Source organism: Saccoglossus kowalevskii, chromosome 9 (genome assembly GCF_978046115.1).
Source record: "Saccoglossus kowalevskii chromosome 9, keSacKowa6.1, whole genome shotgun sequence".
Classification (NCBI taxonomy): Eukaryota; Metazoa; Hemichordata; class Enteropneusta; family Harrimaniidae; genus Saccoglossus; species Saccoglossus kowalevskii.
The window spans coordinates 17,892,795-17,950,446 of record NC_140649.1 but is presented as its reverse complement, the minus strand read 5'-3'; the positions used below and the strand labels follow the sequence as shown (position 1 = coordinate 17,950,446).

Sequence of the window (57,652 nt, the reverse complement as noted above, 5' to 3'; positions counted from 1 at the left end):
TGATACTTGGTGTATATGTACCTTGGGAAGACCTCTCTTAGATTTGTTCATTTCATGATGATATGTTCAAATCTTCAATTCTTCAATTTTGGTGAATATTTTTGTCATTTTTGGTAAAATGTGACATTTTCAACTTCTTGTTAACAACTGCAAGTCCAATTGCTTTGATATTACATATATAGTTACTACATGTGGACCTCTCTCAGATTTGTTCATTTTGTAATGATATCTTTAATTCTCTAATTTTGGTGAATATTTTTGGTAAAAAGTGATAATTTCAACTTCTTGTTAAAAACCGCAAGTCCAATTGCTTTGACATTACATATATAGGTACTACATGTGGACCTCTCTCAGATTTGTTCATTTTGTATTGATATCTTCAATCCTTCAATTTTGTTGAATATTTTTGTCATTTTTGGTAAAAAGTGATATTTTCGACTTCTTGTTAAAAACCATAAGTCAGATTGCTTTGATATTACATATATAGGTACTACCGTGACATGTGGACCTCTTTCAGTTTTGTTAATTTCGTGGTGATATCTTCATTTATCTAATTTTGATGATTATTTTTGTCATTTTTGGTGAAAAGTGATATTTTTGAATTCTTGTTGAAAACAGCAAGTACCGTTGCTTTGATACTATACATATTGTTCATTTTCTAATGATATCTTCTGTTCTTTAATTGAAATGTGCATTGCTAACAGCGGAGCTATCTCAGCCGACAGGCTGCTTGTTTAAGACTTTTACCAGCTGCCTCATGGTAAATATTTGAGAGTAAATGTTCTGCTTCATCAACTGCCTGTTGTGTGTCATCAAAGTTTGCATTAGAGAAATCATTGATTAGCTTACAAATCTCCTTGCTGTGTAAAGCATCATTATAAAGAAGCTTGGAATTATCATGCCAAGAATAAAAGTATTTAGGGCCATGAATTGTAGTACAATTATTTTTATTGTCTAGTTGAAAGAATTCTTTATCTAGGCGAACCCAGATAAAGCAAAGACTATAGTCTTTGGATAAAGTCACCACTGTTACTTGCCATTTGTTTTACACCCTGTTTATACAGGTTTTTAAAATACATAGAATGAAAGTGGCAATAGTTGGGGATTTTAATCTTTGAATCAAAATCAGTCTTGGTTTCAACTAAACTAACAAAATCAAAATCACTAATACTATTTAAAAAATCTACGCCATTAATTTTCTTGACTAGACTGCCATAAATATTCCAAGTCGAAAATTTTAAACTACCGTAAAAACTCCAAAATTTCGACCGGTTTTAAATGATTTGTGTTAGAAATGTGACGTGTTTTTAGAGTCAAAATAAAGGTGCATTTTCGGACGGTCGAATTTTTTAGAATAGAAATCAGCAAATGAAAAATGGGGATGATAGACAGTGTGCTTCGTTAGTTTTTAAAAAAAATCAATGTCCGTCAATTGACGTAAACTTCCCCATGTTTCACGGTAAAAGCAAAGGTCGTGGCCGAGTTGTAGGCTAAACAACTCAAAATCAAAACAAAGTCATCAATCAGTGAGTATTATGACAAGGAAAACAAAACATCAAGACGCGGAGAAGAGGTCAGCACAAAATTAGGTCAAAAGACAAAACTGTATCGCACTACCTAGGAAAACTTGCGAATGTTCGAAGTACAGGTACCCATTGGACAAAAGATACATGGAAGTTTAGCAAACTATCTCCCCGACCCAGTGCAATGTATCCGGTTAGAATCAAAGCTCGCGTGTCCCTTATTTGAGGGACCAGATTCTGCCGTAAATTCAAACCACTCACCAAAATATGGATTATTGCAATATTGGATTCATCGCGAATGAAGAGAAAGCGGAACGTGTGCGCCACATGCTGCGTGGTTCATCTTACGTCGTTAAGTTCCAATGAGTTATTACGTAAAAACACAAACAAAACGGCCCTTTTCAGGGCCACCACACACTCCAATCACAAGAATGGGGTCAACAATAAAGTTTTATTTGTCAAAATACGAACGCGTTTGATTTATTTAAATAGTGTGTTTGTTACGGTAGTTCTCTTTTTGGAGTGTGGCCACGGTTACTAAGAAAGTAACCGTGCAGTGATTACAATACCTACCATAGTTTGTAGCCAATTTCAGTGAGTAATACAACTTCATTCGCTGACATAAAACAAGTTTTATTCTTGAAATTCGACCCTGTGTTTTAGTGTTCTCACAGTTCCCACGAGTGCTCACGTTTATTGAAACCTCGCATAAATCAAGAAATAAGTACGTGTACAAAGTGTACGAAAACATTCCTTTATTTGACCTTATCATACGATCACAAAAACAACTTTTTAAAATCTTTTTTGGGGTGGTCCTCGGGTAAGCGCCGGCCCCCAATTTTTCCCGATTTTGTATGTTCAGGCCCCTGGGCGCGTGCCCGGGGTAATACGGTAAATATAACACCGAAACCCGGCAAATAACTAGGCGACCGAATTTTTAGAGGGGTCGAAAATTTGGAGTTTTTACGGTAGACTTCATTGTGAGATGGCAGATCAAAACAAAAATTAAAAAGAAAAAAACAAACAAACAAACAGTAAGTAAGAGCTGATAAAGTGTGTTAAATACACTATTCTAGGTCAAATGTAAATATGTAAAAGATACCTATTTCAGTGTAACATGCAGACAACTGGATTCAATTGTGGATAATGTTCATAATGCTGGCGAGTAAGTTCTCTATATGTTTATTTCTAGAGTTTCTTTGGTTACTTTTATAGTATTTGTTGTCTTGTCTATATACCTGGAGTGTTTTTTTTCTCTGAGATCTGAATCTTGCATTGTGTGAGTGTTGGATGGCTTGCCTCCAGGTTGCGAAGTTATGGTCCTGTATACATATCGTTTTATATTGCTTGCAATGATTCTGGTTCCTCTGTGGTTGGGGTGGAATTTGTCTTCAAATAGACATGTTTGATATTTTTTTCGTTGTTCAGAAAGTTGTAATGATGTGTTGAACCTTGCTGCTGCTTCATTAAAGACATCTTTATCCAGTCTAGGGATGACACTGGATATGAAAATTCTCCTTGTTGGATACAACACTTCCTTGGGTTGAAAACTTCACCAAGGTCTTTCAACAGAACCAGTGACTAATAGTCATCGACACCCATCGTTTCAGGGGCTCGTAAACATTTTCTTTGACCTCGAGTGTCTTCACAAAGGACGAAGCACCGAGTAGGCCAGATTTTTATTATCCCTTGTTTCGAGAACCTGCCGAATGAACAGGAGCAGAAAATGAAATGAAAATATAATTTTATTTCAGCGTAATTTCTCGCGCCCGCCAACTTGTAAGCGCAAAAAAATGCTAAAAAAATATAATTTTTATATTCATTTTTGTTATCGCCCGCCGCATAACAAACCCAAGTTGCATTTTCATGGGAGTATCATGATCAAAGTACCGAAGTCTCACGCAGATGAGAAACAAGGTTATACATGGGATAAGATTTTATTTCATTTCTTCTCTCTGATCAATGATCTCACTTACAATTCTTTGAGAATCACACAAATCTAATGGAAAAAATAAATTAATTTTTTCTTTTTCCCACCCTCCTCAAAAAAATTGCCTTATAAAAACTCGCGAAACAAGGAATAAAAAAAGTCTGGCCTTACAGGAAGGAGAAATTAAAACACAGGATAATTTTAATGATCACAAATTACTATTTGATGTTACTGGTTCAATCCAGTCAACTGTCACAGGTAGTGTATGTAGTAAATGCAGTAGGATTTAAGTAAAACAATTAAACATTGAATCATATGTTGCAACACAGCCGCCCCCCTCCCCGACAACTGAGGGACTGTGGCTGCATGCATCAAATTAAGAAGAATACAGGAATCCATACAACATGTATTCTCTGTGTTTCATGCATCTCAGCTAAAAAATATTAGTATTGCAAAGATATTTTCATTCCATCATGATTGCTATGCCGCCACGTTGTCTGGTAGTATTAGTGACGTTATGGTGGATACGACACGAATACACCAAATGTGGTTCCAAAAAAAATTACCCTTTATAGAACAATTTCCTTGTAAATATATTCAATGCAAACAAATTAGCCATTCTAATACGTTTCACTAGTATAACGTAAGAATATGAATCTTGGTATAATTTAACCGATAGTGCTCGTCCTGGTTTTGTTACGTAATGTAGTTACACTGATGTTACTCGCTAATGATAAGGATGGAAAAAGATAGTCAAATTAACTTTTATTTTTTTTCCAATTTTTTCCACTGTTGAATTTTACATTTATTTACTGTAATTTTCTGAAACAACAATTACCGTAATCCTTCTATCAATTCGGCCTCTATTAATTGGACCACCTAATTTTGTCTGCAAAAATACTTTTTGTTTTTCCTCTTTTAGTTGGCCCACTCACAGGAAAGTGGGCATTTCAAATTGCTATCATCCCAGCAAATGTTTCTCACAATGAACAATAAAACAAGTTTACTATGTTGGTCTTCCTGTGCATTATTCTCTCACTTCACCCCTCATTTACCCACAAAGAAACAATGAAGTCCTCCACAAGGCGTTGACTGTGTGAGCTTTGATAAACCCAAGTGCGTCTTTGTGGGGTCAAACTGATGTCATATGCTAATCACTTTCACTGTTGCTTGCAGCATGATTTATGAATACCGGCAATTTAGACAAAAACAAAATTAATGTAAATGAACTAGTAACCACAATTTTCCTACCACTGGGCCTATAGTAATTTGATAGCGGCACACTAACATCTTCTAAAACAGTCATGTAACCACAATCCCTCTATACGCGTTCTGGAAACGACTAGCGTTCTTTTGTCTCGAACCGTGGTGCGAGTAAACAAACCGTTCACACCGGGCCGAGGGAGTCAGGAAGTCAGACAGATTACAATACCGTCAAAATATTCATTAAAATCGGAAAAATTACCGTCATGCAAAGCGATACCTCATTGTATGACTTCACTTTGACTTCAAATTTGGGCAACCACAACGTAAACAAACATGTAAACAAAATTATCACTATGAAATTTGGGTTTTTTGAACTCTGATACGCATCACACCCAGCCTACCAACTCATAAACATCCAGTTCCTGCAATGCAAAGATTAATATCAGGAATTGTGTTCATTTTCTCGTTTTAATAGGGAAAAAACTTCGCGTGCCCATATGCTGACATCGCTAAACAAATCTTGTCAAAATGGCGTCGTTTATGTTAACGTAGTCGATCGAAAAACCTGTGATATTTCTGATTCTTGGGGGGTTCATAAGAGTTCAAGTCAACTATACAACAACTAATGATTTTATTCTATGTAAAAGTATATAACAATGCTTCAATGTTTGTATATAAATGATTTTTTTAGCACAGAATTGAGTACACTGTCATTTCAAAACGTCGCCATTTGCATTTACGATCTAAAATGCATCCATAAAAGTCGCTCAATTTAACATTAATAAAATGCGGTGTGACAAATAACAAATCAGCCCACCATTTTTTAATGATATGTTTCGATCATAAAATGTCAAAATCGAAGACAAATTTTGGTTTCGCGCCGAGAAGTATGGTAAATAAAATAGAGTTCATTTCAATAACCCCAAAATCAAAAACGACAAATATCTGGGTAAAGGTATGAAAATTTGTTGCGAAAATGTGTCACTGCTGGTAAAATAGATGAATTAAAGAACTACTCGCTGGCTAAAATATGACCTTATACAGATATCCTGATTAAAAAATTATGTGAAAAAGCATGAATTCTGGAATAAACAACTAAGTTGTAAAAAAATACATAACACCGACGATGTCAAAAATAGTGGCCGGCTGCGTACTGATCACGTGACAATGCTTTGCCCATACCCGCAATGTGCCTTTGCCAGGGAAGAAGGCCAATTCACACCTAATACAATGACCGTTTCCAGACCGGGGATAGAGGGACTGTGATGTAACGTAATCAATCATTCAGCTTGTCTGCATCTAAAGGCATTTATTGTTTACTGCAAATATGCAAATGAGGAGATAAGTGGAGATGCATTTATTTTAAAACATGCTAATGAAGGGACAAAGTGTAGATGTTTGAACTGAGACAGTGCGTCTTTGGAAGTCAAACTTGTGTGTCTGCAAGGAAACATTGGTTCCACATTGATCTGTGATGGCTGTAAAACATTCATGTAATCAATTGTTTAGCTTGCATTTAGATTTTCCTTTAATTTTTTTTTATTACAAGCCAATATTTCTGTGAAGTATTCACCTATGTTCGTCAATGTCTTGCCATGTTTTTTGACTGCTGGCCATTTATCTAGTCACAGTGATTAGACATGACGTTTTATATAAATTGAAGTTGGTAAAACATTTTCAAGGCCACCCCAATCCTCCAGATTATGCTAAGCAGTACTAAAAAAATAGCATGAGAAAAAGGTTGAGCAAGTGTATGTGTTATTTTTATTGCAAATTACAACTGGCATGATTGAACTATAATATAATAAAACTTGACAAGCTCTGTGGATGGTACATGTAGCAGTGCTGCCACTGATCTCTTCTTGAAGTGGTAGTTTCTTTTTCGTTCTCAATCCTGCAGTTCAGTTACTAGAATTTATACCCCTATAATTCGACCACTCAAAATATACCTCTGCTAATTCGACCACACAAAAAAAATAATTTCTGTTTTTCTTCTGATAAATCGGCCACTCCCAAAAATAAATATTTGTTCATGGCCGAATTGATAGAAGGATTATGGTAGGATAGTTACAGGAATATGACTACTCTATAGTTACATTATTAATAACAAAAGTTCTCTAAATCACTGTTAAGTAGTACCAGTTTACAAAGTTTTCCCAAGCTATGGTACCATAATTTTTCCCGTCAAAATGTTGCCTTTTTTTTAATAAAATTTTTGAAGTTGACCCAAAATATTGGATAAAATTTGAAAAAAAAATGATCTGGGTTACATTTTGTGAAAATTGAATAATAGTAATTTACTTTCGAATTCAATGATTTTTTTTTATTTTGACAAAATTGCATTAACATTCTAAGCCCTGGATCTACAGCAGTATTCTGAAATAAGCCATGTGTGTATTTGGTTACTATAGAAATGACACGAATGTATAAAGCTTATACTAGTATGCTGCAGATCCTGGGATATTTGATTCAAAATCTTCCTCTTTGTATCTTGCTCGTAATGATGATGGGCAATCTACAAGAATTCAAATGTTAGGTTTGTTATCTGCGTAAACAGTTTTATCACTGGTCACTGTAATCACTTTTTTTTATCTGATCTTTACAAATATATGCATTGATGTTTAAAAGCATATGCATGATATCAGTTTGTATAAAATCTGGATCAAGTTAGATTTTGGTTTATCTATCATGCTATAATGGGGATGAGCTGGGGGAGGGCAAGAGGGTGTTCAAACATATTTTAATGTGATATTGGGCATGCTTAAAACTGCTGTTGACAAATGTTTTTGTAATAAATGAAATGAAGCTGATTATTAGGACATATTGATGACTTCTTTCTTGTTCATTTAAATTCATAATTTAAAGTAATTTATAACCATTATTTCTGATATTGGTTGTATTGTATTTTTATAAGTATATCTAGATAAGTGATAGTTCAATGATTCAGTAAACAAAATATAATTTGGGGTTAATATGTGCCTCTATTAGAGATACCCTTTAAAAAAAATAGAGCACATACGTTAATATGCACAGTTGTTGTTTAACTTCTATGTCATCAAAATTAATTTACATCTTCAAGTTGACAAATTATATAATGTTTACATTTATGCTAAATTTAAACCCCCAAATCATCATCATCATTATTATTAGAATATGAACACCAAATATTACAAAAGCCTGTCATCTACGTGTAGTCTCATCGTCTTTTCATTTGAGATTTGCTAACGTTGGTTCATCCCAAAGGGCGCGTAATAAACTTTGCATCATTTTAATTCCAGGGAAATCGCAATTACAAACACAAGTATGAAGGGTTTCTTAACACCCTTAGAACACTAATAAATAATGTTTCCTGTTCTGAGATGGCTGAAAAAATGGTAGGATTTCATGTCCTTTATTCCTTTTTCCGTTTATTTGACAAAAACCATGGAAAAACGGCGTGATGCTACCTTTCAAACAGACATCAATGCTGCCCCGAAATGAATAAGGTTGCCATTGTTGTGAAGATTGTTTTTATATTTTTTATTCTTAGAGATGTTATTTTTAACTACTTTATTTTTTACTACATGTACAAATTAACTAAATTTGAGAGAAACATTTCTCTCCTCAGCATCAGCTATACTGTAAACATCATTCTATATCAGGTTACTACTTTGTTTGTGAGTCGGCCCATTCTCCCTTAAGATTCATAAAAAGTAATTTTCACGACTGAAATACAATAAATTACTGCTCCTACGCATAAAACATGGTGCGGGTCAACTTGATATATACTTTTATAAATCGTTAATGTTTTCTGGAATGCAGCCAATCCATTCTGTAGCAAATCAAATAAAACTATACTGGATTGAAGTAATGTTATTCTGGTCTGCTGGTCTGGAAGTAATGTTATTCTGGTCACACACACACATTTATTTTTTTATGACGACACAACAACACAAAACAGAGAATTGAATACATTGAAATATTGGGTCAGTCGTTCCCCTGTGTTTACCTAAACTACATTTACGCTCAACTCATATTACATTTGTTATAAAATTCTCTCAAATTTAATTAAATCTGCAACCATTTAGCTTGACGACAAGTCAAAACAAGCTCTTAAAGTACTCTGAATGCATTAATTATTAACTTGGTTTTGATTTCATTCTTTTCGCTGATAAGTGAAATTCGCTAAATTAAAGCCACTTGGACATAAAATTAACAATAGAATTAATTGTTTCTCTGCCAAATTAGTGAATTTAAACCCCAGTGAATATGCTTAAAATATCAATATATTGAAATTTAATAACTATGAAAATACATGGTTTTACAGTAATTATAGCAGTCATATATTTAATATGTTGCTAATGGCTTCTCATTTTGCTTGTTGAACAGTTTTTATTCTAATTTTGGCACATTGCAAAAATGAATTTTAAGAAAAATATTAAATATTAAGTTTTTCGCCACTGTGAGATTATTTCCTTTAATAAAGGTACTAGTTAAATAAATCCATTATTTAAGAAGAAGTATTAAACTGTATTAAAAAAGAATTTATACAAATTTAGAAATTACTGTGTTTAAGTTTGCTTTCGGAGCGCCCTATGATGTCTTTGCCCATTCTAAGACTTGTAATAAACCAACCAGCTTGCGAATATCTTTCAACAACTGTTTTGTGTGGATGCGATCTGATGTAAGGCTATTGTCTATCAGTTATTACCATGGACACATATATGCATATGTAATAGCATTAGAGACCGTTATTTTCACTTCATGTGTTTCTGGCGAGAGTCACTATGTACGTGTATGCATGCATGTAAACAAGTACACCCTTCAATACGTCACAATTATAAGACAAACAATGCCAACACTTCTTTGAAAAACATATTTATTTTCTCTCACAGGTCAATGCTACTTGCATTTATCATTTTACACATTTCTGATATGTCATTGGCAACAGGTCATAGGTCATATTTTATGCCATAGCTTTGTTTAACAATCTATTAAATATGGTACCGGTCCGTCCTGTCTTAAAACATGTTTAATTGCTTTTGGAAACCTAAGTTTCTCAAAGGTTAAAAATAGCTTTGATGGCCGGATAGACACAGGAATTTCTTAAAAGCTTGCCTAGTTATTTTTTGTTACTGGTTATTTGAATGCCCCCCCAAAAAAACTTGAATATCTGAACTACCGTAGTTTTTGAACCTCAGTTGTTTGATTCTGACTGATTTTTATGTTGCTATATAGAGTATGGGTGACCATTATAATGTCTGGGGGGGTGGTGATAAATTGCTTCACACACAAAGAAATTAAAACATTCTACAGGGAAAGTTATCCCTGAACATAGCTTTTAACTGTAGGTGAACTAAAAAAAATTACACATTTGCCCCCCCCCCAGTTTTTAATGGTCTATCCTTATCGTTGGTACCCACACTTACGTCAGATTATGTCACGGTTATATTTTGTCACAATGTATAGCATTCATTCAATCGCACGGTTTTCACTCAAATTTTGTAGTTGTTACAATCTGACGATTTCTCGTTGTGCCACCATTATTATTACCTCATGGTGTTCGAAATAAAGAATATATATCAAATGATTAACTAATTCTTATGACTGAGTGATTTGCGTTATTCGACCGTGAAATTCCCTAAATAGATTGCGACTATCCCCTCAACCCCAATGAACCCCATTGCAATGTACAGTACTAAATAATTTCACCCGACTTAATATGATAATCATCTCTAGTGATTTTGAAGCGGTTTACAGTACGACTTGTTTGACGTATATCAGATTTTGTCGCCTTTCCCAATAATACACCTGCATAATATTGTTCTGTTTTTTGCAATAATTTTGATCAAGAAATGTAGGAGATTAGAAGTTATGTCCACTTATCCTAGATTAACTAACAGACTGTAAAAAAGAACACATGAAAATGTGCAAAACATTGTTCTAAAATGTTGGCGGGGAAAAAAATCAAATGTTTAAAGTATAAGAAATAGCTGTTAATTATAGATTGAAAGCAAAAACAAGTATAAGTGTTTAACAAAAAATGAACATGGCATATAATTGAATGATATAGATCCTAATTGCTTTACTTTTAGTCATTTACTGAACCAGGAAGTTAAAATTCTTCCATTAGTATGTGTAATGTTATATATCTTAAGTTCTTCTCTGAAAAATCTAATTTCCTGTTTATTCTTAAAATGCAGGGCTATGGGTTTTCACTATTTCAGCAGATGGAAAGTATCTGCTGCAGGACAAAAACAGGATGCCATCAAACACCACAAAATGGCCGCCTATTATTTTTAGGCACAGAAAAAAAAATATATAAAACTTTCAGTTCAATTTATTTACAAATTAACATGAATGCATGTTTTTTTAGCTCCGCTATCGACTTTGTCGAGCAGAGCTTATCATATGAGTGATTGTCTGTCGTCGTCCGGTGTAGTCCGCCGTCTGTCGTCGTCTGTGTCAACTTTTTACTTTTTCGCCTTCTTCTTGAAAACTACAATTCTTATACTTGGTGTATATGTACCTTGGGCAGACCTCTCTTACATTTGCTCATTTCGTGATGATATCTTTCATTCTCTATTTTTGATGAATATTTTGGACTTATTGTTGGAAACTGCAAGTATGATTGCTTTGACACTATATATATAGGTACTACATGTGGATCGCTCTCAGATTTGTTCAATTCGTGATGATATCTTCAATTCTTTTTCAATTCTCATTTTGATGATTATTTTTGTCATTTTTGGTACAAAGTGATATTTTCGACTTCTTGTTAAAAGTCGCATTGCTTTGATATTATATTTATAGGTACTAGATGTAGACCTCTCTCAGATTTGTTCATTTCGTGATATCTTCAGTTCTTTAATTGAAATGTGCATTTCTCAGCCGAGAGGCTGCTTGTTTTAGTCCTCATTGGATAAAGTCTGAAACAGTGACTTATGTTTCAGGTTTAGCATAAGTCAGAGTTCATCTGAAACATCAGTAATCTGATTATAAAATGGACTTTTTTAGCTATCAAAGTGGACTGTCTACAATATATCTTGTCTTTAGTTACATCACTCTAGTTACTTTTCTTTTAATTTTCAGGTGGGTGCTTTGTTTTTCGTTTTAATGTGTTCACATCAACCATTTTCTCATGCCCATCTGATGTGAAGTAACACATGAGTAGTTGACAGACTGTGTCTGAAATATAATATCTATTACAGAAAACTAATTAATAACCACAAATATTAATTTTATTATTGCTCATACATCAACCTGGATGGGGATTATTTATATATCATTTTTAATAGCAATAATTTGGTATATAGTTTAGAAACAGCTTGTACTGTATTTTACGTAAAACATGAACAGATCACTTTTCAGATCATGTTTCAGTTTATCATATACAAATTTGTGTTTACAACTGGTTTTTAATCCGTGTCGAAAACGTGCACAGAATGGTCGTTTTGTGCACGTTTTCGACACGACTTATCAGCCATCTCAAGTGCCAAATCCATGAAATAAACAATTAATGTCAATAGAGTAGCCTAGGTGATAAAAATGGATTAAGTACTGGCAAACCAACTTCTGCATAGGTATGTCTCTAAACGCTTGCTTCTTGGTTGATTTAGTCATCTTTTTTGAACTCAGAAGCCAACAAAATCTAATATTACATGTGAGAACGAAACAAATCCGTCAAGATTTCACGTTTTCCTGTAAAAGGGATGCTGGCTGTTACCTCTCTGGACTCCCTCCTCGCGTATACTATTACTGGTACTACCATGGATTAGTACCTTCCATGGTACTTCCAACTCTAACCATGTCCCCATTTGATGACGCACGTCAAGCTATAAATGGACATCAATAGTCATTTCGCCCAATATTTCGCTTTTATAACATTTTAATCAACAGCATATCGCCTAATTTCCGACCGGAAAAACGACCATGTTTTTATCCCGTTTTTTTCTCTCTCGCTTATTAAAAACACTGACCGCTTGTTCAAACACTAAACACTGACACATGAGTTGTCGAAATGGTTGTTTTAGTGCTAAAGTTTGAGGATTCAACGAGTATTAACCATTATTTAATTTCGAACGACACTTCCAAACCATCATACTTTTTTTCGTTCGCGAACGTAACTTGAACTATGACCTCTTGTTATGTGAACGTTCCACAACAAGCTGATAGAGCGGGACTGTGTTTCGTTTGAATCCAGGGCTGCTACCTCGTTTCAACAATATGATTATCGAGATAATTACGTGATACAGGCAATGCTAACTCCTAGGGCAGAGAGCAGAGACACCTGGAAAATATTGATGCCATGACTATGTATTTAAAATGCGAGCGTGCAGACGAGCGATATTTCTGGGTTCGCGCGTTCGAAAAATTAAGCGGAAATTATTCAACATGCGATTGCAAAAGCGAGTAAAAATAATGATCGAAAAGCAGAAGCGAGCATGAGGTTGGGTGAAATTAGTGCTGTACATTCAGGTCCTTTGTAAAAATACGATCGGCCAAGATCTATATCATTCTGAAGCACGCCAGAGGCAGACAAAATGCAGTTTTAAATATTGACACCGTTCGTATTTTTTAAATGAGTCAAAAAATAAATAAATTGTATGCTGCTTAAGCGATGATCGATCGAAACAGACTCGTTTTGCAAGTTTTAACGGCTACGTTCTGCTGAAGATATAAGACTTCACTTTCGGAGTTATTACCGAAGATAATGGTTATGTGAAATAGATTAGCATTCATGTAGGTCCAATCAGTACTGTTGTATCGTCTATATCGTCAACCGAACGTTACTACCCGGACCTGCTCGTCGATTATTATTGCAAATGTCATTTCTTTCTCCCTGGTCAATGAATCCAGAATCAATTGGGTAAAAGTACGTTATTTTAGAATGATTTTCATTTGGTTTCACGTGATAGTTTATCTGATTTATCATATAGCATTACAAACAGGAAGTCCTCGGCATGAGTCACAGTACTAGTATACCCCAGACCACTCGTTTTGATGAATGATCTGGGTGTGGCTTGTGGGTAAGAATAGAAAATGAATTTCGGTGAGGTTGTGATTATTTGGATTTTTGAGAACGGATGTTTACTATTGAAATGAAATTATCACGTCTAGGGGTTAATTGTTAATAGGTGAAGTGATGTTAAAAACATAAGTAGTTATCATATAGAGTTACAAACAGGAAGTCCTCGGCATGGGTCACAGTACTAGTATACCCCAGACCACTCGTTTTGATGAATGGTCTGGGTGTGGCTTGTGGGTAAGAATAGAAAATGAATTTCGGTGAGGTTGTGATTACTTGGATTTTTGAGAACGGATTGTTACTATTGAAATGAAATTATCACGTCTAGGGGTTAATTGTTAATAGGTGAAGTGATGTTAAAAACATAAGTAGTTATCATATAGAGTTACAAACAGGAAGTCCTCGGCATGGGTCACAGTACTAGTATACCCCAGACCACTCGTTTTGATGAATGGTCTGGGTGTGGCTTGTGGGTAAGAATAGAAAATGAATTTCGGTGAGGTTGTGATTATTTGGATTTGGATATTTACTATATAATAATAATAATAATGAATTTATTGCATCCTTAGAAATAATTTCCATTGGTTGAACAGCAATAAAATGTTAGTAATAAAGTACACTACATATGAAACTAAAGTAAAAGTAAAATGTCAGTTATTGTTATTTCTGATTTCAAATATTTTGTATAAGTATTCACCAACTTGTCTTATTATTACGTCTTCTCTTGAACTCATAATATATTTCAATATCTGATTATCACTTTTCCATTCTTCTGGAATGTTGATATTATTAAATAGCTTTTGTCTTTCTGTTTGGTACCTAAGACATTCCATGAAGAAATGTTCTTCATTTTCAATTTTGATCTGGGAACATTGCTTACAGATTCTGTCTTCTAAAGATATTTTGGGTTGGGTATGTCTACCCTTCTCAATTTCTAATACATGACTGCTTATTCTGAAACGAGTCCATAAGATTTTATGTTTCAGATTACATAAGAGCAAATATGGTTCAAAAGTGTACGAGTCTTTAAACTTTATATACATTCTCAGTTTTCTATTATCATTTGTTACACTCAACTTCCAGAACTCTACATACCTTTGTTGGATGTTTTTTCGTATGTTTTTTATTTTACTGTGTGGTAATTTTTGAGGTATGACAGACAAGGACAAGTTTGTAATATTTTCGGAGACTATGTTTTTACTGATTTTGTTGTTTTTTGTTCTTCAAAGGCTTGTTTTGTAATATTACTGTCTGGTAAGGCACTAATACGATACCAGTATTTAATAAGATTCTCTTGAATATCTATAAGTAATGGGAATTTACCAAGTTCAGCTCTGCATGCTGCATTTGAGGAGAATTTACTCACACGTACCTAGTATTTTTTTGCAGAATTTCAAATGTAACTGTTCAATTGGTGTTTTGTCCCATCTATTATTGTCTAGTATGTCATGTCCCCAAGTTGTTGATCCATATAACAAAATTGGTTTAATAAATATCTGAAAAAGGTGCATAACTGTTCTACAGTCAGTCTCTCTTGGCATTGCTTTCAACAGTGCATACATTGCTCTAGTAGCTTTGTCTGCTAAACGTTGTCTTGTTTCTTGGAACTTTCCATTTGATTGTAAAGTTATACCTAAATAAATATAAGAATTGACACAACTTATATTTTGTTCTTGGAATTGAAATGACTCTCTCTTTCTCATTGTTCCCTTTTTGAAAATCATAACTTTAGTTTTATTAAGATTTACCTGTAGTTTCCATTTGTGGCAGTATTCAGATAGTTTATTTAATGCATTTTGCAAACCTAATTGTGTTGTTGAAATCAATACTAGGTCATCTGCATAAAATAGAGAGTTAATTTTATAATTATTTAATGTTACCTGGTTTACTGAATCTTTTACTGTGTCATTCAAGTCATTAACATAAAGACTAAAAAGCATTGGACTTATAGTACATCCCTGTCTCTTGTATAACCCTTATTTGTATTAAATATTTTTTTGCCAAAGTGAATACATGTTTTAGTATAATTATGTCATGTTTTTAATTAAATGATAAAGTTTCCCATCAATTCCGTTCTTTAATAATTTATAAAATAAACCATCCCTCCAAACAGTATCGAAAGCCTTGCGGAAATCTACAAAGCATGTATATAGTTTACCATTTTGTTTCAGGTATTTATTAACTATTGTTTTTAGAGTAAAAATGTGATCAGTAGTCTGATAACCTTTTCTAAACCCAGCCTGGTTGTTATTTATAATATTATGCTTCTCTGAAAAATCACATAACCTATTATTGACTAAATTACAGAACACTTTGCCTATACAACTGGAAACTGCTACCCCCTATAATTTCCTGGTTCGTCCTTATCCGTTTTTTAGCTCCGCTGTCGACTTTGTCGAGCAGAGCTTATCATATGAGTGATTGTCCGGCGTCGTTCGGCGTCCGTCGTGCGTGTCAATGTTTTACTTTTTCGACTTCTTCTTGATAACTACAAGCTTGAATGCTTTGATACTTGGTGTATATGTACCTTGGGTAGACCTCTCTCAGATTTGTTCATTTCATGATCATATCTTCAATTTTGTCATTTTTGGTAAAAAGTGATATTTTCGACTTCTTGTTAAAAACCGCAAGTCCAATTGCTTTGATATTACATATATAGGTACTACATGTGGACATCTTTCAGATTTGTTCATTTTGTAATGATATCGTCAATTCTCTAATTTTGGTGAACATTTTTGTCATTTTTGGTAAAAGTGATATTTTCGACTTCTCGTTAAAAACCGCAAGTCCAATAACTTTGATATTACATATATAGGTACTACATGTGGATCTCTCTCAGATTTGTTCATTTTGTAATGATATCTTTAGTTCTCTAATTTTGGTGAATATTTTTGTCATTTTTAGTAAAAAGTGATATTTTTGACTTCTTGTTAAAAACCGCAAGTCCAATAACTTTGATATTACATATATAGGTACTACATGTGGATCTCTCTCAGATTTGTTCATTTTGTAATGATATCTTTAATTCTCTAATTTTGGTGAATATTTTTGTCATTTTTGGTAAAAAGTGATATTTTCGACTTCTTGTTAAAAACCGCAAGTCCAATTGCTTTGATATTACATATATAGGTACTACATGTGGACCTCTTTCAGATTTGTTCATTTTGTAATGATATCGTCAATTCTCTAATTTTGGTGAATATTTTTGTCATTTTTGGTAAAAAGTGATACTTTCTTCTTGTTAAAAACCACAATCATTTATGGTGAAAAATGATATTTTTGAATTCTTGTTGAAAACAGCAAGTCCCATTGCATTGATACTATACGTATTGTTCATTTTCTAATGAAATCTTTTGTTCTTTAATTGAAATGTGCATCGGTAACAGCGGAGCTATCTCAGCCAAGAGGCTGCTTGTTTAAAAATATGAGTAATTATACTTGTACTCCAGATGTTAGGATAAATGCCTGTATTGAATATTAAATTATACAATTTATGGAGTGGTTTAATTAGATGGTTTTTACTGTTTTTTATAAGTTCTGCACAGAACCCATCATATGCAGCTGATTTTTTGGATTTAAGTTTGTTAATTGCTATTTTAATTTCTTTTTCAGTTATTTCAGCATTGATTGTTTGATTGTTGCATATTTTCAACTATTCCTATTTTAGTCACAATGTTTTTCTGAAAGTCTGTTAAATCATCTTTAGTATTCAATTGTTTATAGTATTCAATCCATTTATCAGGTGAAATTGGGTTTTCTTGATTTCTGTCTGAATTCTTTAACTTGCTTATAATTTTCTATTAATTCAGTTGATGCAATAGCATAGTCAACTGTACTGACACCATTGTAATGGTAACAAGTTAGTTTTCCACTGGTATCTCCAGGTAATCTACCATTAAGTAAATGTATACCATTATTTTTATACAATTCTATAAGAGTTCTACCCTGTGTATTGACAGTTTCATCTTTACTATTATGGGGATTGATGTCTTCTTTACATGTATATAAATTTGACCCTGGAATGAAATTATCCATGTCATCATTGTCCTCATAGTCAGCTAACGAACCTACTCTGCTATTAAAGTCCCCAAGAATGGCAATAGTACCATTGGACGAAAAGTTTGTAATATGGTTGTCTAACCGTTCAAAAAAGTCTGGTTTACAATGTTTAGAGTTGAATGGTGGGTGGTATACAAAACAGATATACATGTCTTTTTCTAATTGAAAAAAGTTTTTTTCCAGTTTGCACCATATCATATCTTCTGATTCCGTCTGCTCAATTCTGATGCCTTTTCTCAGTTGTTGTTTTATTAATAGAGAGATACCTCCTCTAGATTTGTTTTTTCTTGATACTGAATAAGTACTATATTCTGGAATGTTTAGCAAGTGTTCTGAATCTGTGGTTAACCATGTTTCACCCAGTCCAATAATGTCATGATTTGTAATTTTCTTTATAAAGTCATTGTCTTCTAGCTTGTTACTAACTCCTTGTATGTTCCAATATGATATAGATAATGCTCGCTTTTGAGCATTGTTTATATTCCTGTGTTTTTGTTGATCCATTAGTAAGTTGTTTGTGGTCTGTGACCATCCGTCTCGTAACGAGGAGTATACCTTTTGTTATTCTTCTTTTCTTTCCATTGGCTACTGTATCCTGGCTTGCTTATTTGTCTTGTGACACCCATTAGTGGTCCAATCACATCTTTCATATTTTTCACAAAGACAGCTGTCCCACATTTATTCAGGTGCACAGTATCATATAGGTGGGTTATGTAACTGATGTTATCATTGTCTATGTAGATATAGTTATCACCATTGTTACTCATGATTTTTAACTTCTTATTAAGAACATCTATATTCTTATTTATGTTAACATCATATCTTCTGTGTATTATTGATGATACGCATATTTTGGCTGTTGGATATTTTTGCTTCATGTTGTTAATCAGTTTTCTATATTCCTCCATACACGATTCTATTGTTCATCCATCATATATATATATATATATATATATATATATATATATATATATATATATATATATATATATTTATATATTTATTTATTTATTTATTTATTTACACACAACATCCCCCGGAGGGGATGAAAAGGGTTAGAAACCAAATATTAGTAAAAGAAAAATACCTACATAAAAAGTACGGGAACAAAAAAGCATTAAAAAAAGAAAGATAAATTTGTATACGAGGAATGTGTTACTGGCTTAGTTTATGTAGGTGCTGCTGTCTTGTATTAAAACAGTTTTTTTAAATATTGCGCTAAAGGAATTGACATTTTCTCGTTACTTAGTAATGATGTGAATTTATTTTCATTACTAAATTTGTCAAAATTTGGTATACATTTATTAGCTACAATGTAAAGTTTTGATCTTATTTCCTTGTAATGAGGACAATTTATGACAAAATGTTGTTCATCTTCACCATGGTCATTGTCGCACATATTGCAGACTCTGTCTTTAAAATCCAAACCTATATGCCGGCCTGTTTCAATTTTCAGACAGTGGTTGCCAAGTCTAAATTTTGTTAAGGATTTGCGAAGTTCATTGTTTTTCATAATTGTTAAGTAGTTTTCTTGTTCAATTTTGGTTTTAAAAAGTTTGTAGGTTCTTAGTTTATTTTTAGAATTTGATTTTTTCCTATTGTCATTATTTATTTCATTTTTCCACTCAGTTGTAAACTCTTCTTTTAATTTCTCATCAATTGTTTTTAGTTTTGATAATGAGATAATATTTGTTTCATTTAAAAGATAAGAATGGTTTATATTTTTTAATATCAAATCAAGTCTTTTAAACCATTTACTTTTAATAATTTTATTGACATAGTATGCTTCTTGAAGTAGAGTATTTGTGGAATTTGCAATACGATTGGCATATTTTATCATTTGTTTCTTAATAAAAGAGTCAAGAGGTAATAATTGTTAAGTAGTTTTCTTGTTCAATTTTGGTTTTAAAAAGTTTGTAGGTTCTTAGTTTATTTTTAGAATTTGATTTTTTCCTATTGTCATTATTTATTTCATTTTTCCACTCAGTTGTAAACTCTTCTTTTAATTTCTCATCAATAGTTTTTAGTTTTGATAATGAGATAATATTTGTTTCATTTAAAAGATAAGAATGGTTTATATTTTTTAATATCAAATCAAGTCTTTTAAACCATTTACTTTTAATAATTTTATTGACATAGTATGCTTCTTGAAGTAGAGTATTTGTGGAATTTGCAATACGATTGGCATATTTTATCATTTGTTTCTTAATAAAAGAGTCAAGAGGTAATTTTCCCAATTCACTATATATTGCCATGATTGGTGTATTTTTTGAGATACCAAGAATGTACTGATAGTATGTAAGCTGGACATCCTCTACAATTGATTTTGTAGAACTTTCTTCTCCCCAAATGTCACTCCCATACACAATAACTGGTCTGATAAGTTTATCAAATAGTGACAGTAGTATGGACACGTCCAGATTACCAGATCCAATTTTGGTCTTTAATGAGAATAAACCTTTTATTCCTTTTCTTTTCAGGTTTTTCATGACATCTTTAAATTTACCACTTGGGCTTATAGTTAAGCCAAGATAATTGAAATCTTTAACTATATTGATTTCTTTTCCTTCATAAAACAATATTTCCTTGTTAAGGAGTCTGTTACACTTATTGAATATCATTATTTTTGTTTTATCTGTGTTGACAGACAACTGCCATTTTGATGTGTAGGCTGATAATTTATCCAAACAGTTTTGTAATCCCTTTTTGGATTTTGAAAGAATCACAATATCATCTGCATAGAGAAGGCAATTAATGGGTGTGTTGTGTGGCAGTGTGGGGTCACAATGATCATTATCAAAAATATTAGGCAGGTCATTAATAAATAAATTAAACAGACTTGGGCTAAGGTTGCATCCTTGTTTTACTCCGATATTTGAACAAAATGATTCTGTTAAACCATTTCTTGTTTTTACCTTATATTTCACATCACCATACATATTTTTTATAATTTTGTACATATTACCGTTTACACCATTTTTCAACAATTTATAAAAAAGACCTTCATGCCAAACACTATCAAAGGCTTTTTTGAGGTCTACAAAGCAGGCATAAATTTTATTATCGGAAATGTTATTGGTTCCTACATGGATCACAATGTTCTGGATATTCTCATTAGTTGTCCTTTGAATATATTCATCTATGTCTTTTATCTTGCGACCTGGTAGTGTTTTAATTTGTGTATTCTTGTATATACATTTTATATCAATATTTTTCAGCATTGAGTCACCCACAATAAGAGTTTGTATTTCTCTGTTCTTCTTTCTATAATGCACCAATTTATATTTATCTTGATTTTCCAGTGCTGTTTGAGATAACGTATTGTTGTTTACCAATGGTAGGTTGTTGAATAGGTTGTTGAATATCCAAGTGAATTTGCGATATTTCTCGTGAATGTTTCCGGATTTCCGACTCTCGCCGAAAGTGCCCCACCAAATGACAAAATGTGAGAGGAAGTCATACCCCTGAGCCGTAAAAACACTGGTCGTTCAGTATACTTTTAAACGAAATACATTTTTCGGTCGGCGTTTTTTTTTTTTTTTTTTTTTTTGAGAGAGAGTTTTTAGATGTTGTGTTGTGGGCAGTTGCAGTGAAACGTATAGCCATAGTGTATGTATTCACACGTTTCTAATCGATCCAAAGGTGCAACATCACTTAACCTTATATTCATTCAACTGTCCTCGTCCATAAAAAAAACGACTAGGTTTAAAGAGAAACGCCGACAACGTAAACCTGGCGCAACACTTTTGAAAGAAATAGATTCCGGCCCAGCCCATGATCACCAAGGCGGATTTCAGAAGAGAGAGAGAGAGACGTCCGGCAAGTGTTTAAAATCAGTTGACTTTTTTTGCGATCCTGATTATCATTTTATAGAGACCATTTAGTCCCTGTTAAGTAAAAGGTAGCAATAATTTTGACAGTGACACGAAAACGAAGCGTCGGACAAACAGGAAATTACACAGCCCTTACACACTGCTAACTGTTTTCATTTTCGAAGGCTAAACGTTTCTGAATTGTTTGGTGATTGGTGTTGAATGTCGAATTCACACCTCTGTTCTTTTTTACCTTTATGCTTGCAGATTGATCTGCGTAATAATTTATGAAATAAGAATCCGGGCTTGGTCAATGTGTTTCCACCATAGACCCTCATGGTTAATGGTTTCCACCAAATAAAGTTTTAATACGATGTTATAATTATGACAATCACGCCATGGATCAAGCTAACTCGAATCCACTCTGAATTTATCTGTATGTGTTTCGATCTCGATTATTTTTGTTATCCAATTAAACGCCTATTTTAACGCACTTGCCCTCGCCGTGACCCGACGCGTTCACCTATTTCAACAAAATGTCAATTTATTTCCACGCAGCTGTAATTTATTTAGTAACTGTGATTTGTCATTTTTTTATTATTTTAAAGTGATCACTATAGTCTAATGTTTAGAATGTCAAAATATGTTCTCTTTTATTTTAATTTTGAAAGTTTTACTCAGACGATCGATGAAATTAAAGCAGTGTAGTGACGTGCCTAGTAACCTGCTAAATAACGAGATAATGCCGACGTCAAAGTCTATTTTTAAGAAAAATATTAAATATTAAGTTTTTCGTCACTGTGGGATTATTTCGTTTAATAAAGGTACTTCTCACTAGTTAAATAAATCCATTATTTAAGAATAAGTAATAAACTGTATTAAAAAAGAATTTATACACATTTAGAAATTACTGTGTTTAAGTTTGCTTTCGGAGCGCCCTATGATGTCTTTGCCCATTCTAAGACTTGTAATAAACCAACCAGCTTGCGAATATCGTTCAACAAATGTTTTGTGTGGATGCGATCTGATGTAAGGCTATTGTCTATCAGTTATTAGCATGGACACATATATGTGTCGCACCTGGAATTTGACAGTCAGAAATGTATTTCTTTTTTCATTATTTATTTGAGACTAATTGGGTTAATTACAGAGAATACGTAGTGTCTGCATATTTGTATGATTCCTGTATGAGTGTTTTCCCCATGTAATGCATTATCACGCTTTCCCATATACGCTACGCAGCAACAATGATTGACAACACCGTAAGGAATGATGGGAGAAAACCAGAGGCGCAAGAAACGAAAGCGCGGGAGCATGATGCCAACTCTTCACTCTGCCGTGTTTCACTGAAATAACGGACCGTGCGTTACAATCTTAGCACATACTGGTGAACGATAATACTGAGATCTGCCAGGACTCGTGATTTGAGTTGAAATTGATTGCAACTCGTAGAATACCAAAAGTTCAAGTTACCGACGACTAAAGAAACCGCCATATTGGGAGCACGAGGCCGTACAAACAAGTACAGCGTACGCGTTCAAGCCAGTGAACGTTTTCCCGTGCAGAAACGACCCAGTGATCACGAAGAAAACTGTTTCAACGAGCCGATTCGCATCGTAGATGCTATCCTAACCCCAACACCAAAGTAGCAACCTTTATCGACAGGTACCGTTCCCTTTATATAGCGTGAAAAGTTTCACTGAACTCCACCGATAAATATAAATTAATCGAGTTGAAGCCGCACTTCGCATTACAACCTCGTGTGATTCCGAGAGTGTTTGTAGATTATAATACGAGTTCTGGATAGATTCAGGCCATTTATTTTTTTCGGTGATTCACAAAACAGGCTAAACTGAGTTCTTTCCGATGAGATATTATAATCGAGTGAATTTGTATATGTGAGGCTACGTATTCTGTTTTAATTAGAGTACATGTACTTGCTAGGCCATATTTTGAAGTCACATTTATTTAACAGCCACAGTGAAAGGCTATTGTGCTCTGCTTAACTATCGCTGTTATTGCTAATTTTCTGAGTAATTGTGAATGATTTCTGACGTCGTTATATTATTATCGTTTGATCAATATATCAATATTTGAGCGTGGAACCACCACTCTTACGGTTCTGAAGACTGTAATTAAACATATTGATATTACTTTCTTTATTGTAAGCGATATCGCGTTATATAAATGCTAGAGCACATTCTGGTGAGTTACCTTTACCAGCATTATTGGTCGCCTGACAGAGCAGTCAGACAGTTCTTGGTATTGATGGAGAGCGCCCTCATTGGTCAGTTCTCATTTGACTGGTCTTTCGTTTTTTGATAATTACATGGAAGTGCTTTTTCAAGGTCATACATTTGTATTTCCTACAGTTGTTGAGCTTTTCCAATACCCATTGTAATAGTGCATTGTGGGTAGCGTTGTACTGTTTGCCGTTAGCGGTCTGTTGATTAAATGTTGTTCCTCTGAGATTTTGGGAAGACTGAAACACAACTCTGACAGGTGTGAGTTTATTTCTATAACAATAATTAACATTTTATTTTGTGGTGCTATCACTCTCAGAGCCAAACAAGTTATTAATGATCTGTGAAGATATATAGGTTCCCGAGTACCGTATAACAGATATCCCAGTGCAGTGGTGATTGATACCATTAAAAGTTTTTACCCTTGCTACACCAAGTTTGGGATGTGGCATATGCATATGTAATAGCATTAGAGACCATTATTTTCACTTCATGTGTTTCTGGCGAGAGTCACTATGTACGTGTATGCATGCATGTAAACAAGTACACCCTTCAATACGTCACAATTATAAGACAAACAATGCCAACACTTCTTTGAAAAACATATTTATTTTCTCTCACAGGTCAATGCTACTTGCATTTATCATTTTACACATTTCTGATATGTCATTGGCAACAGGTCATAGGTCACATTTTATGCCATAGCTTTGTTTAACAATCTATTAAATATGGTACCGGTCCGTCCTGTCTTAAAACACGTTTAATTGCTTTTGGAAACCTAAGTTTCTCAAAGGTTAAAAATAGCTTTGATGGCCGGATAGACACAGGAATTTCTTAAAAGCTTGCCTAGTTATTTTTTGTTACTGGTTATTTGAATGCCCCCCCGGAAAAACTTGAATATCTGAACTAGTTTTTGAACCTCAGTTGATTGATTCTGACTGATTTTAATGTTGCTATATAGAGTAGGGTTGACCATTATAATGTCGGGGTGATAAATTAGAATTCACGCACAGAGAAATTAAAACATTCTACAGGGAAAGTTATCCCTGAACATAGCTTTTAACTGTAGGTGAACTAAAAAAAAAAATTACACATTGCCCCCCCCAGTTTTTAATGGTCTACCCTTATCGTTGGTACCCATACTTGCGTCAGATTACGTCATGGTTATATTTTGTCACAATGTATAGCATTCATTCAATCGCACGGTTTTCACTCAAATTTTGTAGTTGTTACAATCCGACGATTTCTCGTTGTGCCACCATTATTATTACCTCATGGTGTTCGAAATAAAGAATATATATCAAATGATTAACTAATTCTTATGACTGAGTGATTTGCGTTATTCGACCGTGAAATTCCCTAAATAGATTGCGACTATCCCCTCAACCCCAATGAACCCCAGTGAAATGTACAATACTAAATAATTTTTTGAAATTTCACCCGACTTATAAAAATCATCTTTAGTGATTTTGAAGCGGTTTACAGTATAACTGTTTGACATATATCAAACTTTGTCGCCTTTCCCAATAATGCACTTGCATATTATTTTTCTCATTTTTGCAACAATTTTGATCAAAATCTGTAGGAGATTAGAAATTATGTCCACTTAGTCCTAGATTAACTGAAAGACTGTAAAAAAGAACACATGAAAATGTGCAAAACGTTGTTTTAAAATGTTGGCAGGAAAAAAATTAAATGTTTAAAGTATAAGAAATAGCTGTTAATTATAGATTGAAAGCAAAAACAAGTATAAGTGTTTTAAAAAATGAACATGACATATAATTGAATGATATAGATCCTAATTACTTTACTTTTAGTCATTTACAGAACCAGGAAGTTAAAGTTTTTCCATTAGTATGTGTAATGTTATATATCTTAAGTCCTTCTCTGAAAAATCTAATTTCCTGTTTATTCATAAATCTGTATCTGCTGCAGAACAAAAACAGGATGCCGTCAAACACTACAAAATGGCTGCATATTATTTTCATTTTTAGGCACAGAAAAAAAATATATGAAACTTTCAGTTCAATTTATTTTCAAATCTACATAAATGCATGTTTTTTAGCTCTGCTGTTGACTTTGTCAAGCGGAGCTTCTCATACAAGTGAATGTCTGTCGTCGTTCAGTCACATGAGACCTAGTGTTAAAAATGCTCATATCCGTAAAACTTTGAGAATCAAATTATACTGTCTCTGATGTGTTGTAGCCAAACGTTAATGTCGTTGATTTTGCACATAATAACCCTTTTACTGTCATTATAAAGTTATGTAACCTTCCATCAGGAACAAATAGTCCATTAGCAAGTAGTCAATCTTATAACCCCGATGAGAAATGTCAGATCGCCCACATCCAAATTGTCATTGTTTCCTGGAAAAGGATGACAGTAAAAGCAGAGATAATCTGTTGTCCTGCAGCATTCTGGCCATAATTCATGCATGAGATAATGTACCTGTCCAAGCAACCCTCTCATAAGTTATGTATTAAAGTCAAAATCAGCTGGATTCCTCATCAGTTACTCTGTGGGCACAATTAAGTACGAACAAACGATTTCAACTGCACGTAACTTCTCAACATGTCAGAAATGGAATACAGACTACTAAATGCAGACTCTAAACTACTAGTACCAGGTATAAATTACAAATTATCACAAAGTAAACATGTCTATACTCAGTGTGTTCGTCGACTACCTGCATATATGCAGAGACGATGGAGTGCATTTACCTTAGGACCTTAATCAGTAATCAGGTTATGTCTTTTTTGAATTTATAACCTATTTTCAAAAATTTGCATACAAATTTATTTCTGGATTGAAACCACTCATTGATTGTGGGGCTTTAGTTTATTCCTCAGCTCCTGAGAGCGAGGTTATTTGTAGATATGTTGGCGATCACCGCTGTGTCTGCGGAAGTACTATGGGAGATTGCATGATGGGAGTGAAAAGTCTTTTGATCAGTAAGATGATTTTTAGAAAAGTGAAAACTAGATTGACTGTGAACTAAAGGTTGGTTTTAAATATAAAATATCATGGAATCTGGATGAAATAATGAAAGGAAATCGAACTGGGGGTCAAAATACGTCACAATACATCCATCATCATCCATCGGCTGTCAACAACTATGGATGCAGTAAAAGTCTTGATTTGCAGTTTGCGTGAATGGCCGGGGGAAAAAATCATGCCAATTTTGTGCTTCAGTAACAGTATTTGCTGCTTTTTTGTGCAATGGAAATTAATTCAAGAAATGCTGTCAAAGGACATTTCCTTCTAGTAAACAAAAAAACCCTGGGATGTTTATCTTGAGAAATTGAGAAGACGAAATCTCTTGGGACAGTCGTTGTTGTGAAACAATGGACATACTTCTCCAGAGTATCAAGGGTACCGGTAGTTTTGATTATTAGAAGAGGGAAACTGCTGCTTTATGGAAGAGCAAATTTCAATGTCATTGGCCACAGTAATTCTAAATCGATGTTGCTTTTAATTGGTGTTACCTGGTGTAGAAGTAATAACATTACGATGTTTTCGAGTTTGATAGTAAATTATTAATATTAAGGAATTAATAGTAAATGGTAGATAACATCAACCAGTCTAACCTGGTTGACAACAATGAAATTCTAACAGCAAGGCAATTAGGACAAATTAATAAAAATATACAAACATCATTTATATCAACTTGGAAAAGTGAATTACAAAACGACAATCAAGCAAAACAAAATGAAATATAAATAAATTAAGAACATAAATTAAAAAAAAAATTTTGCTTTTGAAACCTACCTTGTTACTTTGCAAAATATTGAGATGCGCGAACATTTAAATAATTCCGCCTCAGTGACCATAACTTGAAAATTGAGACTGACAGACACAACGGAATACTCCTTGCTAATAGATTATGTAACCTTTGTGATCAGAATCAAGTAGAAGATGAGTATCAACTAATGATGTCATGCAAAAGTTATACCCCGATAGAAATGTCTTATTTGAAATGAAAAAAAAACAAAATTTGTCACCAAAGACACAATTCATAGTCTTGCTAAACAACAGTGGTCTAACACTCCCTGTAGCAAGTTACCTAAAGAAGTGTTTTGAAATAAGACAGCAACCCCAGTGACAATTTTCTTTCTCAGTTAAGTTTAGCATTTTTTAGGGGCCTCAAGCCTGTAGGGCGTGGCCCCTATTCTTATTGTTCGGTTTTTTAGGGGCCCAAGCCCAAAGGGCGAGGCCCCTATTATTATCGTCCGTTTTTTTCTTCTTTCTTTCTTCTTTCTTTCTTCCTTAACTTTTTTCGTCAAGCCGTTTGAGAAAACCGCTGAACGCAATGGTCTGATAATGCTCTATACTGATAGTCCCTAATGTGAACTGGTGCAACATGCTTTCAGAATTTCGATTGGTCGATTAGTTTGGCAGCCATATTGAATTGAAATAAAACCGGAAGTGGCTGTTTGACCACTTTCTGAGGGTCTAGGCGTCTAGATTTTTTTATGGTATATAGTACAACTCATGTGTAATAGATATCAGCAATAAAAACTTTAGCGGTCATGTGACTTTTCCTGCCATTTTGTTTTTACGGCAAAAAACACTTAAAAAATCTTCTTCTTCAGAACTACCAAGCAGAATGCTCTCATATGTAGTATTTAGCTTCTATATATGAATCTCATTTATGTTTGAAAAAATTATTACGATTGGTCACGTGGTTTGGCCACCATTTTGGATTTTTTCTTGATCAAAATCAAGTAGAAGATGAGTATCAACTAATGATGTCATGCAAAAGTTATACCCCGATAGAAATGTCTTATTTGAAATGAAAAAAAAACAAAATTTGTCACCAAAGACACAATTCATAGTCTTGCTAAACAACAGTGGTCTAACACTCCCTGTAGCAAGTTACCTAAAGAAGTGTTTTGAAATAAGACAGCAACCCCAGTGACAATTTTCTTTCCCAGTTAAGTTTAGCATTTTTTAGGGGCCTCAAGCCTGTAGGGCGTGGCCCCTATTCTTATTGTTCGGTTTTTTAGGGGCCCAAGCCCAAAGGGCGAGGCCCCTATTATTATCGTCCGTTTTTTTCTTCTTTCTTTCTTCTTTCTTTCTTCCTTAACTTTTTTCGTCAAGCCGTTTGAGAAAACCGCTGAACGCAATGGTCTGATAATGCTCTATACTGATAGTCCCTAATGTGAACTGGTGCAACATGCTTTCAGAATTTCGATTGGTCGATTAGTTTGGCAGCCATATTGAATTGAAATAAAACCGGAAGTGGCTGTTTGACCACTTTCTGAGGGTCTAGGCGTCTAGATTTTTTTATGGTATATAGTACAACTCATGTGTAATAGATATCAGCAATAAAAACTTTAGCGGTCATGTGACTTTTCCTGCCATTTTGTTTTTACGGCAAAAAACACTTAAAAAATCTTCTTCTTCAGAACTACCAAGCAGAATGCTCTCATATGTAGTATTTAGCTTCTATATATGAATCTCATTTATGTTTGAAAAAATTATTACGATTGGTCACGTGGTTTGGCCACCATTTTGGATTTTTTCTAAACAGGAAGTAGTTTTTTTACTCTGGCAACACTTGAGGGATTATTTTCAATTTTGCTTAATGGTATCTGTATATCAAACCCTTTCAGAAACCTAAAAAAGTTTTCAGATCAGTCACATGGTTTGGCCGCCATCTTAGATTTTAAGCAAAATTTACCAAAAGTTTGGGCATTTGTTTCTCAGAGGTGATTCAACCAATCTACTATATGTTTTTATATTTACCATGCCTAGCCTTAGCTCCATATGAGAAAAATAATATTATTTTGATCAGTCACATGCTTTGGCCGCCATTTTATGAAAACAAATCCTTTGCAATTACATGTGTTGTATTGGTTCGATTTGGATAAAATTGTACATGTGCATTCTACTCTTGAGATGCATTCTTTCAACCGAATGGCACGTGGCTGGGTTTTGTCGCTGGGTGCCTAAGGGGTGGGGGCTTCTAACCTCATTAATATGCATAACTGATATATCTCAAGCACTGTTGGAGTTAGGAAGATGAAACCTGTGTTATTATGACAACAGTGAACAAGAAATTTGATTAAAATAACAGATGACCATATATGGTCATGTGAACTCATTAATATGCATAACCATTATATCTTAAACACTGTTGCAGTTAGGAAGATGAATCCTGTGTTATTATGACAACAGTGAACAAGCGATTTGATTAAAATAACAGATGACCATATATGGTCATGTGAACTCATTAATATGCATAACAGTCATATCTAAAACACTGTCGCAGAGCAGGACATGTAACTAGTATCATTATGAAAACATTGATTGAAAGATGTAACTGACCTTAGAAATGGCTATATATGATTATGTAATCTCATTATTGTGCATAAGAACATGGCTCATTATATATCCTGAAAACCATATTTCGATAACCAAACAAGGTAAATACATGGTACCAACTTCATTTCGACCTCATGTTACTGATAATTCAAGCTACCTGATTGTCTAACATGTGACCTCATTAATTATGAAACAGAATCTTGTCAGCTTGGGCCCCGGTGACGCCGCTTGCGGCTTTAATTCTATCTTTTTATTGTATAATAATTTAGTCTTAATATTTTCTTTCTCTGTTACAGTAATGTATTAGCTTAGTTTTTTGTATGTTTTTATTTTATTTTATTTATTTTATTTTTTTAACCTTTTATTCTTTCTTAAACATTTGTAGCCATTGCCAATCCCTCCGGGGAATGTGCAAGTGTTAATAAAATTAATATTATTTAATTAGTGCCCCCGCATATTAGTGATTGGCCTTGGCTAGTTGAAGATTTTTTTAAAGAGGGGTGACTCGATAGAAGTATTCGCCGTGACTCAAGACTTTTCATTCGGGTTTATACAATGCTTACATGTAACTGTCAGGAAAGGTTTTATGTCTTGTTTGTATTTGCACAATGTGAAAGAGGGTTTTATTGTCAAAATGTACTAGTATATGGGTGGTTGTATGCATATTGAACTATACAAAATTTGAATTATGTCACCAAACTGTACGTTTTGACGACTCGTATGCAATTGTAAGATTATATTTCTGATATACTCGAAGTTTATAAATGTTATGGTTTGGTTAATAATTTCCTGGAAACTGTACAGAAAATCACAGACTTTCATTATTTTTTTCTCATAGTTTTTCTAAATTTCAGTTTTTATTGTTCATAATTACCGTACTTGTCCACATTAGCCCCCATGCTCGGGCAAGCGCCCCCCCCACTTTTGTGCAATTTTTATGTTCGGGGTCACATTCGGCAAAGCGCCCGCCCCTTCAAAATGCCAATAATTAAAAACTTGGCCTTTGATCGATGCTTAATGAATACTGATAATCGTTTTTGTATTATGATACAGCGCGGATATCGACTGCCGTGAATATGTTGTGAAAGCGTAGACTCCTGTAACTGTGCGTAAACTACGCTTCGACAATGACCTGCTAATAAAAGTAAAATGCTGTAAATATTTCATGTCGTATTCAGTTTACCGATAAAAATTGCTAGTTACCATTTAAAAAAACAACATGTTGTTTATTCGCCGAAATCAATTCCAACAGATCGTACTTCAACATCGATAATTCACTTCCGCATTGCGTTACCCGAGAGTCTTCAGGAATTTTCAAAGAATTGCGTCGGTACCACACATCATTTTGATTGGATAATAACAGACTTGACCCATTAGGTCAAGGACGTTGATGCAGGTCAAATGCAAATAAATTATGGCGGAAAGAACTTTTTATCGAGAGTTTGCGTATGATCCGACACATACGTCAGTATATATTCCATAATGTCTGGTAATTCTAACTAACTACTATTTCGCAATATTTGCGTAGCTATGCTTCTACTCCTCAATAGTGGAGGTTAATGCAGATGTATTGTAAATTACACAGAGGTAACACTACAATACATTTCCCTTTACATTCCCTGGTATTAATTACAGAACAGTCTTTGTGCTGAGGCAGTTATGGTTCACAACCATCACCAGTTCTCTTGTTCCCATTGTTCTTGCTTCTAGCTGTGGAATGAGGTAAACAGATAGACATATAATAATTTGCATATTTACTATCTTCGGAGACATTGCTTATATAGATGGATACTTGTTTCTAAAATATGTAGCTATGTAAAAAAATCCTAACAATTAATCCATCTTTGAGTGTGTTCCATTGAAAAGAAAGTTCAATTTTTTTCACAGCATAATAACATTGAAGTGTACATGTAGATGCACTCTTCAAAAAAAAGTTTTAAAGATGCATTATAGCCTAGAACGTGTAATTATTATTATTGTTGATTGATACTGTATGTTGATAAAAGAATTGGACTATAATTTATCGAATACTGTGTCCGGCAAATTTTAATAATTTTAGATTATGGTAAATCACAATTTGATTTGGCCTACAGTATGGAGTATCAAAAAATAATATTAAAAAAATATGATTTTGTTTATTGAAAGGTGTATTTAATCTTTAAATAAATAAATAATAAATAACTCACTCACTCACGCACTTATTGACTCACTAACTTACCAACTACCTAACTCACACATCGCATGGTCTTTGTGAAATAAAAGTAATCATATCACCATTTTGTTGTGTCATTATTTTATCAACTCCAACTGGTGCAGTAATACTTTGTATTATACATTATATAATTATCCTTTTTTAATAATATTTGTATTTGTATATACGTAGTAGTTATTACTGTATTTACACCATGTGTTCTCATTGTTTACTTTTACAGATCAGGTGATTCCAACATTTAGTGGAACAAGATGTCTACTTTTATTTCGTATCTGTATTTATCTGTGTTTAGTTTCATTCTATTGCTTCAGTTCACACAGGGAAATGTTGGTGAGTATAAATATTCAGTACAGAGAATAGAATACGTTATTATCAATGCAATTTGACCTTTCTTACACAGTGATTTTCGTAAAGACATGAATGCTTTGGATTGCAATTTATAACATATTTAGAACGCATTTAAGGTAGCGAGAAGGGTTTTGTGACGTTTTCGAATAAATCATTCTCTGTCTGTTGTCTTGTTCAGAAGAATAATTTAGCTTATATATTTCAAAAGACTAGGTATAGAGGTACAAGTTCACACAAACTGGACGGTCATTGTTTACATAATTATCACGTGACATCAAAAATGGCGAATCTTGTAAAAATGACTAAGTCCTCGATTGCGAGAGCACACTGCGGAATTTCCTGGTGAAATTTACGTCATGCATTGTCCGTAATCAAGTCCATTGAAATGCGTCTCCGATAATCAAAAGACCTATTATTCCGATTTCTATGCAGGTTTGTTTTTTTGTCCTCAAATTATTTCATACTTGGCACCTTTAACAGACTATTATTCTGTGACAAAGCATTTTCTTTAAAAACCCAGACATATTTCGCACCATCATTATCTTTTGAACGATAACTGCGAGTTTGAATGTCCTAGTCCGAACACACTTGATTTGGCGGCGGTCCCAATGAGTCGTACTCAATCGAAACTTCAATTCGAGAAAAACGCAAAAAACAGTCTTGGTTAATAAAACACGGTAGGTTTGCTGCATTATATATATTATAAATATACACTAAAAATGGCCAAACATATTAACCACTGATATCAAAGAGCTCATAAAGAGTGTCAGATAATGAATAATTTCAAGCTCGAGCGTGAAAAATGAAGAAAACATGCTGGCATTTGAGTCCCCACTCCAGGAACGTTTCGGGTTTCCATTGTTATGCAAACGAACAACGAGGGATAATCCTCTGACAAACATTACTGTCCCACTGTACACGCTGACAGTTTACAAACAAGCTAATCCTTCAAGTGTCTCTGATAAGTGATCTAATAAAACGGTTTTCATGGTGAAACAATATGGCCGATGTTTGAAAAAAAATTTGCTGTGTCAGAGTGCGACACTGAGTGGCAGATTTTTCTTTGCCTCATCTGTCGACGCTTTCTTTCTTTTCTTCGCCATTGCGTTAGAAAACATGGTATTAGTAAAATAGAATATTGACTTGGGAAAATAAAACGATTTAAAAGAAAGTTGCGCAAATTTACAGCACTCATTTCGCACTACCTCCCGCCCGCTCCCGCTTTCCATTCACCTTTTTTCTCGCTTTTTTGACCGCTTGTTGAATTTGACCGGACAATTTCCGCTTTATTTTAGACCGCGCAAACCCCGAAATATCACCGCTCGCTCGCACGCATTTAAAATTCGGACAAACAGAAAAATTTTCGAGGTTCACATTGTCTTATAATTGTCTTTATGGTTTTTATAGATGTTGAACAGCTGACAAAAGTTCAAATACTTTTCGTTTTAACTATCTATAATTATATGCACGCAACCTGACCCTTTGGCCTCGATTTGGCTTGGACTGAATATTTTATTTTAAACAATATTCTGACGTGAAATACAAAATGTATTTCAACACAAGTACGACATGGTTGTCTGGGTTTTCTTTCCTGATTATTGAGTCTTCGCGATGTGTTCCAAGGCGAAGACAAGCTGAAGGACCATGAAGCTAAATGGCAGTTCCATGCATGGGCTGACGGAAAGAAAATATTTCTAAGCCTAAAATAAAACCTTGTCTTTCGTTGATAATTTCGATTGTTTGGAATGTCTGTACACCGTGTCCCAATAATTTGTTTGGAATGTCGATCCCCGTTGGTTTCTCCCAGTCAGCTGGCATCGGTGTTGCTGGGTGTATATGATAGAGCACAGTCCCTCCACTGCGGATAGAGGGAAGTTGTGCAACCAAATTTGCCGAGTTCGCAGTTTTTCGCCGATAAAAAATAACTAAGGGAAAAACTCACGGCATTTTTGTAATAAAGACATTATTTTCTATCAATAATCCGCCCAAAATAGGAACATTTCTACTAATTCTTGTGTTTTTTCGTCGTTTTTCGAAAAACCTGCGATTAGGCTGCGAAAGTAGAACATTCTGGAGGGGTGAAGAGCATCGCCAGGCGATGGACGCGGGGTTCTTTGGCAACGACCACAAACGTTTTCGTATCCAGCCATTGGTTGGCCACACAGAAGTCAAAATACGCGTTCTATTTTTATGCGTTAAGTTTGGCTCTTCCGTTTCACCGCCTCTGGAATGTTCTACTTTCGCAGCCGTGTGAATCTTGAGTTTCGAAATTGTTCATCGACAGGCCACCAAATATTTATGGCTATAACTAAATTTTTGAGCCCAATAAATTATTCATACATGTCAAGCTCTGTTCGATTTTTTCAGGGCATGTGACCGTTTTTAGTCGAAAATATTTTTGTGGGAACAATTTTACGTATACGTATAGGGTTTAGACCGAAGTCATTCAATGATCGTGACTTAATTTTAAAAATTGAATGTCAAATTTTACCAGACATGGACCGACCTGGATTCGGTATCGTTATTTTTGGAATTAATCATTAACATTTCCTCGTTTCTCTGCTCTGTCAAAATGAGTTACCTATGTTTTTTTCACGTAACTGTCTCATTAAAATAACATATTACATTTAGAACAAGCACCCAAAACACGTAACAAGAGGTCCCAGTTCAGTTGCTTTCACGATACAAGTGTCATACAACTATTAGATTTGAAGTGCCGTTCAGAATTTAATAATAGTTAATACTAGTTAGTTGTATGTTCACACTTTACTATCAAAACCACCATTTCGACCACTTCTGCGCCAGTGATCAGTGTTTGGACGAGCGGTCAGTGTTTTCAATGAGAGAGCGAGCCCCCCCCCCCCAAAAAAAAAACGCGATTAAAATGCGGTCGGTTTCCGGTCGGACAAGACCTCATGGTCGGAAATTAAGCGTTAAGCAGTCGATGTAGAAGCGAAAGGTTGGGCGAAATGGGTACTGTATGACCATGTTTCTCCGACGAAGTCTCGACTGACAATAATGCTGACAATGGACGTTAGATAAACATGCATTGTTTGCGACGGAAAGCTTATCACCCGTTATATCAGAATCGTCAACAACAGAGTATACAGATAAGATGTTATCATTTAAACCCTTTCAAAGATAAACAATGTGCAAATATCCACGAAACGGCAGTTGTAGTCTTTTCTGCTAGCGTTTTAAAACACTGATTTGAGCGACGTTATTTCGCAATTTCGATCTTTTGTAAACCTGGGATGTGTATCAAGGTCTAAAGTGAACGTTTAATCAATTTTTGAAAAATCAAGAAAAAAGTGAAAATTTCCCTTCTCGCTACCTTAATACCCTGCAAGACCTTTGTGCTTATTGAAATCCAAAGAATACACTTTCATTGGCTTTGTAAGTTCCCTTCAGTAATTGGCAGATTTACTGTCATGTATTCATTATTGTGATTGATCAAGTGCTTTTCAACCATCATTTGAAATTTATAAAACATTTCTAATTATTTTATGAAAAAAAATATTCATGTCTTCATGAATTTCACTGTATATGGTTTTGTATTTGTAAATATAATTTGGGTTAAATATTAAAATAAATGTGATTTCTGGTGTAACCGAGTTTCAGTGATGTAAATTGGGGTGATTCGTACACTTCCATAGTACATATAATGTACTTTGATTAACATCTCCGGCTCGCGAATTTCCATCATCTTTAATTTGTCTGGCACAACTGGCAACCTACCCTCCGTATGTGTAGGAACGAACTGGGAATATTTGTTCTGTTATGCAAATTAGCAATAATGCTAAAGATATTGGCCAATCAGTTTATTTGTACAGAGCCGCCGTGGTGTCTATCGAAATGAACAACTTTTGCTACATTTTAATTTTGTTGTTGTTGACCTGTCAATCAAGCCTTTGATAATTACCGGGTTGTTGCCAACATTTTGAACAGATGAAGTAAATTTCAAAACAAACTGCCTGACCAATTGTAACGACTTATCAACATCTGACTGCAGTTCTTCGTGTAATTAAGGGGTGAAAAGGGTGTAAAACTTGGTCTTGCGTAACGAATCTTGGTAATCGTTTTTATATGATACAGCGTGGACATCGATCGCTGTGAACATGTTGTGAATGTGTAGAACACGGTAACCGTACGCTTCGACAATGACCTGTTAATGCAAGTAAAATGCGATAAATATTTCATGCCATATTCAGTTTACCTCTCAAAAATGGCTAGTTACTAGTTTTTTGGAAAAACCATGTCGTTTATTCGCTGAAATCAATTCCAACAGATCGTACTTGGACATCGATTATTCACTTCCGCATTGCGTTACCGGAAAGTCTTCGAGAATTTCCGAAGAATTGCGTCAGCACAACACAGCATTCTGATTAGTTAATAACCAACTTTGACCCATTAGGTCAAACGACGCTGCTGTAGGTCAAATCTGCAATTGCATCATGGCGGAAAGTGATTTTCATCGAGAGTTTGCGTACGATCCAACAACTTCGTCAGTGGAAATAATATGACAATTTTGACTTCGACTGTGTTCCAACAGACTCAAATGTTTTTAATTTCGTAAATTATGGTGGTACGTAATTAATATTGTAATAAAATGTGCATATTTTTTGTGATCATTTCTGTTTCTTCATTGTGAAAATCAATGACGACGCAAATTAATTTAGTAATTTGATTTTCCCTCAAAGACGTAATCTGTCACTTGATGAATCAAAATTTTCATTTGCACTCTTTTTCGAGGGGGGTGATCGGGTAAGCGCCCACCCCTACAAAATCGTGATTTTCTGAGTTGAGGCCCCTGGGCGCTAACGCGGTCGAGTACGGTATGTAATTATTCAAAAGTAGTTAATATAAAAGTAACAGTTCAGTTGAATAGTGTCTTTTCCTTTTAAAAATGGGATAGTTTGGTCACATGACCACTAAATCTTCACCAATAACTACCTCATTTAAATTCTCCAGTATTGTCTTCATCAGTTTGTGATAGTGACAAGTTTGTAATTTCCTAAGGTTTTGAAAACACACTTTGACCACAGACGGCGACCTTTCATGAACACACTAAAAGTATGTCCACAATATCTGTTTACATTTCCATTCAAATATATGCTAAATAAGTAGCTTATTTGAATAATAAAGGAATATTTTTCACTTTTATGATATGAGCTAGTTCTGGAATTAATATCATTTTATTGGTTTCTCACACAAACAGAGGTTTGATGCCACAATATTTTTGATTCCGTCTTCAGAGTTACATGCATGTCTGAACTGACTTATTCTGATCAATATATGTATTTATTCTTGTTCAGTCACACCATTTGCACCAAGAAATCTGAATGCAATTCCAGAAGAGCCTGGTTGTTTGAAAATTACCTGGAATCTTCCGTGTGACTGGATTGATAGTGGTTACAATCTACAATACGCCATAACCTATCAGTCCCAATGGGACTTGAAATGGTTACAAGCACATGTAAGTTCGGCGATATGATCAGGCAAAAAAAATGGAGGAAATCAAAAGGTTTATTTAATGCAAATGTGTCCCAAATTATTTATTTTTATGCAGTGGTTTAATTTTTGAATTCATTTAATTTCTTCAAGATGTATGTAGTATATCACTAGCATTTATATAGTTGTTTAACAGAAATCTGTGATGAAAATAAACATTTTCTGTAGTTGTATCATGTCCACATTATTTTGTAGTTGGGGTTAATGACCTCATGATGACAATTTCTAAAGTGGTTGTTGATTATAATAATACCTATAGCTTTATTGGAATGTTGGGATGAGTCCATAAATTATTTTACAGTTAAGATATGAACAAATTGCATGGTTTCGAGCTTGTTCTAAATTTTTAAATAAACAGACATGTGAAATAGAATACACTTACATTGAAATGTTATTCAATAGTGTTTGCAAATAAACACATTAATCAAATGGAAAGCCCAAGTGGCATTTGCTTTTTTCCATCAGGAATGTGTCAGGTCCTCCAAAATGTTCTATATTTCATACATGATCATGACCTAAATACTGTAGTGTGGGCTAATGTGTGTGTACAATTTTATTCAAATAAATGTGTACTTATTCTGTTTTCAGATAATTCGAAGATCAACATCCTATCTGTTATGCAACTTAGAAAGCTTCACAGAATATACCATTAAAGTAAAAGCTTCCACAACTTTTCTTGATCTTGATAGTGAATATTGGAACGATTGGTCTTCAAGTACAACAGCCATAACTGCAGAAGGAGGTATGCATATGGGTTTTTGGTTAAAAAGAATTTCACTTGATGTCATGAAGTAATCTAAGTTTATATGCACAGTTATTTGTAAAGCTGTTGGTCACGATTATGGAATTTTTTTTTTGTAAACTAGAACTGACGTAAGTTTGAATCGTGGTATCTAAACTTCAAATGTGGACAGTTTGAGTGAATGATAACGAAAGGTTCAACCACAACTATTAACCATCTTTACAAAACAGTATCGTTTCTCAATGCAACAATGGTTATAAATATGCCTGTCGTTATTCAGAATTTTTTTTTTTTATTTATTTGATCAAATGACCTCATGCATATTCATGAGGTTGAGCACACTTTTTAGCTCCGCTGTCGACTTTGTCGAGCGGAGCTTATCATATGAGTGATTGTCCGTCGTCGTCCAGCGTCCGTGACGTCGTCCGTGTCAATGTTTTACTTATTCGACTTTTTCTTGAAAACTACGAGTCTGAATACTTTGATGCTTGGTGTATATGTACCTTGGGTAGACCTCTCTTAGGTTTGTTCATTTCATGTTGATATCTTTAATTCTCTAATTTTGGTGAATATTTTTGTCATTTTTGGTAAAAAGTGATATTTTCGACTTCTTGTTAAAAACCGCAAGTCCAATTGCTTTGATATTACATATGTAGGTACTACATGTAGACCTCTCTCAGATTTGTTCATTTTGTAATGATATCTTTAATTCTCTAATTTTGGTGAATATTTTTGTCATTTTTTGTAAAAAGTGATATTTTCGACTTCTTGTTGAAAACCACAAGTCCAATTACTTTGATATAACACATATAGGTACTACACGTGGACCTCTCTCAGATTTGTTCATTTTGTAATGATATCTTAAATTCTCTAATTTTGGTGAATATTTTTGTCATTTTTGATAAAAAGTGATATTTTCAACTTCTTGTTAAAAACCACAAGTCCAATTGCTTTGATATTATATATATAGGTACTACATGTGGACCACTCTCAAATTTGTTCATTTCATGATGATATCTTCAATTCTCTAATTTTGATGAATATTTTTGTCATTTTTGGTAAAAAGTGATATTTTCGACTTCTTGTTAAAAACCGCAAGTCCAATTGCTTTGATATTACATATATAGGTACTACATGTGGACTTCTCTCAGATTTGTTCATTTCATGATGATATCTTTAATTTTTTAATTTTGGTGAATATTTTTCTAATTTTTGGTAAAAAGTGTTATTTTCGACTTCTTTTTAAAAACCGCAAGTCCAATTGCTTTGATATTACATATATAGGTACTACATGTGGACCATTCTCAAATTTGTTCATTTCATGACGATATCTTTAATTTTCTAATTTTGGTGAATATTTTTGTCATTTTTGGTAAAAAGTGATATTTTCTTTTTGTTAAAAACCACAATCATTTATGGTGAAAAATGATATTTTTGAATTCTTGTTGAAAACAGCAAGTCCCATTGCATTGATACTATTCATACTGCATGCATATTGTTCATTTTCTAATGATATCTTCTGTTCTTTAATTGAAATGTGCATTACTAACAGCGGAGCTATCTCAGCCGAGTGGCTACAATGTACTTGTTTAATGACATGTCGCTAAATTCTAACTGACACTTATTCTTTGTTGTAGCCCCACTGACGCAGCTACATTTAGACCATCATATAAAACGTAACCCGGAATTTGAAAATAAAATGGATGTCATTCTCACCTGGGATGTGAGTATATCCTTACTTTCTTTGTTCTGTTTCAATGGTAATTCCATTTGGCCTTAACTGTGATGATCAGATGTTCTCCTTCCTGGTTTTGTTTCCATAATAATTCCATCTCAACCTTACTTGGGATAAGTATATGCTTTTATGTATAATTCTGTTTCCATGGTAATCCCAGCTCAGGCATTTTCTATGATTTGTGAGTATACTTGGCAATGCTTTCCTTGTTCTGTTTCCATGGTAATCCCATTTTGGCCTATTCTAACATGTGAGTATGCTCTCTATCCTTGTTCTGTTTCCATGGTAATCCAATCTCAGAGAAAGAAACTGAGAAAGTAGTTTGTGTATTTTCACACGATATAAAAAATTGGTGAAGGGAATTCTGTCATAATAAATAATACGACTTTGTTTTAAAACTGTATTGAAAATGAATATATTTATTTGTTTTATTTTTAATTTAAATTAACATACAGTAATTCACAGTCAGTAACAAAATAAACAAATATTGTGAAGAATATGATATTCCAACAGTATCTTTAAATTATCATCAAATGATTTGTTTTACACACAGCCTCTTTCTGTGCGAGATATGAAAGGTGTGGTATTAGGATACAGTGTCACCGTTGTCGAGGCAACACAACAGTTACTGAAAAACACTGCTCTGGCTAATGCAACCACTTATAGAGTAATCGGTAATTACAAACTATTTTATCCATATTTGGTAATCATGTGACATCACTGCTGTACATTATCAAATAATAATGTTGCCTTTCTTCTGCCCTCAACATGCTTTGTGTGTTAAAGCAAGGAAGTCGTCAAATGTGCAGATATGCCATAGTATGTCTCAGTGTGCATTGTTATTGTTTCTCAGAACTCAATTCGTATGTACAGGTGACCAACCTTTTGTTCTAACTTTGCTATCTAATTGTGAATAGGGGAATACTGTAGAATACTTTATTTTCGCTTGGAATTAATTTTCGCTTAAGGAATGATTCAGTGAAAATAAAATCCAGCGAATATACAATTTTTCCTATACTTTACATTCAACTCGTCGATAATCAGTGAAAAATAAATTCCATTCAAAACAGCCAGAAAGTCTTTTCAGCGATAATTAATTCCAGTGAAAATAAAGTATTTTACAGTACTAATTTGTCTGGCCAGATGTCTGTGCATCTGCAACATTTTCGCAGAATTTCGGCAGCAGATGTATGTATTACGGACAATACTGACAAGGTATAATGAAAGAATTGTTTACAGAATCTTTTTATTCTGGAACTTTTTTATTCTTAATTGTGTTATTATAAATATCTCCTACATCAAATTCATTCAATTTACACAGCACACGTCATGACATCTTTCAATACTGTGGTAAAGCTTGCTTGTGAAATATGCATTGCTAATAGCAAAGCTATATCAGCTGACAGACTGCTTGTTACATACCAAACTTCCCGATCATAAACCTAGGGGCCTGAACATGTGTAAGGGTAGGGTACTCGGGTATTTAGCAACAACACCAACCCCAGTGTAATTATAACACTATATTCACTATAAAGATAAAGACTGTGTGCTGATCGGACTGAATGATCGTGGGAACTAATACGTGTTGGTGTTGCTCAACACAATATCAAATAGTTAAATTAATAAAGACACTACTATGCAAAACATACGTCTCATAGATGTATTATTGGAATGCACTATCATAGTATATACATGTAGTACACATTGGTGGATAAGAATAGAAGATACACAACACACAGGGTCAGAAATACAATTTACACCATAGTGGTACTATAGTTATAGATGCAGTTCAATATACACACGATTCAACTATAATGTCCTATTTACTGGATTGTCCCACGTCGGCCCGGGCAATGTAGATGACCACAGGAAGCCAGTAGACGGTAGATTTGACGCATTCAGAGAATTCCTCAGAGATAACTCAGCAGCCACATATAAGAAGTGAGGGGAACAATCAGCAGAATATTGTTTGTTAATTGAAAATAACTGTTCAGATAGATATGCAGACGAGTGAATTTTACACAAGTTTAAGACTTTCTATGATTTAAAGTCTGTAGAATCAAATTCAGCAAAACGGTTCAATATAAATAATGTCAGAACATCAGGTACAAGAATAAACACTTCAGCGTAGAATTCAGATAGCAACAACAAGAAATGTCACGAATTTCCCTCACCACGCAGATTTACTCATTTGCATAATGCACATGGGGAGACCAACCTCTAAGACGATATTGTCATATCACGGCTATTTGTCAACAGGACTGTCAATAATGGCTCAGATACTGCTGCTGGCACTAAGAGTTCACAATCTGTACGATAGAGTCATACACACACCCTTTAGGCAATGCTAACGTGATCCCGAAAATTTCACGGCACCAACGCAGCAACCAGCATAGGAGGCAGCCATCTTGTACACGGTAAACACACTATTGACTTATGAGGGCGCTTTTGCACACAAACTGTGAGGGCGCACTAGAAAAAAATACATATATCCTACACATGTAAAATCGGAAAAATTAGGGGGTGGGCTTATACTCGAGGACCACCTCAGAAAAAACATTTTTGGGGGGTTTAAAATTGTAACCATCTTCCCACCCATGAAAAATTATTCAAATTACATTTTTCGTTCACAGCTTCGGTCTCTGTGACATATGTCTTTTTAAGGGAAAAAATAGATCAAGCCGTCATTTATTTCCACCACACTTTTTACAATGAAGAAACAAACATGTTCATAAAAGTACGCACATTTTATTATCTTTTGTCTCTGTCCGTCTGTGCGTTCGTCCGGAGTAATATTTCAGAATCCTTTGGACTGTTTCTGTTCATTCTTTGCATGTGCCCAGTACTTTGTGTGGGACTTATGCACATGCAGTGGTTTAGCGATTCGATTTAAAATGGCCGACTGGCAGCCATCTTGTTTTTTGAAAATGTCGTATTTTGGACATGCTTTGTAAGTTTTCATTCAAATTTGGTACATAGATTATCGTGTTAGGATACATGTGCTCCGACCGTCCGTGTATCTGCGCATCCGTCCGTGCGTTCGTCCGTCCGGAGTCATATTTCAGAATCCTTTGGACCGATTCTGTTCATTCTTTGCATGTGCCTAGTACTTTATGTGGGACATATGCACATGCAGTGGATTAGCGATTCGATTCAAAATGGTCAACTGGCAGCCATTTGTTTTTTGAAAATGTTGTAAAATTTCTTTTGCAATTGGATCAAAGATGGCCGACTGGCAGGCATCTTGTTTTTTTTAAATGTGGTATCTTGGACATGCTTTGTCAGTTTTCATTCAAATTTGGCACATAATTTATACATGTTAGGATACATGTCCATGACAATTTGTTTCAAAATCGGATCAAGGATGGCCGATTGACAGCCATTTGACTTTTTGGCCTTACTACTATATTTCCGAAATTTATGTATTTTTCATTTGTATTTGGCACATCGTACATGTCACTTTGTTTCATAATCAGATCAAAGATGGACGAATAACGGCTGTTTTTATTTTTGGCCATATTACTATATCTCTGTCACCCATGTATTGTTTTCATTGATATTTAGCATGTCATATTAAAATGGATACATGTACATGTCAATTTAGTTTGTAATTTCATTTTCAATCCAATGCAGAAGTGAATAATTACCGTGATATGTTTACACTGATTTCGACAAAAAAAAATGTGACTTTTCCCCTAAAAGCTGTTGATTCAAAATTTTTGAAAGGTAAACTGAGGATGGAAGGAGTATTTAAACCTTTCACGGTCTCAAACAAGTCATGTCGAAAAATAGTTTGCTTGTTACATCCCCATTCACAATAGACTCAATGGACACGATTATTCAGAAAAGTAAAAGGATGTTCTATGGCCAGGTTTCACGACTTGACGATCATATTTTTGGGGTTTGGAAAACTACTATTCAAAAGAAATATGGATTACTTCAGTAAATAACAGAATAGAAAAGATGCGAACCATGTTCTGTACTTCGTTCCCGCCACGCACTCTGAAATTGATGTGAGTTTTCTCGTAAAAGCTGGAACCAAACTACTGTACCATTCACGATTTTTAAGCAATGAAATACACTTTTTACATGCATATTGTAACAAGCAGCCTGTCGGCTGAGATAGCTTCGCTGTTAGCAATGCATATTGCAATTAAAAAACAGAAGATATCATTAGAAAATGAACAATATGTATAGTATCAAAGCAACAGGACTTGCTGTTTTCAACAAGAATTCAAAAATATCACTTTTCACCAAAAATAATCATCAAAATTAGATAATTGAAGATATCACCACGAAATTAACAAATCTGAAAAAGGTCCACATGTAGTACCTATATATGTAATATAAAAGCAATCAGACTTGCGGTTTTTAACAAGAAGTCAAAAATATCACTTTTTACCAAAAATGACAAAAATATTCACCAAAATTAGAGAATTGAAGATATCATTACAAAACAAGGTCCACATGTAGTACCTATATATGTAATATCAAAGCGATTGGACTTGCGGTTTTTAACAAGTCAAAAATATCACTTTTTACCAAAAATGACAAAAATATTCACCAAAATTAGAGAATTTAAGATATCATTACAAAATGAACAAATCTGAGAGAGGTCCACATGTAGTACTTATATATGTAATATCAAAGCAATTGGACTTGCGTTTTTTAACAAGAAGTCAAAAATATCACTTTTTACCAAAAATGACAAAAATATTCACCAAAATTAGAGAATTGAAGAGATCATCATGAAATGAACAAATCTGCAAGAGGTCTACCCAAGGTACATATACACCAAGTATCAAAGCATTCAGGCTTGTAGTTTTCAAGAAGTCGAAAAGTAAAACATTGACACGGACAACGACGACGGACGACAGTCAATCACTCATACCTGTTGACAGCGGAGCTAATAAATGTCGTCGACGCCCGGTAAAAACACCCTGGGCCTATACTCGGGGATGCCCTCAACTTGTTAAATGTCTAAGGCTTATACTCGGAGAGGGGCTTATACTCCATGGAAATACGGTAAATGAGGTTTTAGATGTACCGGTACATAAATTCACAAGGAATGTCCATAAATTCACAAGGAATATTCATTTAATACAATTTAAATAAAATAATATATAAAATATATTTTTTTACCAGGTTTAGACATTTATTCCACTTATGAAATACATGTTGTCACGTACAACAGTGTAGGATCATCACCTGATGCAAGTGTTACCGTTTCATTTCCAGCTTCAGGTGAGTAGATTTTATACTTAGTCTAAATATTCCCTGATTTAAAAGTAACTCTAGTAAGATATTTCTTTGAACATCACTGTTATCTCACCTGAGAGTTTTGATGTTCAAATTACAAGTGCACATACCAATAGTATAGTGGAGGGCTATGTGAGAAGTTTTCATAAACTAATTAACATGAGCATGGGTCAACTCGTTTTAGTCCCCGTTCCAGGCGCTGCCTGAAATGCCGACTATTTATTCTTATTTCAATTGTCAGTCTGTTATGTCTCTAACATTTTTCCAGAAATTCCGCAGCAGATATCAATGAAACTTGGCAGGTTGATGAACAATATGCCCTTAATTTTTTTTCAGATCTGAAAATCCTAAGTGGGTCTTGTAGGGTCACCTACCAGAAAGTCCGTGGAAATAATAAATTCCATTTATTACCGTCGTCCGCCTGCACGGTGTTGTTCCGTTCGGATATTCCTCCCTCTACAACACCGTGCGGTAATTCTATTCATAACCGTGTATGTCACGTGGTTGCGCGATAGAAAGTTTATTGACCAATAGAAAGCTTTGTTACAATGACTGCCAGAAACTGTTGGAGCTTTGCATTTCTGATGTCTTCGGCTTCATTTCTGCCGATATATCTTGCAGTGACATCATGAACTTTGAGGTATAACACCTACTCTTCTATAATACTCAACAGTGGTGACAACACTATTACCACGCTCGATGGTCGCAAGGCCGGTAAAGCATAATAACATAAGGATTTACTATTTCCAGTGCGACTGAAAACGAACACATCAGACACGGCACTAAGTATAGTTTGAATGGCTCATGGAGCTAAAAAAAGGAGGAGAGTGAACTATTGATGCTATTGTTACCATGACTTATGCCGACTATTTGGTCAACAGATAACACTTGACGGGTTTATCCGGGGATTACTGGACGTGAATATTTAATTAGATATGATCGGACGTTCTTTTTTTAGCTCCATGAATGGCTTTAGTCTGAATATCAGTGAGTTGCATGATGTATGGATATCGTCGCTGTATTGTCTCGACATCCAAGCCAACACAGCTTCCACTGTGCGCAGCGAAATTTATTCTCGGGTCAGGCATTTTCACCGTCCGACAACCATCATGGTGAAAACAAAGTCCAATAATAAAATTTTAAGAAAACGGTATTTTGGAATGGTCGTTGACACCCCTGAACAGTATAACAAGATTACCCCTACATATGCCACATATTTAAATTTGGTTGTTAAAGGTTGCGCTGTTTTCTCAAATTTAGCTGTTTTCACCGGCTTTTCGACCGGTACTTCACAGCAGCTTGCGCAGAGCCCATAGAAATACATGGTAGAGTGGAGCGTGTCTCAAATAGCAGCGTGGGGCGTCTCGTGAAGAATTTGATAGCTTTGCCAAGCGCGTTGAAGAAAGAAGCAATATGATTGGCTGTTGGTAAATTGATTCTAAACTGTGAGGACATTGTCACATACACATATTCCTAATGAAATACTTCAAGGTGATAGCGGTGTGCTTCGCCGGAACATTCACCTTGAAAATTCAAGATGTTTATTACTCATAGGCTTAACTACAGATTACAGCCCCAATCGGAAACTACTAGGGAATATACCCTGTTCACAAAGAACACCTTAGGGTAGCATTCCCTATAGGAAAAAGGCCTCTCCTTAGGGGCTACCCTGCGCGCGCTTGGTGGTCACGCAAACAAGGCATGATCCGATATTCCCTTTCGTTTCTGCTGAACAACGGCAGCAATATTTTTACGCTCCACGGTTTTACAAGCAGACGAAAGACAGGTTACAGTTTTCTGACTGAGAATTTCTAGTGTGGTGATCGACTCATTACGGTAAAGGCTTTCCATTATTAGGGGCCTCTTTTTGCCTGTTTTTAGTTGAATTGTCAGCTCAGTTTACTTTCAACTGATTCCGAATTTTGGCGTGGTGAATTTACTTGTTTCTGTTTTCCATCTCACTTCATAATTTTTGCAGACTCTAATAGAATGCCTAAATCTCAAAAAAAGTTGAAGAACGTCCCGCCTCAGACGGAACGTAGGACATGCTCTTCCTGCTATACGATTATGCCTGAGTGGGATCCCCATATGTGCTGTCACACCTGCCTTAATTGCGTCAGGGACTTTGGGGTTTGCCTTGAGGGTATTTGTGATTTGTGGGACCATAAAATGTGGCTCATGTGCGAAGCAGGGTGGAAGGCTGAAGGCAAGCGATTGAAGGCTGGTAGAGATCGCGGAAAGAAGGGAAAATCCCTTACTGTTGCTAGCTCCAGTGTGTCGGCTTCTATGAGTGAGAAATCTTTCCCTACGCTTGGTAGTCACCGCGAGGCTCGCCCCCGCTCGACATCCGAGAATTTGGGAGAGTTGTCACGATCTGACTCCCTGCTCGAGGTGGCAGGGTCGTTGATTGAGACGTTTACCGTTGAGGTAACGGAAAGGGCAGTCGATAGTGTGGAAACACCGATGGTAGATCTCAATTCTCCCAACGTGGCTAATGAACATCGGTCAACCGCTTTTGTGGTGAGATTGGAGTTCCCGGTCACCACGTCGACTGACGTTGATAAACGGAGTGTTCCCTCTGGGGCGCCGACATCGGCACTGAGTCCCGCGGTGGAATCAGCACGTCTTTTAGAGATCCAACCGGTTCAATCCACTGGTACTTTAACGTTACCGAAGCAGCCTGAGTGCATTGCGCAATCCCAGGGACAGGCCCAGTTGCCTCCCTGTACCGGTACTAGTCAAGATGGAAAACTACTTTCTCTTGGACGGTCTGGATGCGTAGTCTGGCTTCAAAAGTCAACTCCCTTCTACGGTCTCAGGGTAGGACTCAAGAGGACCTAGGGGGGCAAGTCAGGTGGAGGGGGTGGGCTGAGATATTGTCTGTACGTCCACCACCAGGGCTAGGGTCAGATGTGTCTATTTCTCCCAGTCATCTCTCCTTTATAGGGTCATATGGGGGGACAATTCACATCAGTGGGAAGGGGAGCGCCCACTTCTATTATAGAAGGGGGCCCTCTCCCCGGAACAGATCGCCTTACGCATCCTCGTCCGTATTCCCCACACCCCCCTCAGGCTCAGGCTAACCAGGCATTGTTTCCTGCGTCTTCCCAAGCCTTGCAGAGTGTCCCTTTTTATGACTCTGTGAGGGGAAGGGACTCCAGTGTTGGTACCCCTGTACAGGGTGGTACGCTACCCTCTTATGAGGAACAGCAACCAATTCTCCAACAGGAGGGGGGCGAGCGCTTTGTCGTTTCTTGTCCCCACTTTGGCGGGGCAGTCACTGGATACCCAACCAACCGGAGCCCAGCTGTTCCTTACTAATATGCAGTTAAGGTTGCAGCTTGTGAACCGTGCAGTGACGGCCGCGAGACTCTTGTTTTGCACAGACCAGTGGTAATCCCCCCTCCCCCCAGATGGGCTTGAACCTGGTTTCGGAGCGGTTACGTCCAATGCCTTCCGTTGGGTCAATCGATATCCCATTGGGGGCTATGCGAACTGTCGATGGTTAGTAGTGTCGTACACCAACAAGGAGGGGGGGATTCGATGGGTGGCGGACAGGCTTTTTCGTCTCTGGGACGGTCCCCGGATAGATCTGTTTGCCAATCACCAGAACGCCAAGCTCCCAGCGTACGTGTCACTCCTACCGGAGACGAGCGCATTCGCCATGGACGCTCTATCGATCTCTTGGAGCCACATAGACGCTTACGTATTTCCACCCTTCCATCTGGTGCTCCAAGTGTTGGTGAAGTTACGACTCTAGCCCACCTGTATTCTGACATTGGTGGCGCCCAGTTGGCCAGTGAAGATCTGGTTCCCGTTGTTGCTGGAACTTCTAGTGCAAGCGCAAGTTTTTTCTGCAGAGGTTGTCCAAGTTCCTCGCTTCGGCACAGTTGGACGGCACCAGACGGTTGCACGAATCTAGATGGAAATTGTACTTTGATTGGTGTGACGGAAGGGAGAATGATCATCTCAGTCCCTCTATTAGCGAGGTAGCCGATTTTTTCCTTTATTTGTTTAATCAAGGGAAATCTATACCGACAATTCTTGAATATCGGTCGGTTTTATTCCCAGTTTTATCAGAATCTGCTGGACTGAAACTGGCTTCAAGTTCTATTATGTTTAAGTCTTTCCACTCGAAGAGGCCACGCGCCAAGGGGCTAACGAAACCTCCTGACTGGAAATTGTCGTTAGTTCTGTCGGCGTTACGACACCCTTCAAGCCTATGGCTAAGGCAGACATGAAGTATGTCACTATGAAAACAGTTTTCCTTTTGGCTCTGGCGTCAGGTAGGCAGCGCTCAGAGATAGGGGCACTGTCCTTAGTGACGATTGTGCCTCCTTTATGAACTCGTAAGTTATTCTGAAGACTCGGCTGGGCTTTCTTGCCAAGAATCAAATCCCAGGGCGCGACCCTGAGCCGATCGTCATCCCATGCCTCACTAACATGGTGGGCGAGGAGGATCATCAGGAACGATTCTGTGCCCGGGTTGAGCGCTAAGCTGGTACTGCGATTGCACCAAGGTGTCTAGGGGCAGTGAGAAGCACATGTTTGTCTGTTATGGGCGGGGAAAACAGAGCCACCCTGCTTCGAATATCACCATTTCGTGGTAGATTGTTGATACGGTCGTGGAAGCATATTGGTTAACTGCTTCTTCATCGGTTTGTTTGGAACGCCACCAGGTGAAGGCGCACGAGTTACGAGGGGTAGCTACATGTAACTCATTGGCTTTGATGTCTGGAGCCTCACTCGAGCAGGGTTCTGGAGAACTTCTTCATTAATTATTACCTGAGAGACCTTCAAGCACTGCAGGAGGGCCTCCACAGGTTGGGTCCAGTGGTGACAGGTCAGACTGTGTTCATTGACCCAGCCCGCACCACCAAGGGGCCCTATGCGCGAAAGCATTAGAGAAAGTGCTTTCAGCCGAAACCAGCCTCCATTGCTTGATGCTACCAGTTTTCGTTCAGCGCTATTGAACCCCAGCAATATACAGTTTTGGTGCATTAAATTGTTGGGGGCCCTATTTATTGTTCAGCTGACCGGCTTTAGTAGCCTCCCTAAATTGGGGGGGGTCTACCCTTGGGCACCCGGTCCCTGAAGAGTCACCTAATTGGTTTTATCCTGGGACTAGCCTCCTTGCTGGTGAGTAGCTTTAGATTTCTTGGTTTTTGTTTTTGGACCTTCCTTTTTGGGGTCGAAAAAAATACATTTCAGCTGTCGGAACTTCCCCATCTCGGGTGAGCGTGCCACTCTGCCTACGAGTAATAAATGGAATTTATTATTTCCACGGACTTTCTGGTAGGTGATGTAGTAAACTATCAGTGTTGTACAAACCCGTTTGTTTACTTAATCATACCTACCAGAAAGTCCGTGAGAAACCCACACACCTCTCCACAAGCTTCCGGCGGCCCGTTGTGGCAGCAGAAACGTTTATGTGGGAATATCGGATCACGCCTCATTTGCGTGACCACCCTGCGCACGCGGGATGGCCCCTTAGGAGAGGCCTTTTTTCCTATAGGGAATGCTACTGCCACCCCCGCCCTCCGGCGTTCATGGGACTCCGACGGGGCGAGGCAGATGATGAAACTTCCGTTCACCAGTCTAAATAAACTCCGCAGGATACCAATAGTAGTCTTCCTCCTCACAATCACAGGAGCTGCCTCACATACCAAAGACAGGCTTGATGGTCCGGGGTAGAGGAGTTGGTATGCAGATACAGTCAGGGAATGAATTAGTCAACCCAAAAAAACCAACCAACACATATATTTCGGTTATAAACAGAGACAGGTATACTGTCAATTTAATATAATAACGTCAACATTAACCTCGCCACATAACACAATTAAGTAAAGCCTACTATCAAAAGGTATACAATATTAACCTGACAGGACCTGGCAACTAAACCAAGTCAGTAAACAGACTAAGTCAATCCAACAGGCTGACCAAATTAACCCAGTGGCGCCTTGTCACTGGAAAAACAAAATCACATAAAATTAACCTGCCAGGAACTTGCCTATAAACTAACTAAATTAACCTGGCAGTGCCTAACACTCACGCCAAATACAATAAAACGCCTAACTGCTATACAAATAAAATGCCTGAACAAAGCAATAAATACCGCCCACAGCAGCTCCACGCTAAACAAAGAGCGGGGTGTGCGGATAAAAAAAAAAAAAGGCTAACAACGTCCACACAGTAAACACTAACTCCCAACTCAGCACAAACGCACAGGCATGCACCCAACCATGTACACAAACAAGCGGGGCAAACACAATAATTAAAAAATGCACAACGTCACAATAAAATCAGCAAAATCGCCTCACTGTGCTCATCACAAAGTGCGATTGACTCAGCAGTCTATATAATCTACCAAGAGAGTGCGTCGCTGCCCCAAATACGCCGCCAAAACAGAAGACTCGCCGTGGTTTCTCAAAAGAGCGACCAAAACGAATCTCGCCAAAAAAACAGCCGAAACAACACAGTGCAAGGGCCTAGCACGAAATACGCAAGCAGAGGAAAATTCCCTACGATAATGACCACAAGCGGCAGTCAAAACAGCCCAGGCAACGCACGGGAATTGTTGTTCAACATTCGATTGCAATCAAAGACGTTTCGGGGGCCCCCTTTCCGAACAGTTACGGTTACAGTTCACCTACCAGTCACGACGAACTTCACACAGGTTGAACTAGAAGTCCATCAGCGCACCGCAACAACAGTGTTCTTCTAAGGCACCTCTTCTGTCCCGGAATCCCCGATCCGCTTCCGATCTTCACTCAACGGCCACACAGTCCTCCCCGACGACACAGCACGACGTTGCCAGCTCGAACCCCAAAAAGAGAGAGAGAGTCGTTCGTTGTTTCTCTCCTCCAGACAAACGCTTCCAGAATGCTCCAGAATAACAATTTCATAACTTGTCACGTATAATACATAGTACGCAAAAAATTACAAAACTATTGAATTACAAAGTCGAAATGCATACAAATAAATAATAAATTACACAAAATACTAACTACCGAAAAGCTAGGTAGCACAAGTGTACCACAAGAGGGCGCTATATCACAAAACTGCATAGTGCATATTTAAGTCGAACAATAGACAACAATGCCATGTATTATGGGTCAAAAATGCCTAAAGTAAGCCCGGGTTACACTACCCTAAGAAGTTCTTTGTGAACAGGGTATATTCCCGAATAGTTTCCAATTGGGGCTGTAATCTGTAGTTAAGCCTACGAGTAATAAATGGAATTTATTATTTCCACAGACTTTCTGGTAGGTATGATTAAGTAAACAAACTGGTTTGTACAACCCTGATATTTCATGATTTTCATCCAAAAATACAGTGTACCTCTCCCAACACCACTGAGACAACTGAGCATGCTCAGAATAAATAACGAACTTAGATTGTAATGCTAGGGTTTTTAGTGATGTTATGGCCTGGTCAAGATCTGAATCAGTGACAGATGGGTTGTACCATTACCAATCTCAGTGGAAAATGTAGAGGGGTGTCAGGGCTACATTTTGATGGGAATTATAGTGGTGATAATGAAACAAACCCAGGTCCTGGTAATATACAAAGACCTCAATTAACAAAAAAGTCAAGTTGTTGTTAAAAGTACATCAAGGTTTACTCAGATTTATTAATGCAGTTTCTTGAGCATCTATGAGACATAGTTTGGTTGCACTTGTGTACTCTGAGATTTTGGACCCGGGTCAATGAAAGTTTTCAGTTATCAGATTAAGGGAAATCACTTTATGGTGAGTTGTACCCACGTAGAGTACATATTAATTCAACTGTTTGCAGATGTTCCATGTATTATCTTAACATGAGTATTTTATAATTAAATAACGAGGACTGTGATATTTATGTCTTTTTTTGACTTAAACCCCAGCCATGGTTTTAATCTTAAACTAGTGCTGGTACAACAACCATTATATTGCTGGTGTCTGCATCAAAGCCACCACATGGATTCACTCTTTGTAACCAGTATATCTATCTAAAATGTCTCCTGAGTAGAAGGTGAATTGTTTTTAAGTAGTATTGAATGAATTTAACAGAGAATTATATATATTTATGTTGTAGCTCCATTCCCACCTACACTGGTGACTGCAGAGGCATTATCTGCATCTAGTATTCACTTAATATGGAATCCATCTCCAAGTATGAATACTAAATATATAACTTCATATACTATCTACTGGTCAAGAAATGATACTCATAGAAGGTAAAACAGACTGGAAAACAAAAAGTCAATACCATATTTGCTCCAAACTATTAGAGGCACATCTCCAATAGAAGTGTATACAAACCCAAAATTGCAATAAAATCCAACGAATTGTTATTTTCCAGAGAATCGATTTGATGTGGTGTTCATTATATTTGACGCCTTTTGTTTTTTCCCTGCAATCATTCAGCCGATTTACGTCAAAGTTTATTGAATTGTTATTCACATTGTGAATAGTACATGTACAAGTAGCACAGAACATGGCTAATTGCTACATTGATCGTGATGGAATGGAATACTATGCCGAAATTGTTAAACTTAATCTTTATTTTTTTTAAAGGCATTACAATTTCACTAATGTTGATGGTGATTTGGAGTACACTGTCACCAATCTTCTGGCGTATACCCGATACGAGTTTTACATCACAGCATCTAACATAGTTGGTGAAGGTGGACAATCACTTCCTGTATATGAGTATACTTTAGAATCAGGTGAGAATATGTACAACTGAGAACCAAATAGTGGGTGATTGTATGCAGGGTTTCTTCAGATGGGTTTAATACACATTAGGTTATCAATCCTGTTATTGTGTCATGTGATAATACTATCGTATTTCATATCATAAAATTTACTGTGTATTAAATATTAGAATAAATTTAGCCCAATAGTACACATGCTTGACATGTGTTCTCACATTCAGCAGTACAAGAAATGGTCACATAGCAGCTTTTGCGCACAGCATAACAAACATTCTTACAGTAGCTAGCACGCACTTACAAGAAACAGCCACTATTCTGTCCTTAGACGTATAAACACACTCAGGTATTGTCGCTTTCTATTGTACATTTTTTTTAAATGATGTTTGTTTTATTCTCTAGCGCCAACCGGCTCTCCACGTGATGTTGAAATGAACACAATAGAAGAGAATCCCACTCGTCTTTCAGTAAGATGGAGATCTCCTTTCCCTATGAACCAGAATGGAATTATTCTTGGTTACTTGGTATACTACTGTCCTTTGCTGAATACAAGTCAATGTAAGATATATTGAATATATCGATTTAATTATCCACTACGTTTTGTGAACTGACAACAATAAATCTTATGTATAATGTGTTGTAAGATCTATTTTTTTGTCTGAATTTCAGGTGGTGGTATAGAAGTTGTAAACGTGAAAGCCACAGATCTAGAAAATCGTGGGTTAAAACAGTGGTATTTAGATAATTTGAAGCCTTACACGTATTACAAAGTTATCATTGCTGCATATAACAGTATTGATATAGGACCTAATAGTGCTGAAATCTACAGTAGGACAAGTCAAGGAGGTGAGTGTTAATTGTATTCTCTTATGAAAAATATTCTGTAGAATTTTTATAGACTTTTTATATGATTTCAAAGGTAACTTAATAGCTATCGTAACTCTGTTTGTGTATGGCTGTGTCTTGTATTGCTATTAAGACTCCTAGAAGAATAAATCGAATGCAACCATAAAGCAATCGAAGTATGCTAATGGAATCATTGAACTAATTGATGAATTTGATTTGCTTGACGTGTTCTCAACCCAGACGTGAGGCATTACACCTGGAGACGCAGCAACCCACTTATTCAAAGCAGGCTAGATTTGTGGCTACTGTCCCGCAGTTTGAATTACAGTGTTATTAAGTGCGACATAAAGCATTCCATTAAGTCTGATCACAGCCTTATTTCGTTAAGTTTAAAGTTTGGTTCTAGTGAAAGAGGTTGGGATTTTTGGAAGTTTAATGCAAGTTTACTAGACGACAACAAATATACACAACTGATTAACCAAACAATTGATAATCTTAATGTAACATATAATAATTTTACTAAACGATTAAAATGGGAAATATATAAATGCGAAATACGTAGGGAAACGATTACGTATTCAATTCATAAAAGGAAAACATTAAGCAATAATTATTGTGATTTATCTAAACGATTAGAAACTTTGGAAAAAGAAATTAACGAATATGTGGCGGTGCAATTATACATTTACAGGCACAGTGGATAGAGAAAGGAGAAAAGTGTGCAAAGTCTTGAGAAACACAATGCCAAAATAAAGTGTATGTCTTCTATTATTACTTACGACGGTACATGTACCTAGTATTAGATTATTTATTGTATACATTTATTTTTTATTTATTTATTGCTTCCCTTTTGTAACAGGGGCTCATTATGTAAATTAAAAAAATATTAAAAAAATACATTTTACTCAACGGCTAATGAAAAAATCTTTTGATAGGCAAAATAGAAACTAAGTTACATTGGAAGTAGGTGAACTTTCCATTGAACAAAAAAGGGGGGTAATCATACCGATCTCAGATTACCGAAAGTACATGTACTGTTCGCTTTGCCTGAGCGTGGGTGGTCTGTGCATGGAGTTTTTTTTAGCTCCATGGTCTGTGCGAAGCACACAAAATTGTAATGCGGTCAATCATGTCAGTGGGCAATCTGATTAAAATCCGATGTAGGTATGAGGCTCCAATTTTTCTTTTTTCTTTTTTTTTCCTTTATATCATATTTATTTGTATTTTAGTTTGAATATGTCGATTTTTTGTTTTTTCTTGCCGTTAATCAGTTCTTAGAAAATTGTGTCCCAGTCGCCTTTAACTAAAAAAAAAAAAAAAAATTGGAGCCTCATAACTACATCGGATTTTAATCAGATTGGTCAGTGGGTAAATGGAATCAAACACACAAATATTATTCAACATCATCGGTAGATGCTGACATTGATTTCTTGGCCCCATGAATCATAAAAACCGATCAAAACGCGACTCGATGTTGTCAACTTGTCGTTTTCAAATTGAACATTTGTGCGTCTATGCGTCCTTTCATCTGTGCGTCCGTCCGTCCATCCGATGTCATATTTCAGAATCCTTTGGATCGATTCTGTTCATTTTTTGCATGTGCTTAGTACTTTATGTGGGACACACAGTCAGCTGGCGCACACATGATGATAAAATAAATACGATATTTTAGTAAAATGTTCTATGTTCTTCGTGTAATTAGGTGTTCGTATTCAAGGGATTTTTACACACAATAACGACGAATTCGACCAAATTTTGTTTTGGCTTAATATTACCCCAATGGATCGTATTTCTGTGAAAGATTGTTATTTTTGTCCTGATTTATAGGAATCTGAAAAACGCGTTTCACAACTTGTCTCCTATTTAGTTTTACGCTGCATTCAAGATGGCGGCCCCCATATAGTAAATATCATATTTATTTTATTTTATTATCACCTGTGCGCCAGCTGACTGTGGTGGGACATATGCACATGCAATGGTTTAGCATCTGGCAGCCATCTTGTTTTTTGAAAATATTTTGTCAGTTTTCATTCAAATTTGGTACATAGATTATACATGTTAGGATACATGTCCATGACAATTTCTTTTGCAATTAGATCAAAGATGGCCGACTGGCAGACATCTTGTTTGTTTTTTTTTAATATGGTATCATGGACATGCTTTGTCAGTTTTCATTCAAATTTGGCACATACTTTA

At 35.8% G+C, this 57,652-nt stretch overlaps 1 long non-coding RNA gene across 1 annotated transcript; it reads left to right on the top strand.

Annotated features, from left to right (window-relative positions):
* Window positions 1–40,556: 40,556 nt before the first annotated feature.
* On the top strand, window positions 40,557–41,292 carry LOC144362800 (uncharacterized). Its single transcript, XR_013422626.1, has 2 exons — window positions 40,557–40,644; window positions 41,210–41,292. It is a non-coding gene; the product is annotated as an uncharacterized LOC144362800 (long non-coding RNA).
* The last annotated feature ends 16,360 nt before the right edge of the window (window positions 41,293–57,652 follow it).